The sequence below is a fragment of the Manacus vitellinus genome, unplaced genomic scaffold (assembly GCF_001715985.3).
Source record: "Manacus vitellinus isolate BGI_N305 unplaced genomic scaffold, ASM171598v3 scaffold_63_pilon, whole genome shotgun sequence".
Taxonomy (NCBI): Eukaryota; Metazoa; Chordata; class Aves; order Passeriformes; family Pipridae; genus Manacus; species Manacus vitellinus.
In genome coordinates this window covers 1,160,620-1,232,708 of record NW_021940711.1, presented here as the reverse complement: position 1 = coordinate 1,232,708, position 72,089 = coordinate 1,160,620, and positions in this window count along the sequence as shown.

Here is a 72,089-nt window from a genome sequence, read left to right as displayed (position 1 = left end):
GTGAACTTTTTCTTGGTCATCTTTCTTCTGCTGTTTTCACACAAGTTGTGACATGCTTCATTGTTACTAACATCTTATAATTCTTATCTAGTTGAGCAGGATGAACCTCTCTCTAGTCAAAAAGGCTGTTCAGAGAATTAAGGATGGGCTGACTGGGGGTCTTGGTGTCTGCTCTTTGTGAGGTGGAGAATGTGTTCAGCAGCCACTGACACTCACAGGAAGGCATTCTGCTTCTTCTGAAGTCCAAAGTTGGTCTTAATTACCTTAAGGAAAGCACAAGAGGCTGAAAGGGAACCAACAGTGCTGAATACTTGAAAGCAGCTGATCTTAAAAGGTAAGGGTTTTGTGGATGAGCATCTCTCGTTTTCTGTGTCAGTCAGTCTTGGGACGAAGTGCAATACTGGATGAATAAGTAGCTCTACAAGTACCAGCCATTTTGAAATCATATTTCACAGGGCTGGTTAGTCCCTTCTGCCAGAAGGCCTAGACTTGGTTTGCTGTAAATTGGTGTGGTCACTGACTTTGGCAAATGAAGGATCTGCCCACTTCCATGGAGCTGCAGCCCATTTCCTCTTGATCTCAGTAGTATTTAGGGTATGCCACAGGAGGAAGGACACGATGCTGGCTATCACTGAGCCTCCCCTCCCCCTGTTTCTGACTAATGTCTTTTCAGTGTGGGAGCAGAATCCTGATACGCGTGACACAAGCAGAGTACGTGGGAATTAGTTCCATTAAAGCCATGCCATATGGCTCGCAGGGTGCTCTGTGATACCACTGTGCTGCTTGACACTCTTTCCCTATGGATGGGATCAGAGCATATTCCCTGATTTGCACTCTTTTTTTTTTTTTTAGCGTATCAAACAGGGACAGACTTTTAATTAAAAATGACATCATCACGCTGCTGCTAGCTCGTTGCAGGCAGTCCACATATTAATGCTGCTTGTTTCAGTTTTCAATGATCCTATTATGAATTGTAACCTCATTACACAAACCTTGCTATACAGTGGAATTTCAAATGGGGTTTTGTGGTTTTTAGAACTTAAACAGCTAGAATAAGCACAAAGGCAGTTGCGGTCAGGCAGCTTCCTCTCTCACCGCAGCAGTTGTGGAGATGCCATTCCAGTGACCACTGTTTCTACAATGACTCAGTTTCATTTTTAACAATCTGACTCAGTTCTCTTCAAAGGGGGGCAGCATGTTATTTCTGCATGATTTTTGTGTGCATGACTCTCCACCGAGGGGTCAGTGCCAACTTAACCCTTTGGGACCCAGCCCTCCCGGAGCAGCCTGGCTTCTCCTGGTTGCTCCTTAAACACGGCAGGGTTTGGGCTGCTGGCCGTGCATCTGTTCTGCCAAACGTGCCCCAGTGTTTTCAACCACCAGAAAACATGTCTGGCACAGCTACTTCCACCAGCAACCCGAAGCTCTAGGTGCACCCTGCAGACTTTGCAAAAGCTCTTGCAAGGAAACTGAGGTTAAACCGTTGCCTTTCTGAAAGGAAAATGTGAAATAAAAAGCGCATAGGTCCTTCATAAAGCAGAAAAAAAAGGGAGGGGGGGAGAAGTATAAATAGGTGAGGCAGTGGCAAGAAGTAGTCCAGTTGTTTCTGTGCATGGTGAGTTCTGAATCTCCAAATCCCCACAAATGACTGTCAGTTGCCTTCCAGAATCAATGATTAAGTAAACAGGAGTTTATGGAAGTTCAAGCTTTGCGCAGCGTTCAGCTGCAAGCCCTTGAAGCTCATTCATGTAAATTTTAGAAACGAGGAATGCAGTAGTTTTGAACCTTAATGAAATATAAGAATGTCTCTCTTTTTTTTTTTTTTTTTCATTCAGTATGACTCACAGTTTCGTTTTGAAGTTTCTGAGCTTCTCTTAAGGTTATGGAGTGGTCAAGCGAAGCGGAACAGGGGTTTTGAAATCAGGAAGCCTGGGTGCTGTTTCATTCAGAAAAAAAAAAAAAAAGGGGAAAGAGCAAGAGAGGGAGGGAAGAAAAAAAAGCCCTATTCCTGTGTTTGATTGAAAAATAAAACTGCTGCTCTCAGTGAACCTTTGAAGTCCCCCAGCCCAGTAATTGTTTCACGACATTTGCAGCTTGAGGCAGCAAGAATGTTTGTGGTTGTTTTAAAGGCATCTGAGTGTGGATTCCATATGGTTTATTTTTATTTTGGGGTTTTTTTTTTTCCTAATTTTTTTTCCTTCCCCACTTGGAGCCTCAAGTTCTTGTGCATTGCCCGATACCAGGTCCCAGCCTACTCTATTTCTGCATGAACTGTCTGTGAAAGAACTGAGTGAGTGCATTGTAGCCCAAAGATTCAAGCGTGCTTAATTCAGGCAAAATATGTGAATGCCTGTTGAGGCAATAGTTGATTTTAGCCCTGTTTTATCGATACTATATTTGGACTGTGGCTCACTAAAGAGTGTACAGTTTGCTTTCCTGAACAAAAGACCTCTTCATATGGCCTGTACTTGGAGCATGATACTCCAACTGCTTACTATAGAGCATAGTGCTCGCTGTCATGCTTTCAATAGGTAGTTTGCAGTAGGCCTGATAGTAAGGCATTGCAGTCAAATAAAGGGCCTGATTCACCACTGTGTTCCTCCAGTCTTAGAGCAGGGAAACTGTTTTGTTCTTCAACAGAGCAAGCTGAATCAGACCCAAAAAAGTCCTGAAAATGTGTACTATAGAAAAAGAAGCAGCCTAAAGTCAATTTAAGACATATAAACTCGGAAGTGTCATGTCTGCTTGCAGCTCTCCCTCACCTTCCTCCGGGGCAGAAGATACACAATATAATAAGTGACACCATGTGCACTGATGATATGAAGCTGTAGGGTCCAGTCCCGAGCTTATTTATAAAGGACCGCTTTGAAAGACAAAGTAAAAAGCACAGGAGTAAGTTGTAATCAGCCAAATTCAGAGTTTGCAGCTTGGGTTGTGGCTGTAACTGTGTGGAACTCATTCATTTGCAGGCAGAGGAAGTTCTACTGAAGACCAGCATTAACCTTTCAGTCTATTGTGGAACCAGCTGTGGTGACAGAGGAATTGAATCTAGTCAGTTCTGAAGAGGGAGTCAAACTAGAGGGCACTACAGGCTTCACCCAGAGTGGTCCTTCACTTCCCTGGGGAGACTAAATGCCCTCCAGCTCTTAGAGTCTGACACCCTCACCTGTGCAGTCACAGTGCTGTCCCCAGGGCAATACCAGCCCACAGGGCCTGAGTGCAGGTAATACATGGGCTTTAATGGGAGAATCTTGCAAATAGAGGCTTTGCCTGTGTTAGTGTGGAGCAGATCCACAGAACAAAACAGCAGGTGTTGAGGACTGGGCTCTCCTCATGGCAGCGTTGGACTGCGGGCTGGCTACGGGTGGGATCTGGTTTGTGGGGTTGATGTCCACTGCTGGTTGGAGAGCATTAGTGCCCTTCCAGTTTGGTTTTGGCTGAAAGGAACTGAATCCCTGCTCTTAGCTGGATGTGCAGTGGGAGTTGAAATGTGGTATCTGGGGATATTTGAAGGAGGAAGTTCCTTCACAAGCAATGTGAACTTGAACACTAACGCACATGCACCTGAAAAAGCTGATGCAAGTAATTTTTGCTACTAGTAACCTTTAAACTGTGTATTTTCATAAATAGGATGTGTGTTTTCTAAGGGGTAAAAGGTGTCACAGAGCTTATGTCTACCAGGGAATAGCACAGCACTGATCAATATTCCTGTTCTCCCGTGGTGTTACGTTGTTGGAATGGCCCCTGGCAGAGTTTGGGCCAACTTGTGTTCTACACAATCCCTGAGCAAGCCAGAGAGGTAAGAAGAGTCATTGGCTATTCCTGGTAGGCAATTGCAAGTGGCCAGTCTGTTTTGTGAGGAAAAAGATTTAACAGTGTGGGAGTGGCCAAACTGTGCTAAATGATGTAAAGGCCAGGGAGGGAGTCCTGCTACTGCTTAATGTGCAACTGTAGATGTAGCCTGAGTGACCATAAATATAGTAAGGATTGCCTACTATAACGAATATCATATGAATAAGGTAGTCAGATATGTGTTAACCACAGAGACACAAACATGAAAGATCCTCAAACAAAAATGTTGTAAAAGCAAAATAGTGTTTTATATGATTAATGTTCTTTATTCCTGGCTATCTGTTAGAGGGAGCTCCGCTGTTGCTTTATGCTTTCACAGTACATATGCTGAGTATTGCCTTCATTCTAGTCATGTTGTCCTGCTTAGTGAGGCCTGGAATGTTTAACTGAGAAATAGTGGAGGACTCTCTCAGGGGGAATCAGATGATCCTCAGACTCCATGGCAATGGCTGGTCTCCGATGACAAGCCTCCACCGCAGCAAATGGTGCTTGGGTGATGATGCTCAAGGAGCTAATTTGTAAGTGCAACCATGGCACCTGCAGGCCTAAACTGAAAAGAAAGGAAATTTCTAAGGGACAGCTTAAAAAAAACCAAACCAAACCAAAAAAAACCAACAAAAACATCAGTCTTTATCAGTCCATAATATTAAAAGGAAGGCCATCGACATCAAAGAACTTGGCCCTTGAAAAATGGAAATCAAAAATACTTGTCTTCCATTTTTTTATGTGCCAAACCCACGACTCACTGAACATCTCCAAGCCTTCCTTCTGAACTAAGACCAAATCTAGGCTAAACTGTTGAATTTCTGTGAGCTCAGGGCACAAGCTACACTGATAAGGGGTTTACAAAGGAGGCAAGTCCAAACTACTGTCACTGAAGCATGTGGAACACAACAGAAAGTGAAAATCCCTCCTGAGAAGTGGGAATATATGGAGTGGTAGCTAGCCTGAGCTAAGCTTCACTGCTAAATAGTGACTGAGGTAACTTATTCAGACCTTGTCCTTTCAACTGTTGGCATTGTGATGCTGCAGCTGGACAGATACAGGGGGTAAAAAATAGGTTAACATAACAGTAAGTCTGATCCAAGGCATAGTTAATGGGACTAAACCATCATCACAAGGCAAGCGCTGAACTTGCAACTCAAATTGCAAAAATGCTTGTCCCAGTGGAATTAGAATATTTGCGTTATTATTACTTGCTGAATGTGGAATGCTCTAGGAAAGAGCAGGTCCTGTTTTAAGGGTTCTCATTCTACTACTGCCAATCATGCACTGGCCACAGGTTGTAACTTGCAGTAGCATTTGTGAGATGGATGTCCACAAGAGCTGAAAGGAAAAGTCAGGTGCAACCACAGACAGGCTTTGTCCACCCGGTGTGGTGCTGCTGAAGTGGTGCTAGTTCAGTGGGTGGATGAAGGCTTGAGGAGTAGGTGAATTTGCTGAAGACTTCTGTTAATTACCAAGCTTATAATCGTAAGTCTGACCTTATGTCCAAAGGAAAAATACACATTCCATAGAATCACAGAATGGTTTGGGTTGGAAGGGGCCTTAAAGATCATCCATAGGCAGAGATTCCTTCCATGAAACCGAGTTGTTCAAAGCTCTCTCCAACTTGGCCTTGAACTTCCAGGAATGGATGAGGCATCCACAACTTCTCCTGGGCAACCTGTTCCAGTTCCTCACCACCCTCACAGTAAAGAATTTCTTCTGAAGATCTAATCTAAACCGGCCCTCTCAGTTTAAAGCCATTCAGCTCTGTCTTATCAGTCCATGCCCTTGTAAAAGCCCCTCTCCAGCTGTCCTGTTCCCTTTAGGTATGGAAAGGGGCTCTAAGGTCTCCTCAGAACCTTCTTTTCTCCAGGCTGAACAGCCCCAACTCTCTCAGCTTGTCTTCATAGGAAAGGTGCTCCAGGCCTCTGATCATCTTTGTGGCCTCACTCCAACAGATCCACGTCTTCCATGTCTGGAGCTGAGGGCTCCAAAGCTGTATCCATCTGGAGTCTCACCAGAGCAGAGATCCAATGTTACTTTTAGCTTCTTCACAACATGGAATGGGTGAGTTCATAGAGAGCAGCGCTTTTAAAAAGAGCCCTTTAAGTCGCATCCATTTCAGTTGGTGTGGTTTAATTATTCTGCTGTGCTGTAGGATAATCTAACTACCCTGTAGAGGAGATCTGAAAAAGTTGTGGGGGCTCCACTGTGGTTGGGCAAGCTGGGAAATGTCTTATAAAAGGCACACTGTATCTGACAAGACTAGACTACATTTGCTTGGTATTTTAAATTCCACTAATTTTTGCATGCCTCTGAATTAATTATTCTTCTTTCAACATCAAAGAGAAAAGGAGGACATTTTTACTTTTAAGAGTTTAGTGCCATAACAATTATCCTATTGCTCCAATGACAAGATCACGTTTCTCGGGGTTTTGAAATTACAAAAGGAAACGCAGCTCTGAGTAGCTTTATAGCTTTGCTTCTTTATTTTCTCAAGGTGGGTCAAATCCTGCAAGGTCCTGAGCTTTTAACACCCACTGACTGCATCTGGAATTGATGGGGAGTTGAGGACTCCTTGCAGAATCTGCCTTTGGTGGTGCCGGTTGATGTTAAATGTTCCTCCACAGAAATGGATTTCAACTGGGGCCTCAGATTAGAGAACCCCTGACTCAAGAATTTTGGTTCTACATCCAAATGTCGTAGCTGACTTCTTTCCCTAAAGCTGACCAGGCAGGATGTAAGCATTCTCTTTAGTGTGGGAAAGTTCATTCCAGTTCCAGTTCACCTTTCAAAGTTCAAAGCCGGTTCTACTGAATGGCAATTTTTCACCCTGCAGAAACCATGATGGTTCATTTATGTGAAACATTTTGATGAGCACTTAGATTTAAGATGTACTCTCTTGAATTTCAGAGTTCTCCGTGCCTCAGTCTCCCTGCAGGCAGCACAGCTATGCTATCCTTTTTCTCCAAATCCATTCACAAAATTTCCCTTTCAGTTAGAATTGCAGCATCAGTTTCTCCTAATCTTATTATGAGAGGACTCCAAAACTGAAATTTCAGAGGAAAACCACCATGGATTGTTTTTTTTTTTTCTCATCTGCACATTGACAGAATGAGTGAGAACTTATGTAATTTCATCTTCTTTAAGTTTCCTGTGACAATTTTATACATTCTCTCGTTCTCTATGCCAAACTAAAGCAAAATTGGTTAAGAAAAAAAAAATTAATCCAACTTCTAATCTAAATATATGTCTGCAATTGGAAATTAGGAGTGTTGAACAGGTTACATATATAACGTAGATAAGTTACTTATTTCATTTTTGATTAATTATTTGAAAGAATATAGCAAGTGCAGTATTCAGGCATATCCATTTTATGCCTTGAAGCTTTCTTATATAAGAAACCTCATCACCATGAGCTCCTACTGCAGTTTTTATGTGTTTGGGGTGGTCACCTGAGTTTCCCCTTCCTGTTTCTCAGCCTTCTGCCACCTCTGGGAGGGCCATAACCTGACGGGACCTTGTCTGAGATGGGTTTTACCTCACTCACGCCGACTGCTTCATCTGTTTCTGCATTTGAAAGCTCACTGGGCTATCTGGGGACTCGTTTGTTTTGATGTGAAAGGTCTGAGAGGGTGGGAGGCAGCAGGTACTGGTTACCCTTTTCCTGACCTTGATCAATCTGTGTATGAGCAGCAGGGTCTGGGGCTTCCTGGCCCTGACAGCTGCACCCTGGACGGGAGCAAAAAGAATGATAGAGCTGGAGAAGTCCAGGGAAGGAAGTTTATGCAGCATGGAAGAGTCATATCCTGAGGAAATTGAGTGGAATATGTGTGTATAACCATATAGATAAATATAAACTTTTATATTTAAGGAATTAAGAGCGTCAAGTAGAAACAAGAATAGGTCTGAAGAGGGGAAAGATGTAAGCAGCAATGGCAGCAAGCCCAGGGCCACTTTTTCTGAAGACAAGGAGATGACTGTTAAAGGAACAGGGAATTGTGAAGATGCATATTTTTTTGATGAAGTAATTTTCCTTTTGATTTTATACCAGTTTTCGGCCATAAAGTAAAGCATAATGCTGATCTGTATTAACACTGGGTATAATCAGTTTTGTTACTTCTCTCCCATACCCTTTTTGATGTGTCTGTAATCTCTGATTAACCCCTGAACCTTGGGGCGATGTAGGAGGACACCAGGCCAAAGGTGGACCTCGGGCAACCACAGGAGGCACCAGGCAGAAAACTCCTGCACTTTTTGTGGCACGTAGAGTTAAGGCACCTGCACCCGTGGAAAAGAGCGGGGTGGAGGCTGTCAGATGGAAAACACGGGTCTGAACTGTGAAGAGAAGGAAACCACTGCCAGAAAATCTGGCTCGGCCGTAATCGTTGCGACTGGAACTTGCTGTTCCTTTTGTTGCCTGCAAATTTTTGAGTGTCTTGCTTAGGCCCAGGTGCTCTTGGAGAGCTCTTGCAGGAAGAATTCCCAAGCTTATGCTGGTCTGGAGTCAGCATTAGGAGGGTTTGTACGTTTACACTCTGACTTTGGGTAGTTCTAAGTGAAAAAGGACAAAGCTCAGATCACCGTAAGTTAGATCTAGTTATCTACAGGAGTTTTATTCCTAATTTGAAGGAAACTTCATATTGCTACTCTTGGTAGTTTAGAGAGACTTTTCATGATGCTTGATCTGAGGTGTTGTCGTGTCTGCTGTTGTTTCAGGATTGTATCTCTGTCACTAATTAGACTTTTATTGTTCTTTCTGAATAAATTGGTGCAACAGGTTGTGTTCAGAATTTTGCTGTGGTGAAGCCAAAGAAAATTCCCCAGTGTGAGTAGAAGGGGAGCAATCTTTTTGGTGACAAGTTTAAGCCCAAACTGATGCAAATCATGAGTAGATGTATTGAAGCCACAAGAGTTCATACAACTTGAAGTCATAAAGCAGGGTCATCATCTCTCAGTGGTAGTTGTGTACGTGCCAAAAGACAACATGATCTGAGTGTCTCTTGCCTTTTTTTTTTCCAGAAACACTTGAAACTGTAAAAGTTGTCAGAGAAAACTGCTGAAGGAAAATAATTTGAGGAAGGAAACCTGCAGTTATAAATTACAGAGCAATTTACTCCTCATGGTTCCTTTTCAATTATAAACACTTTTGACTATCTGGGGTATTAATTTCCAAGGATGCATTTTTCCCTGTCTGATAGATGGTTCTGAAATTTTAAAAGTGAAATGCTACAAGTGGGAAGGTGTGGGAAGACGGCAAAATGGTTTTTAAGTGTGGAAGAACTGAAAAGGTTTTCAATAATTTTATATCGTTTCACCGGCATTCTCTCTCTCTCAGGATGTCCAGGAATTAAAGAAAGGAAATATTTACATTATAATTATATTTCTGTTTATTTAATTAAGTTGTTAAGCAGATCTGGCATACAGAAGCAGCTCCCTTTAGTCTTAATTGTTTCTCCTAATGTTGCAATTACAGCATTATTGAAAGAATTCGGTGAAGAAAGGCCTGCCATCTCTGTCAGGATGCAGCAGGAGGGCTGGGGGGGATTTGTTCCATGGGAAAGAGAGGCAGTGAAACGGATTGCTCAGCTGCCCCCTCTGAAACAACACAGCAAAGAAGTTTTACAAAATGAGACAGAAGTCTGCAAAGGGGGAGGGGGAAAGATGGCTTCTATCCTAAAAAATCTCTCCCTAGTTACTAAACAGTTTACATAGGTCTGTATATGAGGAGATTTCTTCCAATCTTTCCACAAAGCCTTCTAGAATAGTAATTTTTATGTCAGGATATTTATATTAAGAAGCCCACAAAGCCACAGTCTACTTTCCATACATGTAACTTGCATGGATCCATACAGAAAGTTTCCATTAAAAAAAAAAAAGCACTAAGTAATGTATTTACTCTTTGGGCTTTCATTTCTACTTAGTTGTGTATTTGTTTATTCCTCTGTCAGCTTTTTTCTGAGGACCCTGCTCCCATTCAGGGAAGCACAGTAAAGACAACTGTAAGGATAAATGCAATTATGGGTGCTAAAGTATCTACACAAATGGCTTCATGAAGTCTTTCATCTCTTAAAAACAATTTTTCTTTGCTTAAATGGGGATATATATATATCACATATGGATTTTTCATTGCTTTTGTGAATTCTGATCTGCAGAATCAGATTTATGGGCTGTCCCATTCTTCTTAGTGGCTTAGAGTCCCTTAAATACAATGATGCATCCCTTCTTTTCTGTCTGTCTGTCTATGTATCCTATTAGATAAATCACTTGGTTATTTCATGCTGATACTGCAGCTCCCCATGGGTAACTCAAAGTTATTAAAGGCCACAGGTTTAATGTTCTTCCCAGCTTATCCAAAGGCATTGAAGTATTTCTGTTCATTTTTGTTAAAGTACTCAGCTGATGCTATTTACCAACTAGAAATGTGCTTTTAAAAGGTCCTGATTTAGGAGGAAGGTTAAAAAGATTAAAGATCTTGAGAAAGTCCATATGAAAAGGGCAAAACTCACAAGCCCTTTTAAAAATTCTCTCTTGGTGGTTGGCATGAGGAAGGAGAGAGACTGGCACTGAGATATCTCTGGAAAAGTAGATGCAGGATTAAGAAACAGGGGAATTGCAAACAGAATGGATGGGCACAGAACACTTTCCAGTAGGCAACTATATTACTCTACAGAAGAAATAAAAAATTTCTGATAACTTCCAAAGCTTCACTGAAGGTGTGCAGTCTTATACAATATTTGTCAGTGTTTCTTATGTCTTTTGAATCCAATGAGATTCAATAACCTCACAACTAACTATCTCCAGTGTCAGGAGGGAGTTCCTCAGAAATCAGCCTCTGGAGTTGTTTTCATTGCCCCTGTGTAGAGCCCATTTAAAGAGCCAGATAGCCTCTTTCATTGTTGTGTTTATGCTATTTGCCAAAGGGGAGGAGTGGGAAAAAAACAGAGTGGGGAAAAAACAGGACCTCTGTGCTGCACCTCACCAGTTGAGTCCTGCTTCCTTCCCCCAGTGAAGAGCAGTGAGCCCAGACTGGTCGTAAAACAGGAATCCTTTAAGAAACCACTGATGAAATCTGTTGACTACCATTAATGACATGGGGTTTTTTTTCATACTGCTTATACTTACTCACCTGACCCTTCAGTTATGACCTGTCTGGCATGGGAGACCCTGCCCAAGGCATGTACCATCACCAGCATAGCTCAGCACTGCAGAGGGGCACACAGGCTTCTGCCCCTCTGAAACAGTTAGGGCAAGCCTTTCACTTCCTGCTTTTCAAAAAAAGGCAATTATCAAATGGTAAAACTCATATAATACGTTAGGTACATCAGTTTGGATAGCTGAGTTCATCTTGCTGCAGTAAGCTGAAAGTAAGCACTGGTTTGCAGTCACGTTTGATTTACTGTTAAGTGATTACTGGACTTTAATTTTTGTGCAGTGCATGGAATCAAAATAACTGTGCCTGCTGCTGAGGTCTGTCAGATGTGAAGGCTCATAATCAGTCACTGACCTAGTTAGCATTACAGTACTTCAAATATACACGTGGATATAATGTTCATAGCTGCATTTGTGGCAATCCTAAGAACTCCAAGTCACCGAGTGAGCATGGCAAGAGCCTGTGTTGTCCAACCAGCAGGACAAACTGAGTCATAGCTGAGTGAGTGGAATGCTTAAATGTAAATGGTTATCTTTTTAAACCTTCCCAAACATCAAGAAAACTCACCTTAACGGGAGCTACAGAGTAGTGGCACCAATTGAGGCCATGTTGCTGAGAACACAGCTGTGCTGGGCAGGGCACGTCTCAAGGATGAAGGACCAACCACCCCCTCCCTAAGATCCTGCTCTATGGTGAACTTGCCACCGGCTGCTGCAAGAGAGGAGCCCCAAAGAGAAGATACAAGGACTGCCTGAAACAACATCTCAGCCTTGGACATATTGATCAACACAACTGGTCTACTCTGGCCTCCAATCGGGAGGCCTGGAGACACACCATCTATAATGCTGCTGATGCCTTTGAGAATGCAGCAGGATCAGCCTTGAGGAGAAAAGGCAACGCAGAAAGAATCGTGTCCTACCACCTAAGGAGTCCTTCTGCTGTGCCTTTTGCAACTGGACATGTCTATCTCATATTGGCCTCTTTAGCCACGAGCGTGCTTGTAGCAAACGTGGGTAGAGCCCTCCCCAAATCTTCATTTGTGAAACCCAGCCATGATTATGATACTTATTCACATACTGGACCAAAAGCAGGTGAATAAGTGATCCACAAAGAGACTGCTAAATTGTTTTCCTGATACTCAGGTAGGTGGCCCACAGCCATAGCCTGGATAAAGACTTGGTGGCACCGAGCAGAGCCACATCATGGTGTAATCGTGGGTTAGAGCCACCTCTGCTGACAGTAAATGCATGTCTCAGTTCTCTGAAATCCACTTTCCAGGTGAAGCACGCAGTGCTCTCAGTCTCCAGTTGTACCCTGATTATGTAAAGTCTCAAACTGGGGGTGATTCCTCGATAGGCCTGGCTTAGAAGAGCCCTTAGGAGGGCAGAGTGAGCCTCTGGCTTGGCTTTCCTTCACTGCCTCCTGCCATGGGGAGGCTATTTTCTCTCAACCCCACACACTGGGAGATGATCTGTGTTCCCCCTTTGGCACACCCAGGTTGAGGATGGTGGAGCCAACCACTCTGCCCATTCCCTCACCTCCCAATTTAGTGCCTAGCACCTGTTTGTTAAAACATCTTGGGAGCTGTAATCACATGCAGATTTAAAAAAATCATCATAAAACCACGTGTTAACTTTGTGAAGTGCCAAACACTGCTCGGACTTCAGGAGACCTTCACCTTCTCTTAGATCCAAAGAGGGGCCAACACAGCTTTTTGGCCCAAATGCTGCACCTCCCTCAGCCTCCATCTCCCGTGGCCCACAGGGGATGCAGTAACACGGAGAGGGAACTGGAAACTCAGAGACAAGTACAATTGCATTCTTCTGGGACCGAGCTTTGCTGGCTTTTCCTGTCGTGGGACTGTTCAATCGCTTTGGGGCGAGCAGAAGGGACTGGATCTGAGGGTTTCCCGTTCATGCAGCTCTGCTGCCACCCAAGCCGACAGCTGCCCGCTTGGCTGGGAGTGTGGCATCTCGTAGTAGGAGAAACTTCTTGTTCCAGCTGGCACTTTCTTATCTAACAGTCAGAGCTTTGTAAGTGTGGACAGCTGCAGTTTCAGAAATTGGCTCTATCTGTATCAATTGGATTTGTGAAGTCAGTGAAAGGGCATGAGGCAGATTCATGGGATTTCCTGTTAGTATTAGTAAATGGAATCTACTGCAGAATTTTAAAAGAATAGGAGACTCAGTGGATGATGCCTAAATGAGGCCTGTGGTTAGGGACAGCTACCAAAAAGAAAAATCACTGGTCAGTGAATGTGATGGGCGTGACTTCCAGAAATCTTAAATCATCTCAGAAAAAAAAAAAAAAAAAGGCAAGAAATAGCTACAGGGTCTGTTGTGCACCCTGGATGGTGAAGGGATCGTCAGGAAGCAGGTGGTACGTTGGGTTGGATGGTCAGCCTGTGATGCAGCAGCATTTCAGGTTTTGAAAAGAATGTGCAAGGAATGGCAGGAATGTGGAGCCTTGTGGGGGTTCGGCAACGGCTCTGTCGGGACCTGCAGGTTCCCCTCCCACCTGTGCCATTGGTTTGCCCCGTAGCCCTGAGCGAGTCACATACCTTTTCCCTGTCTCAGTTTCCCAGCCTCCAAATGGGTTTGATCACGCTGAAAGCGGGAGGGCTCCTGCAAAGGCTCGGTGCAGTTATGTAACAGCACAGAAATGAAAGTCTGCGCTGAACTTCCACTCCCTCTTCTGCTCCTGGGGGATGGGGGAGGGAAGAAAACGCTGAAACGTTCCTGGTTACTCCTTGGATGTTTCTGTGGGTACTGTGTAGGATTTCCCCAGGCTGTACCAGATGGGCCGTGAGGGAAATCATTGACAATGTTTTAACCTAGCTGGGGGTTTCCTAAGTTTCAAAATCAGCAGTTTGCAACAGTTTCTAATCATATTTGCTTGGCAGGGACTGAACTGCTGTAAACCCAGTACTGCAGCATCAGACATTATTCACACAGCACAGATATTGAACTTGTTATTTAAATGTCTGCCTGTGACTAAGAAAGTCGTTTGGTCTCCCTTGAGATACGTGAAAATTTGCACAAAAAGGAGGCATTGCCTGTACCAAGAAAGTCCTATGTTAATTCTACCAGGATGCTTAATGTGTCAGCTTTTCCTACCTTCCATTCCATTTAAGCCATGGCAGAGGTTTATTATCCCTGTCCAGGACAGCATCTGCACCTGCACACGTCAGCAACAGCGTGGGCAAAGGTGCACAGCTATGATTTGGCAGTGGCTGAAGTGCTGATGGAGGTTTAGTTCTCCTGACTCTGTCCAAGGAGTGGGAACATGGCACAGGTGGAAGGCCAACAGAAGTGGGGGAATCATGTCTTTGAACTGCGGAGTGAGGCTTCTTTTCATAGCTGATATCTGTCAGCAACCCTTGCCCCATAAATCAGAGGTGAGGACAATCATTTGAGGGAGGGAATGTACCAGATCTGGTCCCACAGCTCCTTCTGCGTTTTATCCCCTCATTCTGCCCTTTTTTGTAAGATTTGAGATTTAGCAAGGGCAAAAGTCTCTTGTATCTGCAAGCCTGCTGCCAACAGCAGTCAGAGAGGGATTTGAAATGTGACTGATGTAATTCTGCTTCTCTCTGTCTATTGTGTGATCAATTTTACAATTTTGGCACTGCTTCTGAAACCACATTATACAGCATGTGATTCTGCCTGACTTGTTACTTCCTAACAAAATGATACAACTCCTTCCATAGGAAGTCACGACCTGTGGTGGATCCTGGCAGAACCCTGGCAGGCAGCCAGCGTGGCCCCTGTATCACCTGAGCAACACTGCTGGTTTGTTTTTCTAAATGCTATGATGTGATTTTTTTTTTTTATGCATTGTTATTTATAAAAACCATCATCTGCCATCAGTGCCACAGAGCTGAAAGACAAGTTGACCTTTCGGTCTTTGCACAGCAACAGAAATGGTACTTTTTAATCACGTGATTAAGCAGTGCTGAGAGTTTTAAAGCACATTAATCAGCAAAGAGGAAGTTACTATCATCATATGCTTCGTTTTTTAAAAACTGGATAGTTTCAGAGGACCCTATGTTCCTCTTGCACCAGGCTGGTGTGTGCAAGTTTAGGATCTGCAAAAGGCCAGCTTAGAAAACTGCTGCGTGACATTCCGGGGGCTGTAAAATCTGTGGGATACAGAACCCTGGGCTTCTGCTGCCTGCAGGATTAATGTGACTTTTTATGAAGGATGCAAACCTTTTCTTACAAAAACTACAATGGAGGTGTCAGCACACACCTTTAAGCTGGACTGAAACCTTTCAATCAGCAACTGAAGCATAAAATCTTATCAACATCAGCTGGACCTTCTCCACGCGAGAGGCCCCCGACACATTTATATTTAGCAGCAGTGACATACATGTGATTGCCTTTTGCACTGCATTTCTTGTGATAATCTAATCACATATAGTATTTTCCTGACCATCTGTACACCACCATTTTTCTCTTCAAACTTTCTTTGGCACGATACCAAGTAGGAGGTTTCCCACTGTTTGGGCTTTCTAGGTCGTGTTTGGATGAAGTGAATATACTTTTTCTGGCAGCACAGTGGTATCAGGGCTGCAGTACAGTGGGAAGGCTCACTAAAAAGAGCAGCCACTTGCTGTCAGACAGAGAGATCTTTATTTTGGAATCATTAAGGCCAGAAGGCAGAAAGAGCAAAAGTCTATGTGTGTGGGGGGGGGGAAAGAGGTAACGCACCATCTTTGTGTCTCCACCTCTGTGCCTTGGAAAAAATGACAGCTGTTTGTGTGGATATTATTAGACAGAAATTTAAATATGCAGCATATGGAAAAGAAAATAAATGTTTTATAGCTACATCCATGATGGGGAGGTGGCTAGGAAAGGTTGCTTCACGTGCCACATGTGCTACATGCAGCCCAGCACTGCAAAACCCACATCCTGAACATGCTAAAGTTTGGGGCAGGTTCTTTACATGCTTATATTTCTCTCTTTGAAAGTGTGTTAATGTATATTTAAAAGCATCCTGACCATAGAGCTTCTAATCAGCAGGGACATCAGCACTCCTGGTTCCAGACAGACTCAAGAGTTAAAGGCATGATTAAATTTGAGATCAATTGAGTTGCTCATAAACTTGAATTTGAGAGCATGTGTGATTGTTGTCAGCTCCAGGGCAGGATGCTGAGCACCATTACAATCGAGTTCCTAAAAACTTTAAGATCCAACTGCTTTCCATGGGAAAGCACTTGCTCTCCAGAAGATGTTACAAGCCCAGCTCAAAGTGTTCCTTCCATCCCAGGAGACAGCTCTAAGGATTGTGTGAAATCCACCCTTGCATACAACTGTATGTTGAGCCTTGCTGCTGTGATTTCAGCTTAAATTATTCTGGTGCTCAAAGTTTCCCCTTTAATTCATAGGGGTTCTTCTTTATCTTGTTTGAAATTTAACAAAAAGGAAGAAAATTGGTCTGTATTCCTTTGGAGGTAAATGCATAGATGACCTCAGCAGTCAGGTTTACAGCTTTTGTCTTCTGAGAAAAACGTGGCCGGAATTTGGCTTGCAACAAAACTCAGGGCACAAAACTTCTCATATTTTGGGGAGATCTGGAGCAGGCATCTTGCACAGATCTAATATCAAATCTAGCTGCTGCTGACAAACACGGAGTTTGTGCTATTTATTCCCCCAGAGTGTATAACATTGACAGTGATGCTGTGAGCCTGTGCTGGCCTGGCGGGCAGCCAAGAGACAGTTAAGCATCTGATGTTCTTTTATCCAGTAAAGGGTGTTTTAGGGGGTTGTTGGTTTTTTTGTTTTGTTTTGGGGGTGGTTTTGTGTTGTTTTTTTTTTTTTTCTAAATATGATTAGGGAAGCTCCTCTTTGCTACTTGCTTCCTCTGAGTGCAGCCCTTGGCTGTCTCCTGAGCTAAAAGCTGCAGCTAACCAGACTTTTTTTTTTTTTTTCGTGCTGAATAGCATGTCTCAACGTTTTCCTCTCAACCATCATGTAGGTCTAGTTGCATTGTTGATTCCCATTACATGTCTGCTGGTATGTAAATTATTTCAATTCCCCCCACACCCCGCCCTTCTGTTCTTGTACTTTCAAGGAGTTTAATCCGTGAAGGGGACTACTTCAAAGCTCTCACAAGAAACTAATTTCTTGATGGATAGAAGGGCCAATAAAATGAAATTAGAGTTTTATCTCATTGTCTCTATAGGAATGAAGTATAATAATTATTTCAGGCAAATACATGTTGGAGACAATAATTAAGATCACTATCACATCTTTAAGGACAAGCAGATTCTAAAATAAGCATTAGTAATGGGATTAAACATTATTGCAGTGCTCTGGATCTCAGCACTGCCAAAGTGCCTAACACATCTGAGAGTATGAAGTTTTCCTCACTGGAGGAAAAAGGAACCAAAAAATAATTCTGCATTTTACAGAACCTTTTTGGCTTGTGTCCCATTAAAGAGCTGAGACTCCAATCTGGGGAGGGGGGAAGTCTTGGATGCCTGAAGGAAGTGGAAATGAGTTGGAATTTAGTATCTGTGTCATCCAGAAAGTCTGCTGCCTAATGGGTTGGGTGTCAGCATTTTTACCAGAAAAGTTCCCAGGGAATACTTATCTGGAGCAAAACTCTCAGCTTCTTAGCAGGGCAGAGTAGTTTGTCATTCCAGCTCATTCGGAATCAACAAAGCAGGTGTCCCTGTCTCTAAGTGCCTAAAGGACTTGCAGGACAGGAGACAAGGTTAAATGTAAACATCACGTAAATCTATCACCTGTAAGATATTTATTCCAACAGTCTGGACTAAATCTGTGACAAGCTGACTCTCAGTGCAGCATAAACTTTGAAGATGGACAATTTCTCTTCTCCAAAGATTTGTTTTCTTTTTTTCTTTCTTTCTGTTAATCTGCCTGTCTCAGTTTTCTGTATCTGTACTGTTCCCTCATCCAACTCCCTCCTACCTGTTCCCAGTACCATTACTGCTGGGGGATTTTGGCCTGTTTCTGCATACATTCAATTTTTGTGTGTGTGTGTGTGGAAAAATGTTCAGATTGGCCCTCATTAATTTTAGACTAATTAGCTGCTCAAAACTGAGAACCTTCCCGTGGAAAGACAAGAGGCTGTTGTGCTCTGTTAGTGCCTAACACTTAGTACACAAATTTGAACCATCTGGCTCGTGGTATTAGCTTTGATTTATGGTAATATATCTTCACCATACCCAACACCTAGGGGTTTAAAATCAAATAAGGGAGGACTGATTCAGCAGGCTTGTTTTTCAGCTCTTATTGTAATTTTCTTTCTTTCTAAGGGAGGTCAGTCACAGCTATGAGAGCACATCTCACCTGTCATCTTAAGATCTAAGATGGTTTTTACTTTAGTTTAGTGTTGTTTTATTTTTATTTTTGTTTTAATTAAAAAAATTTCCTTGATTATCAACAAACAAACTGTCAACAACTTTCCTGGCATGCTGTAAAACACAAAACTCCCGAGGCTGAACTAGTTTCTAAATAGTTTGGGACAAAAATAAGTGGAAGCAGCAAACACAACTCTGTTGCCCATATCAGCCAACTGATCCCTGCTGTGAGTTTCTTGCTCAGCCAGACCTTCCCACAGGACAGAAATAAAGAAATACTCTAAGCAGCCTGACCTGCTATTCAAATGTATTTAGTGATTTTTTTTCCAAATAGTGTAAAACAAATACAAGTGGTAGCAGCAAAGCAAAGCTGTAATTTCAACACTCACATCATTCAGCAGAGCCTGCTACCATGTCTAACATCTGGCTTGTTTAGAAGACAGGTAAGGCCTAGGGAAAGAACATGGACTGGGCTGACTTGTTAAAAACATTACATTCATTCAGTCCTGTGTAGATCTTTGGAATTAAATGTTTAAAATGAGGGAAATACATTTGGCTGATAGGAGAAGTCAGTGCATGGTAACACCTGGAGCATCCCTGCAAAGCCAAAAAGCTGGACCTCCCAGTCTTCAGTTTGTTGAATCTCCCACTCCATTCTTAGACTGTTCTCTCTCCAAGGTGGTGTTTGTTTTGGTTTCTCCTTTTAGTGCTCCTTCCGTAGCAGCCTGAGGACAACCAGGGGTTAGAGTTTCAACAGTCCAATTAACTGCCAAACAGGAATTCTTGGGGCTTTGGCCATGATGGCAATAATAATAGAAATATTTAGCACTTGTAGTATGTACCTCTGTCCTTCTTCAAAGCATGGCACAAAAGGTGGGCATGCCAAGTGCTGTGTTGTTTCATCAGGATCACTGTTATGTTTCTGGAAGGGATTCTTCCATTTCTGTACCTGGTGAATAGAGACAAAGTGAAATGAAAAGGAGTGAAGTTCTAGGAATATGGGATCAGTCATGGATGCTGTGGGGGACAAGGTATTGTTTGAGACATTAATAAGTGAGAAAATAGCATTTGGCTTTAAACTCCTTCTGCAGCCATAGGTGGTATCCTGACAGCAAGACCAATCCTTATCTTGCCTGCTCTGCTCACCTGTCCTACTAAAACCAGTTTCAGTGTCTAGAAATCATGGCTAATAGAAATCTTGGCTAATAACCACACGATGAGGCTCAGTGAGTGATGGCACAAGAGATTCACCACAGAGAGCACCCACCAAGCTGTGAATGGTGCAGGAGCTGACTTGGCTTGACAAGCTGAGCTGGCACGTGTGGAACAAAGATTGTCAGGGTCCCAAAGCAGGTTTCTTATGGTATATGTTGCTCTTGATAACAACCAAGTATTGTTTTCTTCCAATCTCTCTACCTAACTTGGATACAAAACTTGAGTGAAGTCATATGACAGCTACAGGTCAAAGTTTTTCTGGGACAGTTTTTGATGATGTCAAATTGTATCCCTGTAAGATGAGCACATAATACTAGAACTGTATAAAGAGGTTGCTTTTTACATCCTATAAAAAGACCGGGCAGCTTAAAATTCTTTTTGTATAATCTGAAAAGCTACTCTTCAAGAGAAGCCCAGAAATGTTGATGATTATTCATAAAAGTATGACACACACCGTTCCTTCTGCTCTTCAGTATTCCTCCACATTTGCAAGCCTCTGAAAAGGAGGAGAAATTCCTCCCAGCAAATGCAATCAAGCAGTAGGTGGAAGTTTCAGAAAGGGGGTTGACAAAATTCAATCGACTCATCGTCTTGAAAACAATAGGACGATTTCTGAAAACATATCTAAAAGTGCATAAAATAATTATAGGATAGATAATTATATTAGATCATTTAGATTGAGTTTATATACAAAATATCATATCAGTCAGTCCTTGAGGATAACTGAAGCCCATCTCAAAACAAACATCTTATCTTGAGCTGTGAGCTGAAGATGGCAACACACAGGGGCTTCTGTGTTACCTTTAGAAACTCGTTGCATTAGTTGATTGCAATTTTCAAAAACTTATTTTGCTTTATCTGGATGTAATTTTCCATCATTCTGAAGAGCCTCTTTAGTATTCTGTTTCTATTCTGTGTAAATATGATTATACTCCCCAGTCAAAGCATCTGTGATACTTTTTTTCTGTGGCACAGTGCAGTGCGGATTGAACTCCTTAACACCCCTCTCACCAAAGGGCTTTTTCTAAAGCTTACTGGAGTTTTAGGGACTTCCCACTGCTATCAGTGGATTTTGGACAAGGAAATGGCACAAACAGGGCTACATATGAATAAAGTCTGGAGAGTCAGGTCCCTGATAAAAGCAGCTGGCACCCTAATCTCTTGGTTTGGTATCAGATCTAAGGGAGCTGTTTCATCAATATATGCTGACAAGAACTGAAAAGATTTGGTGGTGCCTTTGAACATACTGAGGATTTTGAGAGGACAAAGTGGGGGAAAATAGGGACAGCTGGAATTTGTTTTGTTGGTTTTTTTTTTTTAATACAATTTAAGGTTTTTGTTTATTTTTTTTAATAGCGTGAATGTAACGCTCGTGAAAACCCTCGCTATAGACTGAAATCTTCTATGAATCAACAAAACATGTACCAGCAGCACAAACTTCACCTTGCCTAAACAATGTACGTCTCAATTCCGACTTGAAAAGACCACCTGTAGGGGAAAAATGTTAGTTCGGTATCCAGGGGCCATTCATTCCTTTGCCACTTCGCTGAGACTGCCAATTAGTGCCAACTTGTGGTGGCAGATTTTGTGATGTAGACACATGTTCTCTGGAAAGTGGGCTGAGATATTCGACTCATTTCACATAGGGCACAAAGAATTATTTGCTCTGTGCTATACAAATGAGAATTGTCCAAAGCTTTCCTCTGTGTTAGCCTCTGTACGCTTACTGAGTGTAAATACAGGGGAAATTGGTGTTATTGCAAGGACAAATTAGCACCAGAACTGAGCTGTATTTTTTTAAATGTGCTGCTAATTGTGCCCAATTTGTGCTGGAGTACTCACTCAAATGCAAAAGCACAAAACCAACCGAACACATTTCAGGGTGCCAAAGAGAGCTTGCACTTTTCTCTCAGCAAATTATCCTTCTAGTTTCACACTGCAGCAACCGCCAATTGGTCCCACTAAGACCTTTATCTGGAGTAATCAAATTAGCACTGCATGTTAGCAAATTAGGTTGCATTTACAAAGGTTTATATTTGCTGCAGGTTGGAGCGTTAAAAGAAAGCATTTTCTAAGTTTTACTTGAAAATTTCTTGTATGAGGGACACTGATTCTGTCTGTGACATTTAAAAAGAGTGAGCTGCTGAAAGGGAAGAAACGAGGCAAAATTGCTGTTTGTATTTCACTTTCAGAGAAATGTGGATTAGGAATTGCAGAAGTTTCTAAACTTCAAGGTAGAACTGAGAAAGCTGGAAGAGGTTTATTCTTGTTTTCCCGGGAGGTTCATTCTTCCCCTGGCTTCACGGTGGGCCAAATACGTGCCACTGGTTTTACCCAGGAAATCACTGGGGCTGCTTGGCTGTTGTGGAGGGCAGGATTTGATTCCATGCAACCATCAGGAATTTGCTTCTGCCAAAAGGTATGACAAAACTGACGGAGTGGGAAACGCAAAACGCTCCCAGGGTTGCCAAAAGCAGAGATGAAAAAAAAAAAACTGTAGGCCAAATTTCTCTCTGGCAAGTGTCCACAGAGTTTTATTGGGGCTGAATTTCAACTCCTGAGATTAATTAATTAATGTTTGTATTGCACGAAGTTTAACAGTGTAATTGTTAAGTCTTTTTGAGGCTTCTGCTTCCAATATTGTCTTTGGTTTGAAGTTTGCGAAACTTGCCCAAAGCTGGATTATTCTCTTCTCTTATGAGGCCTGCTGTGAGAAGGCAGAGAAGGGGAAAACATAAAAGTGCATCTGCCATTCTGCACTGTCACTCTCCTGCTTTTAGCTCATCATGGGGCATAACTTTAGGAAATCCTGTGGTACAAGAAGACAGAGGAGTTCCCCAACCTCTTACAAACGAGGCTGTGCCAGAGGCACTGGCTGTGCTGTGGGTACAAGAAATAGATGACTTCAGGACACAGTAGCCTAAGTCATCATATTTTATTGCTGTCAGGTGTAAGAATTTATTTAGGCAGAAAACTCCGTAGGATCTGTAAAGTGCACGTGGAGAGGCTGTAGAGCCTGAGTTTTGCTCCTGGTTTTGAGGTCTTGGCCCAGATCACTCCTTTCCTGATGCAGTGCCCTAAGAAGTGTGTGCCTATGTAATTTCCAGCCACTGCTATAAAAGAATAAACCACTCGTAATGGGGTTTCTGCAAATAACCTCGCAACAATCGCGCTGTTGATCTGCTCCTCGCAGATCGATATCTCTGCAGAACGTTCTTTCATTGTCTCAGCTGCCAACACACGATTCAAGAAACAAGCCAGAGGTGGTAAAGAGGGCACGACTGAAGACGCCTCACAGAACACCGAGGAAGCATCAGTCACAGCCTTACTTATCAGCAACACAATGGCACGAAATAGCTCTTGAGCACAGCGATCCAGGGGAGCATCGCACTCAGGAAGCGTTTGCAGCCTTAATTTCCGAAAAGTGAGAGGAAACCAGGGGGCAAAAATCCCCCAAACACTTCCTAAATGCCCTGGTTTTGATACTCTTTGGCTAAGCATCCTCCAGGGGCAACTTCCAGGGGTGGGATATGGGGCTACTTCCAGCTTTGGTCTGGCACAGAGTTGTATTTATGCTCTTAGAAGGTGCTGTCACTGTCCTCCTCTGGTTACATCCCCAGGAACCCAACATATCTATAAAAACACATTGTACAACTAAATAAGACCACAAGCTTTGAGGAACAGAGCAGACACTCAGTTTGCTGAGCCGGGTTTGGAATGAAAAACCATTTTTTCAAACAGTCTCTGAAGTTAAGCCCCTTCCCTGAAGTTTATTGCATGAGCCAAGGGAGAGAGCCCATTCTTTCTAACAATGCCCTTCCAGCTACTTTGATGCTAAAAATAACAAAAATGTTTGATAGCTATCCAGGCAAAGAAGGTGAAAACAGTAATTTCCAGCTTTTCTAAAGCTCTTTGGCTATATGCACTTGACAAAAACCCAGTCACTAGCAGATGAAGTCAGATTGTTTTTTCCTGCTTTGTATGCCCATAAACTCCCTTTCACTTTTCCCAAGTCAGAAATAGTGAGTCTACTGAAAAATTTATTGACGATATCTGCTCATTAATAAACTTGCAGAGCACCACTATGTTTTCAGTAGAGAGAATGCATATTGCTTGTAGTTACTGGAGTTTTTGGTTTGCCTAAATTTATTTTGTAAGGGTTTGCCTAAATTTACTTTGTCAGAGGGGTACCTGCCTGAGGACAATAACTAGAATTCTTTTCTTAATGTTGTGAGTCCAACATTGTCTGTCTAAGATAAGGCTGGGGAAAAAAAAATCTCATGAGAGCATTTAGTCATTGATTTATAAATGTATTTCTCTTGGGATCTGATTTTGCAGCCCCAGGGAGAGGATTGAAAAGGAAATGGCAGGGAGGGTTGCTGAAGCACTTAAACCAAACTGATATTTTTATTGTTGTTGTTGGAACTGTTTCTTTTGTTAGGCTTTGGGAAAAGGAATTATTTCAAATAGAAATGCATTTTCAATTCTGTTGAAGAACAGGAATTCTGAAAATGGAAGTACTGGATGCCCTGCATTTCATCACAGTAGTGCTGTAAAGGAGTTAAAAGTTCTGTGAGTGTCACCTCCTTACCCTCCTATGGGTGAGACTCCCCAGGAGGTGTCATTTCTAAGGACAGAGTGTGATCCTTGGATCCCTGCACCATCTGCCCTGGCCAGGCATGGAGAGGGCAGTGTGTGAAGGAGGAGGAAGTTGTGTCCCAGATCCCTGTTCAAAGGACTATCTCCTCAGTGTCTGGAATGTCAACTTTGTGAGGAAAAATGTGCCTCTTCAGCAGAAAAAACACCCCAACTTCCTATTTTCCAGGCAGCTCTATTTTAATAATTTCAACTTCTACCGGTTTCTTTCCTATACTTAGCTTTATTAACATCATCAGTGACACTGATGCTCTGAAAAATAAACCCTTCTGGTACAACAGGCAGTGCATGTGGTTCTCTTGCTGACAGGCAAGCCTCCAGTTCCTCCAGACTGAGGCTTTTCCTGCCAGATGCTGCCCTCAATTTTTGATGGGTCGGCGGTGATAAATAACTTGTGCTGACTGGGATGGAGCCCATCATGTTTGGTTTTCCTCGTTGTTGGGTAAGAACTTAAAAAACCTGAGTCCCTGGGAGCAAACTGCTGTGTTATTTACTCTGCTGCTAAGATCCCTTTCTCAAAACTCGGTGTCAGTAGCAGGAAGTGCAGCCAACACGTGGGTTTGCAAACACATTTCTCACCTCAAAAAAGATTACGTGGGCTCTCACCCTCTCCATAGAAAATATACTGCACCTTGGAATGAGCACTAATACGGAAAAATATTGCTGCATTCCAGAAATATCTAATCGTTGCTGATAAATGGTATTTGCCACTTGTATGCATTATTATGACAGATTCCTGCTTAAAGCTGAGGACAGTTGAAGTCTACACGGGTTAAATACAGAGCCTTGAGCGTTTTGCTTCACACTTTTGTTGCTGGATGTAAAAGACTTAAAGAGGATGCTCAAGCATTAAGCAGGATAAACAAAGTGTAAATAAAAAGGGGTATTTTGCTCATGCAGAGGAAGGTTGGGATGATTTAGTGAGGATTTTTGAGAGGTGTGGGTTTTAAAGTAAAGAAAAAAAAAGTAGTTTTCAAAAATACAGGTAAGAAGAGGTCTTTCAAGCACCTCAGCAAGGTACTTTTGGGAAAAGTCCAGCCTCTTTTCATTGGCTGTAAAGGAAATATGGGAAGATCAGCACTGACATGAGGTAACATCAGGTACATCGTGTGCTCCTCCCTGCTGGCAACAACAGTTCCTTTTTCAGAATGAAAGCTCCTTTTTCAGGCTGTTCACTTCAGTTACAGTCTAACTGGCCTTTGGAAAAAGAAATAAAAATTAGATGCCTGAGTTACCTAGATGTCTAAGTTATTTTTTGTTCTCTTTACCTTGGCCTGTTTTGTTCTGGGGACTCTTTGCAAGGTTGGAGGAGTAGCAGGATATTTGATCCCTGCCCTGATCCTCTGGTGACAACATTGGAGTGGCTTGCCTGGTGCCAGTTACTGGAGCACTCAGCAGGAACCACAGAGAAAAAAAGAGTTAATTTGGGTGTCTGCCTGTTGGTTGCTGCTGGTAAGGGAGGTTTCTCACCTCTCCTTCCAGCATGGACAGACTGCAGAAGTGCCAAGGGAGGGACTGCTGGTTAGTGATGGTGTCATTTCCCAAATTCAGGTGAAGAGTTTGAACCTCTCTGTGGTATTGTGGTTTCCTCTGTCCTAGATAGACATGAGTGGCTCATGCAACTCAGGATGCTCAGGTGGGAAGTGTGTGTTCAAAGCCTCACACACATGAGGGACCTGAATACGTTTGCCACCTGCTGAACGAATAACAGCTCATCTGAGGATCATTTTGATCTTCTCCAAAGTCTTTTATCGTGCACAGGTACCTGAGGGAAGAGTAAAAATGTGTTATTTTTATTTTCAAACAGTTTAAAATTTCTATATGATTAGAACGGGGAGATACTTTTTCATTCCAATAGCAGGAACAGGAAGAAAATATGACTTGGATCAAGTTGATTTTGAGCTGACTTTTTTTCTCATTCGATTTTCGCTGCCAAAAAAACCCCCAGATCTTATGGTTTTTCCTAGTCCTACATGGGAAAAGTTTGTAGGACTCCCTTCACTGCAACAGACATCAGAGGAGGCTCCTGATGTAGCATTATCTTTGTGAGGTTAGTTTTAACAAAAAAACCAAAGCCAAAAAAAAAACAACAAAACAAAACAAAAAAAAAAAACCCAAATCAAAACAAACAAACAAAAAAACCCAACAAAAGAATAAAAACTGTTCAAACTGTCCCTCATCATGGTGAAATTACATGGATGGAGAAATGCTTCAGAGATCCTGTGCTAACTCAGGTGTGCCTGGGAGGCCTGTTCCTCAGAAGCAGTCTCAGCTCGTGATAACAAACAAGCCTCACAAAGGAAAGCTTAAAAAAATCACACCAGTGTCTGATGATAAATGCAGAATCTTGTAGTTTTGGGGGGTAAATAGAGATAGTGAGACTTTGGAGAATGTTCAAGAAAAGGATATCATGATCTTCTTTATAGCACGTGTTGTAACCAAAAGCAAGAATTGGACTATTTCCATGATCAGCTCCAAGCACTGTCACAGGTCATGACAGGGCTGATCAGTTAATCTACATGTCTAACATGACAGCATCCACAATCTTTATAAAATAACAAATTTTGTCAACCTGTACATATTTTCCAACTGCTTTCTGAAATCCTGATGGCAAACCTGTTTTAAGTCTTCCCTCCCACCCCCCTGACCTGGCCTACTCTGCTTATTCAGGAAATGATCTCTAAAGCTTGAACACTATTTACATTATCAAGATTTACTTATCTTTTCTTTTTTTCCATTGAAACACTAAGCAGCTCTTACATCAATGTAGGTGTGTTTGAGAATTATGAGAGCCTTCAATTCTCATACCAAACTACACCCACACAAGCCAATTCCAGTTCCAATGACTAAAGGTCATGTGAATGGCAAAAAGTAACAGGTAAGAACCTAATTTTGCTATTAAGAGTAACTGAATTTGCAGTTATGGTTTATTAGTGGAAGAATTAGTGCCACGAGCAGTAAATCCTTACCCTGCCTTACTTTTGTTGGTGTTTGTTCCCACTATTCCCGTTACTATTTTTAAAGATGATTCTAATGGAAAAATAGAAGCCTGCTGTGTGAGAACAAAGATTTGCCTTCAAACACAGCAGTGAGAGAGAGACAGTGGTGGGCCAGCTCCTTGCCAAGGGATAGGTAGCACTCACTATCCAGCTAAAAGCAAGTGTTGGAGTGCTGGGAACTGGCAGGTTCCCTGAGGCTGATGGCCTCCTGTTTGTGCATTATGTCTTTCCCAGGAAGATGTATTCGTCTTCCTTAGGTATACACCTGAATTCTCACATTAATTTAGTGGTTCCAGTCCTTTAGCACTGCTCTTTTCAACCAGATATTCCCCAGGGTAGCGAGGTCTCTTTGTTAAAACCATACCTGTTTTTAACAGTGTTTAATTTGTGCAGCCCACCTGAGAGATTTGTTAATTTAGAGACTCTGAAGACCAAAGTAATGAAGCCTCTATGGCCTCCATGTGCTGTCAGGGTGGTCTCACGAAGGTGTTGCCACCCTTAGAGACTTTCACTGAATATACAGCCTCTGAAGTGATATGTGATTTCCCTGATTTCAGTCATGTGGGGGCCATTAGCTTTCAGTATTCCCCTCAGCATTTGTCAGGGTACAAAAAGCTGGGAAGTCTAGTTATCGTTGCTGGGACCAACATCAAAATATCTTCCAGTGATTCAGGAGCAAAACCAGTGTTTATGGGTACAATGTGTTACAGCACTTTGCTTGCAAATTACTTTTAGCAGAGTGAGTTTGAGGAATAGGAAGAAAATCCATGTGTGGACATCCTTCTGTAATAAACCCCTCTCTTCTCCTTGGAATCATCTCGTGACAAGACAGGACCTTTGATTCGGATAACGAAAGACTTATAAACACTTCAGAAATTATCTTCAGGACGCCAACAGCCTTGTTTTCTTTGGTCTCTTTGCTTTTAGCTGTACACTGAAAGGAAGAGTCAGTGGTCTTTGGAATGGTGTGACAGATGCTGTTTCTGTATTTCCAGAAAGTGGTACTGCAGCTCCCAGTCAGTGGTGCTCCATTTCCCTTTAATTTACAGCTACCAGATTACAATTTTCCTTTCCAGAATAAGGTAGGACTTGCTGTGAAGAGAGCCATATGTAATTGTCTGGACCAAATCAAGTTATTCTGTAGCTCATCCTTATTATTTGTGACTCCTACAAAACTCAAAGTTGTTTTTTTTTTTTTGGGGGGGTGTATTTTATTTTATTTTATTTTATTTTATTTTTTTTCCTGTCACAAACTTGCAATAGATTAAGCTGCATATTTAGGGTAATTGTGAGCAGGTCAGTGTCATCTAACCAGGCAGACTGAGCTTGTTTGACCAGGCATGTGGTTTTCTCAGTTACTGCCTGCGCTATCTGCCCATCCTTTTCAATTTTTGCTGTTGAGATGTATTTAAGTATAGTCACACAATGAGAATATTTAATACTGTTGCAAAAATTGGTGGGATTTTTGTTTAAATCCATTTCTGATTCCATTAAGTGCAAAGGGTTATCGTGACATCCATAAGAGGGAGGCAAACCATTCAGGCTGGCAACATCAGGAAGAAACACAAAGGGCATCAGGGTAAATAGGGATGGCAGAGAAAAACTGGGAAAGAGGGACAGGAAATGGGAAAGAATTATTCTACCATAATTTGTCTGGAGCACATTTTACAGTGCCCGTTGCAGACAATGGTGGTTTTAACAAAAGAGCAACCCAAAAAGTAAGCAGCTGTAAGTGCAAGGTTACATAAAGCCATATAACCTCACAGCAAGACCTGAAGTTAGCATTACATCTGAATTTGTACCATGGTTTATGTATTAGGATCCACGGGATCTCTTTCTGTGTTCAGTAAATTTTGGGATCTTCCAGCAGAAGGCGTCATTGGGATCCCGTCTGCAGCCACTGTAATGTGTATTTTCTGTGCAGAACTGTGTCTCCTTGTGCCTAAACAACATCTTATTTGGAACACTGGGATGCAAAGCTCAGTCCTAGCTTCCAGCCCAGTTCTCAGCCTCCTGCCATGTTTATCTACACTTCCTTGGTGGTCCTGTCTGTGCTGGAGGCACGGAAACCGATAGCTCCCCAGTGGCTGCCAAATCCACTGCCCTGATCTCCACTGCTGTGGTGCTACCAGTAATTACAGATCTGTCCTAAGGCCCCAGAGCTCCAGTGACACTAAGGTGAAGCTGTTGTTTTGAAAGAAAATAAAACTTTCTGGGTTTTTGGTTGGTGCAGACACACAAAGCTGCCTTCAGTTGGCTAATCAGTGGCACTAGTAAATAATAATACGATTATTATTAACACGAGGCCTGACAATACTTTCCCAGGGGAAAAAAGCAATTCTTTGCACTTCAAAATTAAACAGGTTAAGCTCCATAACTTTCCTTGCATAGGACACCAGGATGAAGGATCACCCTTCTGATGTGTCTTTCAGTACTTTACTCTTTGTAGATCTGAGTATTTCTGCAGCTCATGCTTTCAGAATACAGGTGAGTCAGGATGTGTGCAGCAAAAAGAGCAGCAGGGACACCATAGCTGACAATTTATTTTTTTTCCAATGCCCTGGCAAATAACTGAGTGCCAGACAATCTGATACCAATTGCAGTTGAGGGTTTAATTGATCACGGTGCAAGGAATTTTCCTTCAATGCCTGTTAAGTTTCAAGACAGTAACTCCTCTGGCAAAATTGCCTGATGCTTTCCACTTCTACTCCAGAAAGTCCAGAAATGAGAAGGTAGCCTTCCTTGGGACTTTTCAGATACTTCAAGCAAAGCACTGAAGTCTAAGACTTCTTACTTTTTTCTGGTGGTCTTTAAACCATGGGAAGAACCCTGGCAAAATAATTAAGATAGAAGTCGTGGTTTCCTTTTCAGATGAAAGTCATATTCCCTTTGAAATACTAGGTGGTGATTTTTAGTCATGTTTTGGAGGGCCCTGTGTCTGCCAGAAGCTGCTACCTTTGCACAGCTCCAGAGAAATCCCTGGAGTACACTAAGGGGACGGGAAGAGAAGGGAGTTCAGACAAGGACCAAAGGAAAGTGATAAATCTAAAACAAAACCACTGGTCCAGGCAGTCTTCCACGTAAGGCAGCAGGTTCAAATGCTGTTTGCTGGTGTCATTTTCCAGAGCTTCAGCTAAATGCAAGCCAAATCACAGATATGTCAGAATTTTACTGCGTGGGTCAGGCTGTTGTTTTCAATGAGCAGTGGCAAAGCCCCTGCTGTGGTTTAAGCATGGTTAAAAGGTTTTGCTGTTCAAAGTGATTAAAAAAATAGCACGTTTGACACTCTTTCAAGTTATGTGAATGCTTCTGTTTTAAATAACAAATGAGAAAATTGTTAACAATAGGTTAATTTTTTTTTTTGTTTGTTGCTCAGATGGGACGTTTTAGTCCCTAAAATTGAGTGTTAGTGTAAATCACTGTCTCCACAGCATTGATAGGTTTGCTTTCAGATGGATTTATGGAAAGGTTTGATTTTCTTTTCCTTTAATCTTATATTGGTGTATAACGGAGCCCACACCAGAGTCTTCTGGTGAACCAGGCAAGTATAGCTGTCTTCTAGCTCATGCCTCAGCAGCTGCCATGTACTGGCACACAGCAGAGTAGCTTTGTGTCTCAGGTTTTTGGATTCCATTCAACTGGTTCCACTTTGCATATTTATTCATAGTAAAGCGCCATTAGTTCAGGACTAATAATTGGAATGGTGTGAAGAAAACTGTATAAAGAAATGCAGTCCACTTGGCTCTCCTTAGGCCTGACCTGGGGGAGATCTGACTGATCCTTTGGGTCAGGAACTCTGTGAAGCCTCTGAATAACATAGTAATATATGTTGTTATTTTGCTCGTCCTCTCATTTAGCATAAGGAACTGAGGAATATTTCAGTGAGGTCAGTAGGGCATTTCTTGAATTATCTGGGTAGGAACCTTGTTTACCTTTTTAAAAAATAACTAGAAGAAATTAACATTTATAATTGCTAATAAGGAGCAAATTGAATGTCTTCATCAATGCCACGACATTTAAGCTGGCAGTTTTATGCCTGCTATATTTTTATTTGTAAATGAAAACTGAATATACAGCTATCACAGTTTTATTTCACAAAAATCTCCCTTCAAGCTGCTTTGAGTTGGCAGGAGCCTTTTGTCATCTTTATAGACAAATCACTGCAAGAGCTGATCCTTCAAAGTTCCTTATTGAGACAATCTTATCTGCCTATCTTCTTACCAAGCCCTTTGAGCTCTTTGGATGGAGAGCATGCTGTGACAGGAATCTTACAGAGAAAGGAAAAGATTCTGTTTTAGGGTCTCTTGTTTGTTAGTGTTTCCGACACCTTGAAAGTATTGAACTGCCAGAAGCTGATTAAATGTTTGGATTAAGAGAGCCATGACAGAAACATCCCAGGGAGGGCCAACACTGTAACACTAAGAGCCAATTATCCCTAGTTCAAGAGGGACCTTAAGATGTGAATTTATTTTTACCTATATTTGCATCTGGATCTCCAATTGTTAGGCCTTTGTTCATTCACTCTCTACCTGAATGGCAGAGAACAATAGCCAAAGAAGCCATCCCAGGAACCAGCTTTATTCCAGGGGGCTTCAGTAAGGGCTACAAAGTATTTTAAGGATCTGCCTCCTATTCTCTTCCTGCTGAAGCCCAGAAGCCTGGTGGTTTTATCATACACTGTGACAGCAGAGACCCAGCTGCAGAGCAGCATTAAACCCATTGCAGGTCAGAAGATGAAAGAAATGTCAGGAGAGCCACTGGCTGATTAGGCAGCCTGTCATCAATAATTGATTTTGATGAAGTGGGACAGCAAACACATGTAGGAGAAGACAAAATTAAGTCAAAACCGAACCTATACTTCAGGCTGGGGTACAGTTAGAAAGCAAGGAAATACTGTGCTGGACTTCTGGTCTTTTAATTTATATGTGCAGATAGGAAGAAGTTACTTCTATTTCCACTTGGAAAATGGATATTAGACCCTTAATGCACTTTCTGACTTGAAGTCAAATAAGTGAAGAGGGCCAAGCCAGTAACAGTATAAGCAAATAGACCTCTATTGCGTCAATTAAGCCGTGGCTATTTATTTTAGAGCTGATTTTTGGCTAGTGTATTATACTCAATATATTGCATTATGGAACAGTTTGACTGTGCCTCAGACCACTCCTCTGCAGTATGTGGTGAAATCATCAATGCAAATATAATATAAACCCAAGTGTGGTTCAGTTGTATCCCAGGAAGGTTCCACGCTGCAGTCCTCCATGGAATGCTAAATGGTTCTGCCTGCAGCACAGCCAAAGCCTTCTGTCACATCCTAAGCTTCTCTCTCAACGAAAGAAGTGTGTTTTATACTGTTGGAAAACACTTTTATATGGTATGGCTTCACATCAGGTCTGTCAGTGAAATAAGCCACTTCAGCAAAAGTAGTTTTGTGTGAGTATAACCGTGTTTAGGGCTTTTGTCCTCGTGGAAAAACTAAACCGAAAAATGACACCAGTAAATGATCAGTAAAACACCAGCAAAGGCTTCTACATTTAACCTGGTATCAACCAAATCTGCAGGGATGTTATAATCTCAGGAGAATGGACCTCTGGGTACCTTTCAGCAGTTTTTTGGGTTGAGAGATGAGCAAAGCAGAAGATTTCCCACCCAGCCTCATTTAAAGCATGTGGGATATCAGCATCCATATGGGCTTCTTCATGATTAATCATTGTGGAGATTTGTCTCTGTGGAAGATGTTTCATTTAGCCCAGGACTGAAAAACAAAGGATATGTTGCTGCCACACTAATGAAAAACACAGACAATCTGCTGTTCATATGTGCCAATTGTTGTTGCAGTCCTAATATAAATGCACTTAAAGATGAGAAAAATAATTACAGGCAACCATTCTGCAGAAGGCTTACAGGAATATGGTTTCTTTAGGGTGATGTTTTCACAAACTCAGTTCTGGTTACCAAGTTCTTCCTTGTGCTTTCTTTTGGTGAATCCATCAGACCATAACAACGGAGTCGAAAAACTGCCAAGCAAAAAGCAAAATTGTAGTCAAGGGGTGAGAAAGGTCAACAGGAATTTCAAACTTTAGCTGGTTTCGTGTGTCGTAGTGGTAAGACTGGGCACAAACCTGACCTGAATCCTGGAAACCCACAGTTATTTATGAGGATGAGCATGACAGGTACAAATGTACACATGCTGGCGTTGCAGTCGGTTTGTGGCAGGTTTTAAGGGACAGAAAAGTGGAAGCACTGCCACTGCAAAATATATACAGACACATGGCCACTTTTATAGGCTGAATAGTGCGTCACCTGTGGGTAGATGATACCTTTGAGCAGACCTGGTTTTGTTCACCCAAGTTTCAAAAGGTGTTTTGTAATAGTATTGGTCAATATTCAGGCTGTTGCTCAACTGAGGTTCAGATCATTACAGTAGGAACAGATACTTCCATAGCCACAATTACCATGGGAATTGTTGCTGTTCCCTTTCTCCTGCGGTTTCAAGAGGTTCTTCTCTCTTCTTGTCCCAAACAAGAAGTGGCCCTGGAGCGTTGGAGAGTTGCCACTATGTCATTCTGCAAGCCCATAATTCACCCAGGTGCAGTGCTGGCCCCTCTACTGCCAAAGAAAGAAACACAACCAAAAACTACAAAGGGCCCTGAAAAGGGCAGAAAGAAAGACCAAAGGTCTGAGCAAAGAGTGACTGAACTGATTGGGAGTCTTCAGCTCAGAAAATGAGTGAGCAAGGTGAGATCTGATAGACGTCTCCAAATCACTAGTGGAGTGGGCATGTGGATACTGGTTGCCAGCCCTTAGAGAACAAGTAAGGACTGTCAAAGCTGGCAGGAATCATGTTCAAAACAAAGAAAAATAACTTCTAGAAGTAGACTTCCTGCCAACAGATGCTTTGGATACAAAAAAAGGTCTGCACAGCTTTGAGACAAGGCAAATACCTGGAAGGGACAGCTCTATTGAAGGTTGCTAAATGGCCACCCCAAACTCAGGAAATATATTGAACTTAAAATAATTACAGACTGGGAAACTGCTCAAAGTGAATATTATATATGTTTGCCCCCATTCTTAACTTAGACATGAGGTTTGCTTATGGCCATTGTTGAAGACAGGATGCTGAACCAGATGGCCATTCTGCAGCTCCCATAGACCCAAATGCTATAGCTGAGGGCTTGCCAAGATATTTTAGCACTTGGTATCTGAGAAGTTGATTTGGGGTTTTTTTTCCTTGCCCGGTCCCTCTTCCAGGTCCCAAATGCAGTGCTGATATTTCCACTCGTCGCTCAGATCGCCTTGCTGGTGATGTCTGGAGAATTAATACAGTGGATTTTAGTGTGATTGGAACAGGACTTTTGAAACAAAAATTCAGAGGGCTTAGGTCCTTTTTCCACCCTCAGAGTGTTATTGTGAAAATGGCTGCATCTCCCTTTGTTTCCATCTGTTACTTCTAAGTTCCCAAATATGCTGTGGGCTTGCTGCATTGGCTATTATCCACACATTGCTTTTACAGTCATCCCTAAACATCTCAAACTGTCTTCCTCTGGAAGCATAAGCCTCACTTTCCAAGCTGAATTTCATTTAGTTATTTCATCACGAGTTTTGGTTGTTAGTTTTTCTGGGATATTTTAGCCTTCCACAAAGACCAGAGAACGCCACCTTTGGAAACCTTACTGGCAAACTTTTGATCCATGATATGTGTGATACAGGAACAGTGAAAGTCTCTCATCTTTGTCTTCGGTAGAAGACAAGGCAAGTACATAAAATACCTCATTATAATGCTTAGTAGTAAGTGTTGCTATTAAGTCATCAGCTAATTTCTGATTCTGTGAAAGAAGCATGTTTTGGGCAGAAATTTTCCAGGCCTAGGTTTGTTACAAAGTAAATTGTTTGCTGAATAAAAAGCTTTTAAGCAGATAGACAGCTGAAAGGCCTGAAATTCAACAGTTGCAGTTTGCATGGAAATTGTCTTTATTGTGGGGTTGTCTATAGGTTTTTTGTTTTGGCCTTCATTTTCAGTTGTCTCCTTTGCTTTGCCGCAGCCATCTTGTTTAGTCTTTGCCATTAGAAAACAATCGGAAAACCAGTGTTGCCAAGTGCAAATGCATCTCATTTTTAAAGTTCAGCTGGTTTTTGGTGGGTTTTTTTCCCCTTATATGATGAATTTTACAGAGAGACTGCTGCATGACACATTTCAGATATATGGCCAACTCTGCCAAATCTAACGAAAGGAGCGTTTTGGCCAGACAGTATTGTTGCTGCCATTATGAGTTCCACCATTGCCAGACCTTCTGGGCTAAAACAGCACGATTTTCTGCCTTCATATATAAGGGGCTGACTGGCACAAAAGAGAAACCTTGCATTTTGTCTAGGTGCACAGCAGAAAGAGGCAGGGGCACACGCAACAATGCAGAGACCCAGTAGGAGAGATGAAGCATCTCTAGGGTTTTCAATATTGCCTAAAAAACCTTCCAAACAGAGCTGCAAAATAGCTGCAGACTAGGTTGTGTTAAAGGATAGAAGAGATCTAGCAGATTGCCAGGAGAAGCTGACTCCCTGTGAGAAGCTAAAGGAAGGTGGAAGTGAGTACAGAGGTGGACAGACCTGATGGAGAAGGTCTCGGTGTGAGGTTGAAGGCCAAAAATTTGCCAGGTGAAAATTAACAACATCTTTAGGTATTCTAATGCCCTATCAAGACACGATGCTGGGGCTTAGTCGAACATGCTTAGTTGAAATAACACCTGTCTTAAGCCATCCCATAAAACAGGCTTCTGGAAGGGCTTCTGAAGTTGATTAACTTTGTTCTCCCACCTAGTTTGCTTTTCATGCGTGTTCTGGTTTCACTCAGGGCTGGAAATGAGAGTTGTCAGGAAGGCTAGTTCTGTGGTGCACGAGGAAATGTAAGAGCTTGCCAATGGAAACCTTTGCCTGGTGAGATTTTGTTAAAAGTACCTTCACACAAATTCGAGGGATGAGCCAAGTGAGTCAAATTCCTCTTTCATTTTGTGATACACCAGTGAAGTTTTATGTGACATGACAACCTGGGCATGATACAGAGCAAGATTGCAATCAAACTGCATTGTCACGAGCTGGCTGGAAGACAAGCATTGCTTCCAATATTTGCATCCCTGATCCAACAACAAACTGCAGCTTTTAGCTGGCAAGGTAGACCAAAACATGGCAGATCATGTTTTTAACTGTATGTGTGTGTTTTTGGGGAGCTTCATTCTCTTTTCCTACTTCCCCCCTACAACTGATTTCAGGGAGCCAATATTTCTGAGGCTGGCAAGACATGCTTTTCCTTTATTGCCAAACTGGTGAAATTACTTCCAAGAGCAAAGACGGGGGGGGGTTATGTTGGTTTTCAAAGCTTACCCTGATATTGTTTTTTACCCTCTCTACACATCCTTTGCACTCAACAAACAAAATGATTGGGCTCAAAAGAAAATGTGCTCAGAAGTCAGTGCTTTTTTTGCAGCATTTATAAGTGAAAGTGCAATCCAGCTGTTGGCAAATCATAACCTCATTGTTTTGGCAACGCTGTTTCATTTACTTTTTTTTTTTTTTCCCCTCTTCTACTGACTTGTTTGCTCAGGTATTGGAATTCGGAGTTTTTCCTTCTTTTTAGAAATTCACACCCTTTCTGGCAAGGCTTGAACTGTTTTTATTGCTTACAATTATACCTACAGGTAAAATAAATACTTTCCCACGGATGCACTGGAATCCGGTATGGTTATAAGCTGATGTAGCTGGAAGAGCTGAGTTGTACAACGAGTATTTCTGCTGTTCTGTCTTTTCCTTCTGTCAGTTCTTAAAGACACAGGGCTTGAATCTCTCCCTCCTCCTGACTAATCAAAGCAGCTCTTTATAAAGGTTGCAGGGACTCCTGATGAGAAAAGATCCAAATGGCTTGTAGAGAAAAATACAGCCTGATGTGACTTTGCAACACAAATATTGCCATGGCCATTGGTGCATAAGCAGAGCAGAGCTCTACACTGTGCACACAAAAATGGCATTGAAGGAACATCTTGATGTCCCAAAGAAAAGCAGGGAAAAGTTAGGAAATGCCCTAATTAAAGCTGCCTGTGTAATTCATTATGATTCATTTCTTAATTATCTGATCACATACTATTTTTTCCGCAGAGCTCTCTCTACCTCTGTGCACAGGATGTTCAGAGCCCTCTTAATGAGCAAGCTATTCAGTAGTTTGTTTTATCTTCATTGTTCCATGTGTGGCCCAAGGCCTTATTTACTGCGTGCTATTAAATCCTGTTTTGAGGGCTAAATCCATAAAAAGGCTTTGGCCCGGTGACCTTGTGTGCTGAAGTATCTAACTTTTCAGCCCCCTGCTGTCTGGTGTTGAGAGGTAGAGTTTATGACCCAGGTGTGCTGTGGCAGCTGTGTCACCACCAGAGCAGGGCCAGTTCTCCAGCCTGAGGTGTTGTGTGGATGTGCCATTCCCAGCCATCCCTGGGAAAGCTCAGGTAACTTCAGTAAGCACGTGCCACTCTGTGCTTCCAACCTGTGCTGTTACACAAAGTCCAAGTTAACATCTCCTTTCATTACACAGTTAAACAGGAGCCTAGGATTTGTGACTCATGCATCCTGTTTTCAGCAGTGCCACTTACTGCTGAAAAGCCTTGGAAAAGCATTTCACCAGTTGCGACCCAATTTTCCTCCCCGCAGAAAGGGAATAATGACATGGGCCAAACCATGTCACAGAGGTGTTCTCTGGCTCCAGTGTTTACAAGTCCTTTGGAGTCTTAGTTATGGGAAAGACAATGTATTGCTGCTTCATCCAAAAGTGAAGGTCAAAGTTCTGGAAATATCCCCTTGTCTCACTGCCTGAAGTAGATTTACAGTAGAACTCCTGGTGATTCATGTTTTTACACAAGAAAATGGGCTACTTCTGGTGTTCTTTAAACTGGGATCCCACAGGTCACCCCAGAAGCCCCACCAGCACGTTTTAGAGAAGAAGTGAGGGGTTTATGGAGAGATAGTGAAGCAAGCAGTTTTCTTCTCAATCCCAACTGTCAGGATTGTGTCTGTAGCTGAACACAATGAGCCACGGATGATTCCTTGGCCTGGAGATCAAAGACCAAGGCATGACTCAGCCCTATGGCTGAGCTCACCCTCCTCCCCTCCCAAAAAGCCAAGATACCTTGGCTGTGCTGCCTGGTGGAAACAATTGACCTTTGCTATCTCTCAGATCAGGCTTAAGCAAATCCGAGAGAATAGGTTGGCAGGAGCCAAAACCAGGCTGACAATGGTGTGGGCCTCATCAGCCAGGCTTGTGCCTGTGCTCTGCTCCTGTTTAGTTTATCAGTATAGGCAAGGTGCTCAGCTTTCCCTGAGAATTTGTCCCAGGGGAAGTGGGCAAATCCTTATGATTTGATATGTTTCCTTGTTCTGACTCAGGCTAGTTTAGAAGGTCTGGGTTACACACATCTTGTGATCGGAGCTAACTAGAAATCCTGTGGTAGAAGGGCAGCAAGCCCAGCACTGTGTGGTAGAGCTGTGGGAATGTTCCAAATCTAATGTTTCAATTCAGCAGAAATTTTGCAAAATAAGAATATAATTTTTTTTCTAGGTAAATAATTCTCTCTCCAGAATAGTGCTGGGTTTTATATTTCAGAGAGCAAGGAAGGGTCAAGAAGTAGCTGCTTGAACCTGAACCTCTGACAGTCTAGGATGACACCCAACCTTGGAATCGCTTGCTATATGGTTATTTTTCTGTTTTTCTGTTGTTGTTTGGAGGTAGACGTAACAGAGATAACGATTTTCTGTTTCTGGGGAAAAAAACATCAAGAGATTACCAGAGTTTTTCCTTAATGGGGTTTTGACGAGGTTTTCAAGGGCACAGAAACAATTTGCTGCTTATTTCTAGCCCGAGGCCTTGCCAGTGTGACCTCATGTTCATTTTCAGCCAAAAGCTGCATTGATTTTCTGCATTGATTTTCTTTCATTTATATTTAATCCAAATTCTAAAGTGTGTAAATGATACTTGAATTGTTCCTTCTGTGTTAACATATTGGAAATTTTCCTCACATTGACTGAGAATATTCTTCCAGGCATATGCATTCACATAACAAGTCAAATAGACCACAGCTAATATGTGTAACAAGAACAGAGACATGAGAAGCAGGCTTGCTTGTCCAAAATGAGCATACATTTCTGGAAACAGAACTTTCTTTCACCACTAAGGGCCTGATTGCTCTTTAATTTAATCCTTGGTGGGCCAACACATGGGAAATAAGCTTTGTAGCGGGGAACAATCCATATAACTCTTCAAATGCAGCTTGGAAATCTTGCATATTGTATAATTGATCTCTACAGCAGGATAGATTTTTTTTTTTTTTTTAATCCGGCAAAGAAACAAAAACTACCCAAAAATCTATGCTAGATTTTTTCCAGAAAACGGGACTCAGACCTGAGTTGAGTTGTATACAGCTGTCTGAATTCCTCAGTGCTTTGCCTTTGACACCTTCCTTCAGCCTGAGCAGGATCTGGGTTTCAGTGCTTTTAGTCCTGGCCATGTCCCTGCTGTACTCACAGCTGGGTGAGTCTGACCTGGGGACCCACCATCGGTGCTCACATACTTTCCTGATCCCTGTCCAAACAGCTCTGAAGCTCTTTGATTTCTATAAATGCGGTGATTCAGCCTGACTGGATCCTTGTGGAAGGCTATGACACAACTTGGGTTAACTTCAGAATCAGCCCTGCTGGCAGGACAGACTTTCTTGTGAGATTTATGGTGCTTCCTGCTTCTCGCTGGGCTGCGAATGGAACAAGAATAGCCTTTCTCAAAGTGCCTTGGCACTGCTCCTTCTAGAGGGAACCCAGAACAAACAGGATACAATGAAAAATACCAAACTTTCATGAACTTCTTTAAAAAAAGCCAAATGCCTCTGCTTGTTGTTGGTTTTGGTGGACTTTTCTGGGGTTGTTACGTGCTTCAGTCGTGCCAGTTCACTCACCATTAGCTTTTATGAAAGTATGCAGAGCAAATACATCAAGTTATGACTCCGTGGGTCAGATATAATTCAAGTTGACTTGAAAAGGTGATGTTTTGGCACATCAAACTCTTCATGTTAGCGACTATTTTGCTTTTCTTGCTGTTCCATTTGCACTGCCGCTCTCTGCATCTTTTTACCATTAGGTTAGAACCCCTAAAACAGGCAGTCCCTGTACATCTGCCTGAGGCAGATTAATGGCAGTGGACATTAAAGTGACCTGCTGAAAACCGCAAAAAGGGGAAACTGAGGAGCAGAAAATCAAGGACTCCCAAAACCTTCCGTCAGGTTTAAAAAACAGGACGCAAAATCCATGGAAAACAATGGGTCTTTTTATTATTAACTTCATTAACCCTCATGTAAAACTCTGAATACCTGCATGACTTTTCTCCTATGAAGCATAACTTTTGTATTTTTGAACACGGGCAACAAAGATTTTAAAACTTGAGCTGGCAGCTGGGATGATGTGTATCATAAATAGTTGCAAAACAATAAGACATTAAAACTACAATTATCTTAGCTAATCTGAATTTGTGTTAAAATTGTGTGTGCCATCTTTATATGCACATTAGCAAAAAAAAAAACAGTAGCTAAACAGGTTAATCAAAATCCCCTAAGTCCCACAGCACTCAGGTCCAAAACCTGCTGACACTAAAAATAACCTCTTCACCTGATGGAGGAGCCCGTGTAAACAAGCAGACATTGTCTAATAATAGGTGCAGATGTTCAAAAATAGTGTTTATATTTACAGCCACGAGCCCTGCATTTCTGCCCACAAGCCACGTGCTTGCTTTCCTGACACTTTGCTAAATATATAGATCAAAAAAAAAAAATCTTTCTAAAATTTCTGTGACTCAGGCAGAGCTCCAGCTCATTTTAATATGACCTAAGTGATACCCCTCCCTACCTTGGGAGGCCCTAAAGCTCTCTCTTAATCTGCCCCTTGTCTACCCTCCTCTAAAACAATTAGAAATATTTACTTGCGAAATAAACCGCATTAAAATAATTTAATGGGGCAAAAAGAATCCTAAATCCCAAAATGAGAGGAAATATTCAATAAAAAAAATGAATGCAAGACGAAGTACTTGCTTTTTTATTGTATTTTTCTCTTCAAAATAACCACTTGCAAACAAATATTTGTCGGAAGGACCACTCCAGGCCAAGAACTATTGACTGCATAATGACAACCTTTGGGTGGCTGAGGAGCCTGGTGTTTCACAGTGTGCCCAAGGCATGAAGTGTGGTGGCTTCTTGACATATATGGTGGCTCCTTCACACATTCCTGTGTGAATAAACTGTTTCCTGCAGCTCTCCTTTCAGTTTAAACACTGGTCCTCGAGTATTTCTTTAGTCATCCTGGTTACTCACGAGGTAATATCAAAAGATGTAAATTTGTTGCAAATTCTAGGCCTAATATTTTTTTATGTTGTATTTGTAAGAGGGCAACAAATGGACACACCACAGAGAAACTGATGTAAATGGCCTACTTTGTGGTTGTTATTACAAAAATAAGTACATTTGTTTCATTAGTTTTAAATTTAATGCAATATCATTTTGGTAGGAAGGTGGCAATTGAGAGACACTCTGGTTATGTGCTCATAAAATCCTGATTTTTGTCTTAAAGCAGTAGGAGTAGAACCAAAGACTGCTATTTGGAGTAACAACAACATCCAGCTCTGCTTTGTGACTCCTAATGGATTTCTTCTCCAAAATGCCTCAGAGGAAATTACTTTCCTTGCTTTAGTGAGATGAGAAGAGGCTCGGGAAGGCTGGGAAAATCTGTTTGTCTTTTCTCTTGCTGAGATATGAATCAGCCGGATCAGCCTCCAAGCCAGTGGAGTTTAGGGCAGGTTTAAATTGTTGTTCATGAGATATGAGGTTTCACAGGCAGTTCTACAGCTGCTCTGGAGGGTCTTCATCATCTCCTGGTGCAAAGCAGGGTGAGGAGCCTTTCCAGCAGCTGTGTGGCAGCCGGAGAAACCCCGAGCAAGGCTCTTGGGATAAAGCAGGGGTTTCCAGACTGATACACATCCCACTGGTGGTGCACAAACTGCTTCCAGATGGAAGATGAAGGCAGCTCTTCCATTCCTGTATGGGGCTGCTTGTGGAGCTGCTTATGGATCTACAGGGTAAATATTTCCACACCATTCCTTGAAGTCATTCCGTGCCTTTGCACGGACACCCCATGGCACAAACCAGCCCCTGCCTGTACCTTTAACTCCAACAGCTTGGAGGTGCCAACCCAAGCTGTGGGTGGGTGCCTGCACAAGGTGTGACCACCTGGGAGCTGGTGAGATCGTGCCTGGGAGGTGAGTGGATGCCACAGGTGGAGATGAGGTTCCTCATGTGTGGGCACGACACAGCCATGAAACCAGGAGCTGCAGTTAGTGCTGATACCTGTGCCTGCTGGTGCCAGGGGCATCCACTCAAACTGAGCTAGTAAATCCTCAGCAGACCAAGCTAATAAGCCCTTAGCACAGAGGACTAACCTGATTAGAAAATAATGTGATGGAGAACAAGTGTATTATATCCACAGGACACTGAGAGTAGTGTGTGACCTGAGTGTGCTCTCAAGTGCAGGTAAAATGCATGTCTGAAACAGCTACAGCACTGCCTTGGCCTCTCATAGGCCTTTTGGTGAATGTACCAGAATAAACTCATTGAGACAGAGAGCAGGACAGACCTGAGGCTCTAAACACTGATGTCTGGCTGTGCATTTGTGTGTCAGTAAGGGCAACTTTTCTGACTGCTGTGAGGAGGTGTTCAGCAGTGCCTGAGCTAGGATGGAGTGCAGCTGGACAGTCACAGTGTGACCATGTCAGTGCAGGGCAAAGACTGAGCTCAGTAACCTGGCTGAGAAGCCTTTGCCAGTGAGACCTTTGCTTTGTGGTCTGCAGGGTCAGGATGGACGTTTTTTTCAGTTGTACCTGGTTGTCACTGCACTGCTCACCTCAGCCAGGGCTCTTCCTGGGATTTCCTGCTGATCCCTGTGCTTCCTCTCTGTTAATCCATGTTGTTCTCCTCTCCTTCTTGTGAGGCAAGTTTTGTTTGTCAGCTCATTTTTAAATACTTCTCAGTGGCAGCACAATGTACTTCAACTGAGAAAAACTGAGTAGTCTTCTTCAATAGAAACCTACTCAAGATAGAGTTTTGGATATACCTTTGTAGATTTTTCAGTAACATTGCACAGACTGTTTATTTTTCCCCCATTGTTTTCACTGTCCATGATACCATATCCATTCTCTGATCTTGCACTAATTTAATGATAGGTGACTGTTGCAGTGGTGCTATTCTTTCAGCAGTGAAATAGGCTACACAGTTTTAACCTTTGGGAACCACAGGCATTCAGATATTTCAAAGATAGTGTTTTTCAGCAGTGATCTCACTAGGAAGTGATTTATTACTTTTGCATTTATCTCTGTAGTGATGTAGTGGCTTTGGTTGGCATGTGACACTCAAGGTATGCAGAATGGAATTAAGGTGAATTATATTTTGCTCTCAACAAGTGTTTCTTTACCAAAAATATCTCTGGACCTTATTGTGACCATCAGGATCTTTGTTTTACTTCTTGTTGGTACCTTGCATCTGAATGACATAGATCTCCCACACCACTGGCTTATGGCCAAGTCTGTGAAACCTTGCTGCCACTAGCTGTAAAAAAACAGACTCTTTTTTTCTTAGAAAACCTTCAACACAGCTTTTGAACTGAGCCCGTTTGCATATTTTCACACTCGTTGATTGTCAACTTTTACAAAATCTTATCACTTTTTTCTTTTTGGTCACTCTCTCTTTAGTCTCCCATCAAAGCTTCGGGCCCAAATCAAGAACCTCTTCTATGGTATTTCTCCTTAGCTCAGAGCACTTCTCACACCACCTTTTCTGCTGTAGCATCAGGGTGTGGTGAGTTCAGCAGGTGACTAAGATCTGTCACCTGTGGGTTGTTCTCTCTCATTCTCCCTCCAGGGAGTCTTTCCATTGACTTTAGTGGGCTTTAGATCAGGCTGAAGACTTTGGGTTGAGTGTGGTTTGGGGTTTTGGTGTGTTTTGGGGGGTTTTTCCTAAATTTTTCTAATTGCCTTCTAGCTTTGCCAGTAGCCAGCAAGTGGTAAAGACAGCTAGAAAAGAAAAAAAAAAGAAAGAAATTATTGCTAGGATTGAGACTATTAGATGGGGAGATTTTTTATAACTTCTTGCAGCTGCAGCAGGTATTGCTGGTATTCTAATACTGCCCATTCCCTGCTTCTCTGTCTGTCTTAGACAGAAGGGAAAGCAGACTTGTACTTCTGTCTGCTGGAATCTCTTCCCCACAGGAAGAACAGTAATCATATAGTTTTCATAATGGAAGAGAGTTTGTGGTTATTAATTTCTGTTAGTCCAACTGTACCTTTCCATTAGCACACTGGTTGGGCTTATCTTCCTTAAGTGACTTCTTTACATATCTAATTTCTTTCTTTTACATTCATTTTAGCTTCCTTTGTGGACATAACCTCTGCATGTGTTTGTTTTCAGCAACATTCACTGGAGCAGAAGAAATGGTTTATAGGAGATCCTTTGAAATGCTCACTGGGGTGAATGCAGAGACAATGCTGATGTTTGTCTCCCACTTGCATATATTGCAGCAAATTACACATATTGCAGCAGATAAACTTTTTTATTTTTTTCTGCCTTTCACAGGCCTTGGGATCACTGTAAAACTGACCTTTTCTGAGTGTTGACTTTGCACAATGAACAGGGTGTTGTGGGCTCTAGACTGCTTCCCACGGAGAACTGTTGCAAGGTTTGGAGCACCATCAACTTGAACTGGCTGTCACTTGAAAAACAACTGAAAAGAATGAAAGCAGTTCTTGCCACAGTTTCTGACTTGTTCACAGCTTATGTAAAGTAGCCCTAGCAACAGCTGTAAACTCCCAAGCTGTCAGGGAGTCCTTAAAATATGGAAAAACATACACATTTTTTCCATGCTGTTGTGAACGTTGTGAGGATCGTGGTCTTGTTGTTCATCCATTGAATTTTAGAGTTTACAATTTCACATAATAGCACGTTTCATCCCAGAAAGCTTCTACCCACAGATAATAAGTTCCATACACTGAGGCTACAGAAATTCCATGTTCTGTACCAACCTACACATTGATTAGGTGTCTGAAGCATAGCTTAATAAAACTAGCAATAGCTATTGGCCCTGTTGAATGAGTGATCAGTTTTCCCTGTCAGCAGTGGTTATTTGTGTAAATGTCTGAGGATGAGCTCTTTGTGTTTCATAGAAGAAGAAATTTGTCAAAAAGAGACCTTCGTTTCGTCGTTGTAAAGAACTCCAAGTCAGCAGGTACACAGGAGAGAAGGAAAATATGCAGCTGAAAATCTGGCTGGCTGTAGGAGTAAGGTTGAAATATTTCCCACTCAGATAGGGGCAGACATAGGAGAATTTGTGTGTATGGCTTCTCTCTCCACAGACACCTCAGTTCTCCGTCCCATCCCTCAGGCAATCACCTCTTAGTTGTGGGTTATGAATGATAAATGTGGGTTATGAAAGATAAAAAAGCCTGATCTTGCCCTCAGATGGGTGAATGTGAATCAGGAGCAGCTCTGCCAAAGCCAGGAGGACTGTTCTGGCTGAAGGCAGGCAGAGGCCCCTGGAGAGGTCACTCCAAAGCTGGATTAGTAGTGGCTCCGGGGTGAGGTCACCTGGCAGGGTTTGAGCAGCTCCATCTGACTCACCCCGTTTACCTGTGTTTACTGTGGTTGCCAGCGTGGAGGTTGGTGACCTGCATAGTTTGCTGATCTGTGTGGACCTGTAGCACTTTTCTGTTTTGAAATGCTCCTTGCATTAGTGACATCAACCTTGCAGGGAGGAACGTTAGCTCCAGTGCAACATCTGGGCAGCTTTTGGTGCCTGTGTTGACTGCACTGAGAGTTTCAGTGTTGCACGTGGTATGTCATTAACAGAGTTCCTCTCAGGGCACTTTGGCCTATGGAATTGGTCTTCCCACCCTGTAGCTTTCAAAGTTATTTTTTCTATTTATCTGGAATAACTGGCAAATCAAATATGCATCAACATAACTCATAAGCAAGGTCTAAATTCTGGAAGTAGTCTATCTCAAAGGCTTGAGTCTTTTAAAGTGCCTCTGTCTGTAGCAGACACACCCAATTTGCTACACTTTTGAGTCTCAGGGAGGTGTACCTGGAGTCCTCTGGAGAGGTTTTATTTTGCATTAGTCTCTTTTTGGAGGGGTAGCCTAGTCCAGCAGTCAGAACCCAGAATGCAAAGCCAAGAGTCCCAGGCTTCTCCCTGGTGCTGTTGAGTTGTTCTGCAACCTGAGAGCTTTGTCTGCCATCCCTTCCTCTCAGCATTGCTATTTTTGATTTGGTGAATTGTAATCTTCATGTTTAAGACTGACCATTCAGAGTTTGTCAGTGCTCAGCAGTTAATGTTGTTTGAGCGTTTGGCAGATGTGAAATCCCATATTCCCAGATGCATAGACTGTAAAGCCAGGAGGGACCCTTGCTCATCCAGGCTGACCTATTTATTGGAGGTGGGCCCAAATCTAGACATTGGATCAAACATCCCTGAACCCTGGGGAAGCTCAGTTTGGAATTCAGACCTGGGTATGAGCCTTGTGGTTCATTCCCATGTCTGTAAACACCAGACAGGAACACAAACAAACAATTTTGAATATAGGGAAAGTTTGGATCCAGAACTGAGCCTTGTTCCAAACTGTCCCAACTGCTGTGTATAGGTTTTCCAATTCCAGCTATAGAACTCCAGAAATGAAATTATTTTAGCAAAGCTCACACTTCTGCACAGAATATTGTCCTCAGCAAGGTTACAGTAGCGGGTTGACAGAGAATTTAATCCTCAGGATGCTGGTAAAAACTTGGAAAAGCTCCACTGCCTTTTGTGCTAGAGATTAGGATCTGGTTTACTGCATCTCTCTCCTGCTGCCTTTTTGTATCTCCTGATTTTAGTAAACGAAAAGGGAAGGAGAGAAAAGGAAGGAACTCATCACAGGCTTTGAATGATGCAAACAGTTTAATTAGGAAATAATGCTCGATACTGTTTCCCTTCCTTTGCTGTTTTTCAGGCAGGATGCATCCTTAGGAAACAATAATAGAACTGAGGATTACAAAGCCTTTGTAGGCATTGCAGCCAAGTGGCCACACAGGAAAGTGATATACGGGCAGGCGCTTGTGTAACGTGAGCGGAAGTTATTCAGCATTCCTTGAGGAAACATAGCACTGACGCCCGCTATCAAGACAAATATTCCTGTCAAGCTGAAAGGGAAGATAATGCTGGTTGCCATTTTATGCATTGTCTCCTCTTTGTGGAGTTTGCTGATTTTTGTTCGCTTCAAAATAATAGCACGGGCTAAAAATAACCGCACGTTTGGGCCCTAAAATGTCCCCGTGACACAAGGTCAGGCCATAATGGGCATTTCCTACTCTTTAACCTTTGCAGCAGGCAGAAGGAAAAGTGTTCAAAAGGGGCATTGCTGTAGGGGTCAACCTGAAACATTTGACCCCGAACTGGTTTAGTTCTTAAATTGTATATCCAGGGGAAGCCCGTGAGACACCAGTTTTCAACTCCTGTACGTCGAATTTCTCTCTGTGCTATTTATAACTGTCACGGTGCTCTGCTGTGGGACAGCAGTGTTTGAAAATGAGTGTGCAATTAGACCCTGGAGAGCCAGGCCCTAAAAAACAGAGCCCATGGCTGCAGAAAAACCCTCATCAATCCGAGGAGGTTTGGTCTGCAAGCTGCTGATATCCAGTGCTCAGGGCTGGGAGTCAGAATGCCCGTGGTCTGGTCCATGTCCCTGCTGGGTGAAGGTTGGAAGGGCTGACTGCACTTGTGAGCCTCATTTTATCTCAGTCCCTAATAAGCTCTACTGAAATGATGGAAAATCTCTCTTAAAGAGCATGCTTAAAACTCCTCATAATTTTACATTGGGTTTCTATGGAAGCGAAAAGCCTTGAGGAATTGCTCTGTTCTTTTCTTTTGGGGATAGGTACTAGATATATTTTTCATACCCTGGTCTCTCATCAGAAATGAATTGCAAAAGAATGCTCTGTTATATTCTCATCAGTACATTCAAGTTCAATATCTCTTGCATTTTCAAGTGTGATTCCTGTCTTCCCTCAACAAAATACTCCTGTTTTCCTACTTTGGATTGCGGGAAAAGCGAATTTAAGGATGATATTAAACAATACACTTAAAATACTGATATTTGTTTTTTCTTCCCTCTCTGTACAGAGGTCTTTTGAAATGAAAACTATTATCTGCCCATTGTTTTCTCTTTAGTCTTTGAGTGCTGAATTTTTTAGTTCCCTCAATAGTATGCATAAGTCTAACTCTCCAGTCTGCCCACAGCCACTGTCTTTGAGCCCTTCAGAGGCTCTACCTTCAACCTAGTCTTTTACTTTGGAGACCCTGCATGACTTAGAGGTGCTCTTCCCTCTTGGCTTATCATGAAAGTGATTCTTCCCACTCATTATCTTTTGCATTTTCATGCTGCTTCATCTGGAATGCAAATATCTACCAGGAGCCCCAAACTTCCTTTGAATTTCCCAGTATCACACAAAGGGTGGTCAGAGCTGCTTTTGAGTGGGTAACGGGGTTTTTTGATATTTTTCATAGAAAAACACTGTGAAATCTGCACAGCTTCATCTTTTACTTGAAAGGTAAGAAACCAAAGAACAAATTTTTCTCTGGCCCAAAATGAAATGAAATTAAAAAAAAAAAAAAAAAAAAAAAGACCCAAACAAACCAACAAACAAATCCTTGAGGCTTGGAGGCGTTTGTTTCTTGTCCAAACCGACATTTCTTCCCTTTTCTTTCATGAATATGTTTTCTATTTAGACTTTTACCTCTTTGGGACATCTTTTTCTGACACTTCACGTGGGCACCTCATGCAGGAAGGGAGTCACTGACCACTGCTGCCTTTCTGCTTCACAACAACGTGAAGAACTGGGCTCTTGCAGGTGCAGGCTCTTCTGTTTCTGCCTCTCTGTGGGGCACTATCATCTTGTTTTGCTTGAGACTCCAAAGACCCCAAAGTTAGCTCTGTACAGGGCTCTCAGAGATTAAATAAATTCAAAATGACATGCCCTGCATCCTGAGGGGTCATACCATTATGCATAGCATTTTGTGCAGAACATTCGGTCATGATGAGAGCTTTTATTGATGCCATCATTAGGATCTAAAGAGAGAGGGAAGATTGATTTGCTTTGATAGAGCATCAAACATTTCTGCTCGGGTATAAACACAGTTTGTTGCCCATGAAGAGAACTGTGGAAAAGTTAAAAATTAAATTATATTAAAAAAATGCTTGTTTAAAAATGAGAAAAAAATTTTTGCCTGGGACCACGTCTACTCAAGTTTGTAGTTTGAAACACAAATAATGAATGAAATCACTACTTTGGTTTCTCACTCATCTGCAAAAAAAAAAATCGTTCTGATACAATTCAAAAACCAAAATCTGAGTTTGCTTCAAACTGTTGCCCTCTAATGATAAATACAGGCTCCTTAGGGCAGCTATTCATAGTCCCATGAGTCTTTCAGGTACTTCTGAATTTCTCTTTGTCTCATGACAGGATGAGGTTTTTAATATTTACATTGTGATAATTGTTTTTTAATCCTATCTATTATCCTGTACTAGCAGTAGTTTGAATAATTTGGTTCTCATCCCAAGCTGTAAATCAGAGAGTCAGTTTTTTCTGCCTCAGAATCTTTTTCTGTCATTTCCAAGCAGTATGGAAACTGGATGAGGTGAAACAAGGAGGATGCATATCTGTAATGCTGAGATGATCATATCAGTCAAAAATTATGTACCCTTGCTCTCCAAACCCAGAGTTTGTCAACAGTGATATTTGTTGTAAAAGCTGCAGGAAAGGTGAGCCCACAGCTAGATTAAATATGAATTTGAAAACTGAATTTTTACATCTGAAGCTGGGTTTCATGCAAAGACATAGAGCCTCATCCAGGCCTGTTATTTTATTTCACAGATTTGCATTAGACTCAAAAAGTTGGACATAGTTCAGGAGATCTTGGGCCTGACCCTGTCTCTGCCCTGATTTACCTTTTTTTTGCCTTGTAGTACCAATCTGGGGTCTCAAAGCTCAGTTGCTCTGCACAGGTCTACAAATGCACCTCAGATTTCATGAGTCAAATTTCCCTTGCTGGGGCAGAGCAGCTCTTCACATTACCATGATTACTTTTTCTCCCATGTTTTATAGGAATTAGCTGGGCCACTTCTGGAATCAGTGTGTCACTCCATAGAGTGCAGGATAGATTTCCTTTCAGTCAAACTGTGCAGAAGTACCTGAGACACTCAGATACACAAGCCCCAGTTGCCTTCTGTCAGGACATGTTGCATTAGCATTGAAGGAGTATCCTTTAACATCAGCTCCTGGTTTTCCCATCTGTGAAATGAGGAAAGCTCCCACTCTTTTGTAGTTCTGGGGTTTGGGGATTTGTAAGCGATAAATTTAATGTAAATAATGTGAATGAATGATTTAACCTGGTGCGGAATATAATATTTAAAAAAAAATAAATAAATAAAAGCACTGCTTTATTTAGACATGTTGAGGCAGTTGTTTGGGTTGTGAAAGAAAGCACCGTCTTTCAAAGCTGGATTAATGGCCCTTGGGGCTACATGGAGGAGATGGTGGAGAGGTGACAGGGGGTATATGCCAAGACTGAGAAAAATATACATTGAAGTTGTGCTGAAAACGCCTGAATTGATGTTTTCATTCATTCTGCCAAGGTTCTTTTCTGATTTAACGAGCACACATAACTCGTGCTGACTTGAACTGTCCATGAGCAGAAGCCATCATGTTATTTACACCACATTACCAAGCCACCCATCTTCTGTACAGAGAGAGTAAATGCTCCCTGCTGTTGTTTTGGGATAGTGCTGATTGGCTAAGTGAGTACATTTAGCGGGTTTTTGTTCATGCTGTTTTTTGGAGTCTACCTTTTTTTTGGAGGTGTGTGGGGGGTCTTCTATTCGTAGGGAAATATTTCAAGCAAGTCCACCTGTTGACTTCACCTTGTTCTCTCTGTCAGTCAAATCCTGTGAGTTACTGCTTTGCTCTACAATGGCCTTGACACCTCTTGGGCCAGCAGTAGGTGAGGATAAGTAGTACCAGTCAAAAGACCCTCAGCGTGCAGGGTCAATGCCTCTGGGCATAAGTGGATCATAGATTTAATTTCTTTGTGAGCTGCCAGTTCAGCCTCACCGTGGCAATTTTTCCTCGAATTTTATATTAAATAGCACATATCTTATCTTCTTATCTCCCTGTGAAACAGTTACATGGAAGAGAGTTCAGGATCAATCTTGCACTTCATGAAAATGACCTGGCAATATTCATTTGCCGGATCATTCTCACGTCTTCCAAAACAAAACCAAACAAAAACTCCCACCAGTGAAAGGCTTGGGCTGAGTTTATCCCCGGGGAGATGAGGAGAAACAAACAACACGTGACAGCTGCTAATCACATTCTGCAATATGTTACTGGGAGGCTCTGAGACACTGCAGAGAAGGGCACAGTATTGAGAACAGAGCAGAGTGACTTTGATTTGAGGTTCATTTTGGGTTATGCTGTGTTAAAAAAAAAAACAAAACAACAAACAAAACCCAACAAACTCCAAACAAACCTTGTCCTGTCACAGAGATAAAAATGACTAAAGCATTCACGGTGAACTTTATGAGCAGGTATCTCAGTAGATTCTAGGAACATGCAAAACCTGAGTAGCAGGGTTATAAGCACATCAGTAGCATGATTATGTGCAAGAGTTGAAAGCAAACTAATAATCTGCAAATCAGTTGCAAATTTTATTACACATTAATTATTATTTATTTGCTATAATGAAGTAGATTTGTTATTAATTGTTCATATTGTTATTCATCAATCTATTTATTATTAATTCATTACTTCTAATTTGCAATTATAAAAAAATTTCACATGCAGTCAGTGTACCAGTGCCCAACGAAAACCTTCAGTAAGAGAATCTGAGAGCAAGAGAGGATTTGTGGGAAGACACCTCTGGTTGTCTGATCCCACCTCCTGCTCAGAGCAGGTCCAGTTACAGCGAGACGACCAAGAGCTTGTTGAATTTTTAACCACCCCAGGGGTAGAGAGTTCCCAGCCTCCCTGGGCTCCTGCTCTGGTGTCTGACCACCCTTCTGGTAAGAAGTTGTTTTCTTTTATCTTCTCTGAATGTGCCATGTTACACCTGTGCCCACTGCCTCTCACCTGAACCACGGGCACCTCTGAGGAGAGCCTGGCTCAGACTTCCCTGCATCCTCCTGTGAGGTTCAGGACAGATCACTGACCTTGACCTGTATTTCATTTGGAGCCAAATCACCTGTTGATTGGTTCTTCTGTTTGAAAGGCACTGACTTTTCCAGGTTTTGCCTGTGTAACACAACTTCTTGCCTTCTCTTCTTTATGCCTCTACCACAAAGCACTTTTGGGGAAGGAATTATGAAGCCTATAGGAGAGCCAGGCCTGAGAAGTGACTGATACACACCATCTTCCAAAGCTGTCTGCTTGATACTCTGAAGCATACAGATTAGGATTCTGCTTCTAAATCACTTCTTTTTTCATTGTTCTAATGTAAGTGCAATTGTCATGTGTTGATACACTCCAACTAAGTGATGGATGCTTCACAAAACAGTGTTATTCTAGCAAACTACTGATTAGGCCAGTGTTTTCCAAAACACCAGTATTGTTTTAGATGTTACACACCCTTAAGATGCCAGGAACTTCCTCTGGGAATTTTACATTGGTTGATTGTGAATATTACTCTTTTATAACCACCCTGTGGTTGTGGCTGCCAAAGCACCCTTGTCCTTCAGATTCATTCGTGATCAGAGTTTTGGAAGGTCAAGCCCAGCAACGCCTTTGAAAAATGTGCTGTACACTGAGGGAGGCAGGGCACAACCCTGCTCTTGGTATTCACAAGATTATATACCAACCAGGACTTTCATCTTTCATTTCTTCAGTTCTTGGATGCTCAAAGGTGGAAAAATATGCAGAGATGTGATGCTGTGGCAGGTGATCATTGTTATGAGGCAGGAAACCCTCTCCTTGCTCTTTGCTGGTGCTGCAATGGGAGATAGATGGCCGTGCAAAGAGACACGAGGAAACATAATTTCTCACTGATTTCATTTGATCTGCTTCCTTTCTCACATCTCTGTGTGTGGGTCGAGGGGGAGGGGAAGGAGGGCGAGGAGGGGAGGACGAGGGTGGGAGTTTCCTTCATGCTTCAGCAGTGGTGCTGAATGTGAAGGAAACAATAGTTGGTCTGATTCCAGGCATTCACTCGTGCAGGGGCTGTTTGGGGAGTGAGCACAGACCTGTGATTCTCACAGGTACCACTGCCAGCGGCTGGATTACCTGTGGGATACACAGGAACAGATAGGAAATGAGTATGCACTTAAAGCCCTGTCCTAAATATCATCCTATGAGGGTTTTTTTAGGAAATAGGTTTTTCTACCCCTGCTCATTTTCAAAATAAGGCTTAACACTCAGCTGCCAAGATGACACTTTCTCTTCTGAAATGATAGCCTTCATTTGATCTGACACACTGAAAGTGCACATGGCTTTTATGTGCTCGAGGGCAATGTGGAAAAAAACCAAACTGAGTATTGTCCCAGGAAGAGAGAGGTCCCACTGCAAAGGAAATGCATGTAATCAACTTGCTGGTAGTCGCACCACAAACCGACTGAGCACCACGTTGCTTTCTCTCTCCCCAGCTGTGATTAAAAGGCCTGAATTACAGATAACAGCTCTGGAAAAATGCAAGGGCAAGCATCTGCTGAGCTCTGTAGGCAAGAGCAGCCAGTGGTTCTGCACCAAAAATAATTCCTGCCTACCTCTGCCTGACAGCAGGCATGTTTTTTGATCAGCTGTTCTCTCCTATTTTCCCATGATTTTATTTCTCAGAAAGATGGACTTGATTCCAAAGCATGGGTTGTGATTTACGTGGGGCAAAATCCTGCAGAACCATGTTATTTGAAGTTATTGCAATTTACATTATGCCTTTTCTGCTGAGGGAAAACTCTTATGGTGACAGTGGTTTTACAAGTGTGTGTGATTTTCTCTGGCTTTGACTTCAACACAACAGTCTAGATATTGTCAAATCTGATCTGGACTACCCAGGCAGCCTCTCACCTGCAGAATGAGCTCAGGTAGCTAATAATGAGATGTGTCTTGAGATTCCAATAGTACCTTCCTTCTGATAAGAGCAATATAGAATTAGTCTTCTCATACATCTTGCTGCCTTTGGCTCCAGCTGGCATTGTGATGTACTGAAAAGGAGAGTAAAATTCTACCTGAACTGTTAGAGGTTTCGTTTGGCTAAAGTTCAATGGCAAGTCAGGCAAACATTATTCAAAGCTTAATTGTTTGTTCTAGACATGGGCCAGAAACAAGGGGTGGAAAAGGGCTGCACCCTGTCAGCAGGTGAGGGGACACATTGCTTTTTTAGGGGCCCTGCCCTTATAGAGGCTCCTTTGCACCTCTTGCATCCCTTCATGCTCTCCTCATGTCTTGGTTCAACTCTGCTGACCAGATTAGCCCTTCTGAGGAAGCAGCATTCAGGGTGTTTGCAGGAACAGTTTCTCTGCCACCTGAGCTGTCAACATTACCATTTGTGCTAGTCCAATCTTGGAAGCCCGGAGGTGTCAGAGTAGAAAAGAAAGTGATTTCAGTTCTTCCCTCCCAACTTTTTCTACATATAACATGACTCTGAACAAGGATAAGTGATCCTGCCCTTGATTTTTACAGGTTTTTTTCCTAAAGAGGACCTGTGTTTTGTTTTCCCCCCTCTTCTCCCTATTTTTATCATTAATATGCATTTGAGGAGGAAAAGGAGACGGGAGAAGGGATGTGGGCAGCAGTGTGTGTGATGCAAAAAGCCAGCTCTAAGATATCAGTCACTCTGGGAGGGGCTTGTGAAGAAAAGGAAAAAAAAATCACATGAAAAACATACTTTTTTTTTTTATCTTGGGGATCTTTGTATCATTTGAGATGTATGTTTGGGCTCCATTTGGGCAGGACAGGTTGTGAGAGGATGGGAGAGATGAGGAGAACACATTTTGTGGCAGCACAGGGACCTTGCCCAGCCATGGTGTTGCTGCCATGAGGCCATGGATTCTTCAGCTCCCACATCACTCCCAGCTTAGTCAGGCAGACCCTGCAAGCAGCAGACTCTTTAACGTGTTGCTGTTGTTTTGATTTTGAGGCTCTGGGGCCTGGCTCTCAGCTGGCTTGGGCTGCAGTGGGACAAGCAGCAAACACAGATAACTCAGAGGATGCAGGAAATAAAGGACATATACGTATTTTTAAGGGTATGGATGATGGGGGAGGAATTGCTGGCACGACTGTGAACTCTTGTGATATATTTAGAACCTTGGAGTAAATCTCCAGTCCACTGAAGTCAATAAAAATATTGCTGTTGAATTCACTGGAAACAATATTTCTGTCCTCTGTCAAGGGAAAGTATTAGTTGAAAATATACATCAACAGTGCTTTCACATCAGTGTCTCCAGGGAGCAAATGACACTGTACTTCCATAATACCCACGCACAGGCATACATCTTCCTAAAGATGCTGTCATGAACCCTGAAACCCTTCTTTTTTCTTCTTTTCTCAGCTTCCAGGTCAAGTCTTGGGTCAGGTCATAGGTGTTACCATTGGGGAGGAGGAAGGAAACATGTCCTACTCGCTCCAACCCAAGCAAGTTTTTGTGTAGGAGTGGAGTGGTTTGGGTTGGGTTTTCTTTTGTTTTGCTTTTTTTGGCTTTTTTTTTTTGCAATGAGTTATGTTCTCCGTTCTATTTTAAAAACAAAGAGCATGTAAGTCATTTACACAGCCACCTTCAGCTTTGCTTGTGCAAGATTCAGCAAACACCTCTGCAGCAAAGGCAAGGCAGTAGTCTTACAAGTGAGGAGAAAGCATTTGTGGGGTTTTTATTATAAATACCTGAGCTCTCTGGATCTGCCTGAAGTGGACACTAAGGGTTGGTGTGTTTCATAACCAATATCAAATTATTTTTAGTATCAGTCACTTAGATGTGGCACTGTACTCCAGCTTTGTCTCCTGTGGTGTCTTCTTGGGAATTGTTAACTGAACTGACTTTGTAATTTTTCCATGGCTGCTCTCTCTGCAGGATGTGCCCTGTGCCAGATGGTTGACTTGAATGAATTCTCTTTACATAGTTAAAAATCACTTTCTTTTATTATTCATGACTTGTTTCTTCCATCTCTCATGTTTCTCAGTTTTCTCTCTGCTTCATAGATGGACAGACACGCCAGACTGAGATGAGGCTGTTATTTCATCTTATATTAGGAAGCCATGTTGGGACAAAAAGCCTGTCAGAAGGACAGAGGGCATTTCCTTAGATTCCAGCACTTTTAACTTCCAGTGCCTGTGTTGTTAGAAGATGTAGAGAGCTGTTTTTTATAAAGCAACCATGCTGTCATTTTGAGGCTGTCTATAAGTTTTTTTGTCTGCAATAAGTGAACAAATGGATAGGAAATTGAAAATAAACTACACAGGAAGTTAAAGTTTCTGTAATTTTTTTTTTCCAGTTGAACAGTTCAGTTGTACAGAAGTGCTCTCAGTATATATGAGAGCCATGATGAGTCAGTGTCCTTCAAGATACAGCACCCACATGGCTCCCAAAGATCACTAGCTGCATGTAAAGCTGGCCTGATGAAAAGATTATTCCCTCACTGCACATGCAGTACAACTAGGTACTAAAAATCAGGCTCTGAAGCATTTGTTAAAAACAGATCTAACTCCATTGATGTCAAATGCTGACCTTCTTTGGGTAGGGATCGATTGCTTTAAGTTTATATTCAACATAAACCTCATAGGCAATAATAAATCTTGGGAGAACAGGCTCAGATTAGTTGATTTATTATTTCATTTACTGCAATGCTATTCCATTTCATTCCATTCTTGTATTTCTAGTTCTTCTGTAACAACCTTGTAAAAGTGACAGGGAGGCTCAGATCTTTGCCCAGCAAACAATATATATTATTTGTTACATGAAAGTGGTGCACAACTCCCTTAAATGTTCCCTAGCAGACTCCTATTGCATTCCACAATGTGCCTGCACTTGAACCACCTCCATTCATATCAGAGTCTTTTTATCCCAGCACACATTGAGCAAGCTGCTCTGAAGCTTAATTCTCCTGACCCTTCAGTGCAGTCGGATATTGTCACCTAATCCCCTTTTTTTCCTTCTGTCCCATGTGTGGTTTTGACTTCTTTCTCTTCTCAATTCCTTTTTCCTCTTCCCTTTTTCTTTCTTTCTTATTCTATAAGCCTCTCTCCAGGCTCCACATTCCAGAATTCATCCTTGCATTAGGGCTGCAATACAATGCTCTCCCAGTGTTAAAGGATTAGACATTAAGGAGACTGTGGCAACTCCAGCCTTGCTATATGCACAGGGGGAACATAAGGGGATGGAGGAGCACTTGCTAAAGAGGAAGGAGACTGAGAAACAAGGGGGGAAAATGGCATCTTAGCAAAACCAGAGCGGATGACAAAGGGATTTATGTGACTAATAGTAGTTTCTGCTCAGTTTTATGTTCTACGTTGTTCCTGGAAGACAGTGAGCCAGTTGGAAAGCAAAGCAGTGTTACACATTGTACAGGCACTGGTACATTAAATGCCATTTTTATTCTAGCATCCATCTCTGAGAAGTGGCCAGTTTGGAGCCATCACGTGGTGACAGTGCCATTCCAATGCACGTGGGGAGAGTGTTGTCTGAAGTGCCAGTGTTAATCAATATTGCACAGATTTTTTTCATAGGTAGCTGTACCTCTGCCTCCAAGATTTCCAAAGGTCAGACTACTCCCAGAGAAGTAGTCCGGGGTCTTAGCTTCCAAATACGTCCTGCAGATTGATTTTCATTTGTTTTCATCTTCCTGAAGAGAATGGTCTTTGTGTAGTGTCTCCTCTACTTTCATTATTGGATTGGAAACATGTATGTTACTTTTCAGTACACACAGGTTCATAACAGTGCAGAAAAACCTTTTTTGATGAAATTAAGGTTAATTTCCTTTTTTGCCACCGCTTCACTCCTGCATGCAAGTCAGTGAAAGTAAATTTAAGGATAAAAATCATACCTCATTTAAATTCATTAACAATCTCCAGAAGCTATTTAAGAACTAAATTCTCGGAACAAGAGGGGTTGTTTTGTTGTTTTGTTTTTTTTTTTTGAAGCACGTGGTGGAGCAGCAACTGCCTGTTAGAATCTGCAGCGTGACTCACAAAACCCTGTAGAGGGGTTCTTGTTTTCCATGGAGGTTGTTTTGGTATTTGCTGGGAAAAGGGAATTTTGAAGGGGTGAGCTTTGCCTTTCGCACGGGAGGCGGCGGAGCTCGTGGTCATCCCTAATCTATTACGGAAGTGAGTCCTGCAGCCGTGGGCCAGCTGCCGAAAAAAAGTTTTGTCACCCAGGCTCCTGAGTCTCACCCTCGTGGCTGACAGTTTCATTGTTCCCCAGGAACGTAAGTGTCATGGGAGGTCATGGTTGCATTATTATTATTCAGCTACATTTGAATAAATGTACTTGGCTCTGTAAAGAATGCTACAGGCCTACTTACCCCGCTGTACCCCACAGGCATGTGGTGAGGCTTAAAGATTGTAAAGTGCTTTGAGTTCCTTGGAAAGAAAAAAAAAAAAGGCACTATATGAATGCAACAGATTCCCATTTGTTCATATAGCATCTGGTCCCACATCACTGGTGTTATGATATGCGGGATCAGAGCCGGAGCGCTGTACGTGTGTTTGATTATTCCCAAACATAAACGGAGAGATGGCCCCAACCCCAAGGTCCCTACAGTGTAAAGAGCTGACCTGGCAGCCAACCAAACACACCTTCTGCAAGGCACTGAGTGGGGCTTTTTTGGCACCAAGCGGTTGAGGGGGAGGATTGAGACTTGGAGCAGACGGGGAAAAGAGCACAGGCTGAGCATTGGGAAGATGAGGAAAAATGGGAGGAAAGATTCACATCTTGAAATGAAGGTTGTTTTGAGTGCAGCAGTGATGTTCTACACTTGGGTACATCCACATTGCTTGCATGCTTTACGTTCTGATGGGAGTAGAAGGAGCAAAACCTGAAGTAGTAGCACTAAGAATCATTTTAATAACGAACAGCTACTAGATCAAGTGAATAGTTCTGTTGCTGGGTTCTCACTCTGCCTCAACTGACCTGTATCAAGGAAGTTTTGTGGTTTCTGGTGTTTTATTCTAGCTGTAGATTTTTTTTATTTATTTCTTTTCCTAAAAAAAGGAAGCAAAACTTTGGCACCGGAAAGACATTTGTGTCGTTTGCACGTGGAGATTCTTCTGTCAGCAGGGTAAAGTTTGCTGCATTAAGGCCTTGGTCTTGATATCCTCCATTGCATACACTTCATAGTGGCTTTCAGTCTTTCATCTCCAAAGTTCCCCAGGAAATGGAAAATGGAAAGTGGATAAAGTGTGGAATTAGTACTAAAATAGCAATGGAAGCCAAGGCTTCTGTTTTACACATAAAGCGTCTGTTCTTCGTGGCTAATAAAAGAAAGTATCTGTCAGTAGTGCTCACAAGAGCACAGACACCATGTAACAGCCCAAAAGAAAATGCTTAGAATGACACTGTAATTTCCCCCACCTGTTCCCCAAACTGTCAAAAGGAAGCACGTCTCTCATTTCGCTCTGAATAAGACGTAGCGTGTTTGTGGTTTGGGAGATGATGGCTCGGTTCTCTGTCAGTTGAAACAGCTGGCTGTGAGCTGGAGCTGTGACTGAGACATCTCTGTACCTGCCTTGGTTTCAAGCCTCTCAGGCAGAGAAATCTTTGCTTGCTGCAGCTGAATATTTAGCAGTCAAATAGGCCAGGACGTAAGTTTGAATCTGTTTTAATGTAACTTTGAAAGGGAAAACGTGAAAGAAAGGATGCAGCTAATGAAATTTCAGAGATAAGGAATGGAAGAATGAACAGGTTGGAGTTTTTTAAGAAACACTTACATGGTTATTCAGATGTTTCTCACACATGCTGTTCCATGTTATTCCTGAAGAATGTAACAAACTTAGTCTCTGTAAATTTATTTTTTTTTGGTGCAAAAATCCGTTGTCCAGTCTCATCTCCCATTTCTTCTCACTCCTGGGAATCCTTTATCCATCATGTAAAAATTCTTTCACAACCTCCTATCTGCCTTCCCTACCTAACTCTTTCATCTCTTCACTCTCCTTTATTTACCTTCTGTCCTGGATCTGCTCCTGTGAAAATAACCCCCAGTTCTGCAGGCTGGCAACGTTGGGTTGAACTGCTGGTGCAGTTTGTCTCAGGAAAAAATAACCTGCTGATGGTGGTGGGAAGCACATCCAGGCCAAAAGAGAGGCTGACAGGGTTGGAGAAACTGGAATCTCCTTAGGCTTCCCCTTTTGCAGGCTAAAATGAAGCCCTGTTTGGGAACAGTCCTGCCACAAAAAGAGCTACCTGGTCGAATTGCTTCTTGTACATTCTGGAAAACCAAAATTGTGTGGTCTTGTAAAAGCAAAAGTGGAAAGTGAATGATTGGGCAATAAAGGCTAGATTCTGATTTAGTCTAAATCTTCTACATAGAGCTTTCCTGCCTTTTATTTATTTACATGTATTTATTTATATTTTATTTATTTACATGTATTTCCGTATTTTTTTATTTAAATTTTCCCAGTTTTCCCAAGCTGTTAAAATTTTAGGGAAAAAAGAATTCAGGTTAGAAAAAAAGAAGAAATTGATTGTCTGGAGTCTTTGCTTTGCTCATGTCCTAACCATTCTTGAAAGATCTATTTCTACTTAAAAAAAAAAAAATCAGCAAGTGTTTAGCCCCCATTCTAGTTATGACATGTTCTTTTTGTGCTATCTTCCCAAAACAAGAAAAAAAAAAAGAGAGGAAAAGGAGAACAACTAGATTGAGAACAACTCTCAGATGACAACAAACTGACTCAAAAAAGTTGAGAACCTGCTGGATCAACCCTCTAACAGATGGAAGGTTTTACTGTTTTAAGAGACACTGGTAAATCATTTGGCATTATCAAAGATACCAACCACAAAAAGGATCTGTGAAAATATACGTTTCCAATTTTTCATCATCTGGGTTTCTGTAGCTGTTAGTGGTCCATGAGTCACTGCTAATATTCAAATGTTATATATTCATTTGGATAGGTGCATCACAGAAACCTTCAAGAACGAAATAATTGCCACCCATATGAAAAAAATTGTGGTTTCACATGCTGACATATGTAATCAAAATACCTCTTTTACTTGAAGCAGATCTTTTGAGCTGTAATCATGGATACAGAGCACAGCAGATGCACCAGTTCTGTCTCACCACTCTATTAGCCTGGTTTTATTCAAGCACAGCTCAGTTTAAAAAGCTGGAGTTACACCAGCATGAAATGGAACGTTCTGCCTACCAACACAGCCCTGCACTGCCTCGTCTCCTGCCTTGCACCACACAGGGCAGATGCACAGAACTATGTGTCTGATTTTGATTGTGGGCTTTCAGTAGATGTTTGTGGTATGTTAAAAAGCTGCTCAGCACTGGGGGAGCAACGGAGGAGCCGTCCCACCACCTTTGTCAGATACTTTGGCTGGTGGAGTGCAGTTTGTTGTCCAAAAGTTGTATTTGCTAATGGTGGTGGACTGGGATTTCTTAGTGCAGTCCAATATGTGTCAGCATCTGGAATTCAGGATTGAGACAGGTTTGAGGACAGCTGTGGAAATAACACTACCAAGACATTAGAAAACACGATATTATCGTATCTTGCTTTGTGATTTTTGGAAGTGGAAGTTAATAGGCAAGAGACATCATTTTATATGTTAATTCCGGTTCGAGTTCAGATGAGTAACATTTTACATGCTTTTGGCAAGCACAGAAGGACTGGGTTCCCACAGAATTTTGTATCTCCCAGTTTCTTCTTCTTACACCTGTAAGCCATCTGTACCTTCCACCCACAGCTCTCCCAAGTAAATGGGCAGGATGGCATTTCAGTGGCTTTCTTCCTGCAAATGTTCAAAGTCACCAAGTAAATTCTTGAACCTCCAAAAAAAAAAAAAAAAGGAAAAAAAAAGCAGCTGAAAAACAAATGAGATGTCTAGAAAGTCAGAAGTTGATTCAACGTTTCCTATTTATGCACACAAAAATGACAGCTTAATACACTTTTTCCCAAAAGAGGCAAGGGTTTAGTGTGCAGTATCCCCCTAACCACTCAGCACTCTCCAAGCATAAACTCAGTAAAGCTTATATAAACTAACTGCAGAACCTCACAGCTGCTGCAAAATTTTGTGGGACAAACTCATTTGGTTTAAGTGGAACAAAACCCGTGAAGGTCAAAATGGGGGCTAAGTTTGACCCTTCTTTTTTTTCCAGCCTTTCTATTTGCCTGACGTACTTCCAGTCCACAGAATGGAAATGCAGTCCCCACCCCTACCAAGTTAAGCAGTACATAAACAGAGAAACATACCATTTTATCACTGGAGTGAAAACGTATGGGTGAATAACTGTTTTGAGTTACTTCTAAGCCGTGAGATTCCTGGCTGGTTCTTTTAGTCTGAGCTGGAGTTGTCAACAGGTTGTCTTATTGTTCCTTTTACTATTTAACTTGAGAGACTTCATCTAAAATGCAGTGCATAAGCTAGACAAATAAATATCAATCATCTCCCAGATGGTGATAATATGCCCCATGGGAATGGAGCATAGACTTGCTTTGACACTTCTGCCTGTGTGTGTGTACGTACACACACTGCATTTTCTGAGCTCCCCAAAATCCAGCATCCTTTGCTCATCCCAAACTCTGCACTCGGTTACACTTCTGCTGGTGTTTCTTCCTGTGCATTTCCTGAACATAGTCCATCATTTGGACCTTTTATATCCGGGTGTCTTCCTCCTTGGGGCCGGTTCCTTCAGGTTTTGGTTGCTTGCTGGCTTATTTTGTTCTACTTTTACGAAGCTTTTACGCGTCTGGTTTTGAGTGTGTAACCCAGAACCCTGAACGAGGCCCTTCTGCTCCCCATAAAATGAACGAGGAGAGGGAGCTGCCTCAGGCTGGGCCTCTTGGTAGTGAGATCCCTGAGCAGAGAGACTCCTTTGCTGGTCAGTAGGAAATGACTTCAACCCTGCAGCTCCTTCTCCTGGGCTTAGGTGCTTGACTGTGAGCTGCAGAGAGGTATTTCCCTGAAACCTTTCCGGGAATAAGGTACTTATGTCATTTTCTTGGAAACTATCGTGGAGATCATTCCTTTCTTTTAAAGTATAGCCAAGAAAGCACTGCCAAACCCTTTTATGCCGTGTTCACAACCCCAGAGTATGAATAGCCCCTTCCCTGTGCTCTTGGCTGAGTTTCAGGCCCATATGGCCGAAGTGCCCTGAGGATCCCCTAAACCACTAAACCATATTCAGAGCAGGGAGCAGTTTTTATCCCTTCTGTTGAAGCCATTCTGCTTTGCAGAAAAGCCTCACGAATTTGCTGGACCAGATAAGCCAAGAGAAGGTGTACTAATGATGAGTGTGAGTCCTAGGTTGTCAGCTGTCGAGAGGACATGAGTTCTAGTTCCTGCATTCCTACACTGGTGACTGTTCCCACAGTTTATAATGAACAGTTGTTGGACGAGAATTCACTGAACATCAGGGGATAACAGGCCTCTTTTCACTTAGACCATGTCCTAATCCTGGACAGGAGACTCTGTCTCCGTTTTTTGGCCTCATGAAATGATCTCAATGGAAAAGTGAGGAACTTATCCCTCTCTTTCTGACACACAAAACTTGGTGGATGGCCCCTGGGGTAAGAAAGGTTGTGAAAGAGCTCATCTTTTACCTGCTTTTGTGAATTTCTGCCCTTGTGCTCGTTAAGTTTGAGCCCTGAGATCTGTTCCTATAAAAAGAGGTGACCTCGGATGGGGATCAGAGAACGTTTTCCTTCTGCCTTTCTGTTCACAGTTCACAGGGTTGCAAAAGCAAACCTGCACTTTGGCCATGCAGCCACCCATCTTTTCCACCCCCAGCAGACCTGGGAGCAGAGAGATCACTTAGAGGCTTTGAATAATGGACATTTTTAGGAATGGTGCCTGTGTTCATCTCATGACGGTTTAGTTGTCACTGGCATGGCTAGTTGGGGAACTTTTTGTTATCATTGTAACACATAATTCTTCCAGTTATCCTCCTATAACTTCCTGATAAAGCCCCAAGTATTTCCATAAAAGGATTATTTATAATTGTAGTTCACAAATATGAAGATCAAATACAAAAGGTGTGAGACAAGTGGGCATGAAGAAGCCACACAATTTTTTCTTTCATTTTTGTTTTCTGAGAATTTAAGGCTGGGAGCAATATATGCCTCAGTTGTCAGGGAAGGGTATCAGATGATTATTTTTTGTGTGTGATACTTGAATACATAGGCAGGAACATACCTGGAAAATTCCCTGATTTGCATGGGTGCATCTGTAACCTGAAGATAGTTTTTGCCAGAGGGGGGAAGGCAGCAGTTCTTTTTCTCTGTTTTCAGTAAATTTCAGGCTTTCAGATTTTGCAAAAAGAAACATATTTTTCACAGTTTTTATGAGAGACTTGGAAATGTATTTGCCATCATCCAGCTCATTCAACCATCCTGCATTTATATAGGGAGATAAAAGGGGAAGATTAATCAGTGAATGTAAAGATAGTCAGTCAACAAACCTTGAGTTTTATATCTGTGTTACTAGGTCTGCTACCAACTACCAGATTTCTTTTTCTATTGTATTTTCTCATTTGGAGGAAACAAAAAAGTATGTTAGCTAATGATTATTTTAAGAGAAAACTGAAGCTAGTTGATTATTAATACTAAAACAAGCAGCACTGCCTTTTAATTTCCATTGATGGATTCATCCTTCAATCAGTATAAATGACATAGCTCAAAAATGGACCTGTCCTAATTTCTATTAGCTAAGAATCTGGTTTATCACACATAAACCAGTATGACTTGCATTACAATTATAATTTTAAGTGAATAGAGACAACTTTTTTTTCAGTTTGCCATGTAACTTGAGTGCAAAATATGAACTGAGCTCTGCTACGGGGCACACAATATTTGCAAAGAAAATAAAAGAGACTGCAAGTAATAAAAGTTGAAGTAGAAAATAAATTTGCATCCTCTGGAATAAGGAAAATGGTGTCTAGATAACATAGAAAATAATAGAAAGCACTAAAAATTTGTTGAGGTTGTTATTGTTGTTGTTACTATTATTATCGTCATCATCATCATCACAATATTTTAGTATTATATTTAGTGTTACAGTTTAGTATTATTATAATTTTATAATTATTTTGGAGAGCATTGATGGTTTTTTGTTACTTTGGCTTGGCTTTTTTTTTTTTTTATTTGCTCCAGTAGGTGAAAGGTAGGATATATCCCCTAGGATAGACCGTATTTGCTATTTTAGAGCAACTAAGGCATTCTGAATGCAGTGGAAACTGGCAGAGTGAGCACGGGAGGAAACTCCTGAAATCACAATAAGCCAGCAGATGAAGCTGATCATCGAGTTTCATGTAGAATGACTGATGTTTTTACTGGCACAGTGCTTGTGCCCATCATGCTGGACAAGACAGCAGACCAGACCTATGCAGGTGGTGTACCGGTGGCTCTGGTTCGTAGGAGGGCTGGCTCATAGAGGAACGTGATGTTCCCCAACCACTTCCCCTCCTTCCCTTCCCAGGGTTCTCAGCAGGTGAGAACCAGCCTGTTGTACACTGTGGGTGCTCAGGGGAGGTGTAATTAGGGGGAGTTCAGGGTCTGTCTGTGGGCAGCTGAGTTGTTCCCTCAGCACATTAATGATGCTGTCCCCCATCATCTGCCGCGGGGTATGGCCATCCTGCTGTTCCTCCTTAAGTTTATCCTGCTTGCCCCTCCAAGATTACATTAATTCTTCCTTCTTCAGCATTTCAGTGCTGCCTGTGAAGTCACCTGCACCTTGAAGTTCTAACTCTTCCTCAGCAGCACTGCTTTCCATGTTGTAGGTCACTGGTTTTCACCTCTGTCTGTCATCAAATCCCAGAGATGTAACATTTTACTGGGTCAAATGGGCCACACTTAGCCCTGCTCTGAATTTTTCAGTGTAGATGACCTTCATTTCATTCTGCTAGCCTTTACTGGAGATACAAAGTGGCTGAGTTTGTTCTACTTTCATTTTAACAAACGTTAAAAATTGTTTCGAATCATTGGACAAAAAAAAAAAAAATACTGAAAAAGTTTGGTCATGGGGGAGTCCCCTAAAATACCATCAAGGCAACTGTGATTCCCCATTGATGGATTTTAAAAAAAAGAAGTACTCAGCCCATTCCTAATGCTTTTAACATGTACTTTATTGTCACCATGTGGCACTGTTTTTAACCACAGTGTTGCACTGTACATCACATCTGCAGAATTGCTGGTAATGTCCACTGAGAACGGAATCACATTTGTCTGACACGACCTATTTCCTGTTAAATACATCGACTGACACGAATTCTCTTTCCTTTCTTTATTTCCTTCTTGGTTGACTCCTGCAGCAACTGAAGCATTCTTTTCCCCAGGACCCAGGTCAGCCTCACTGACCTGGTGCTGCCTGTGTCATCCTGCCTGCCCTTTTTAAATACAGTGCTCTTGGATTTCATGGGAACCTTCCTGGTCTTCCAAGAGACATTAAAAACGTGCCAGAGATTTTCTTCAGGCAGGTCTTTAGGACTGTTTGGGATCAAATCTATGGGCTGCCATGTTTAAAGTACTTATCAGTAACTGATGATCTTTACCATCCTCTAGAGTTATCATCAGACCAGGGAACTACTTTGTCATCCTCAAGTGAAAAAGTACTTTACGCTTTTTTTATTCCAACATTTTTTAAGTATTTACCTCCTCTCCATCACTAACTGTGTAACTTCTTCAAAAAACTTTAATCATGGGAAGCTTTCTCAGCTATTCTTAAATACTTTGGGAATTATTTTCACGTTAGTTATGTATCTCTCAGGTATGGAAATGTCTCTGATACTTTCAGTTTCCCTTTTCCCCTGTTCTTCATTGCTTCTTATATGTGTGTTGATTGCTATCTACTCTCTGTCTTCTCTATGTCATTCCCTCTGAAGCAACATTATAGATGTGCAAAAAGAAACTGTGTGTATATATATATATATATATATATTTGAGTAAGGTCTCCTTGGTCAGTTTTAATGTTGCCCTGAAACACTGCAAGTCTTTACATCTTGCCAAAGGCATGAAAAAATTGGAAATCTTTTGATCCACAGCAGTTACTGTGGGTCATTGGAGAGTGGAGAATAAGTCCACCATGCTGAGTGTGAGTGGAAGGCATGGAGGAGATGAGGAGGGAAGGTAACGCTGTAGTTTGCCTGTAAGAGAACCACAATTGCTCCAGCTCAGTGATTTTGGAGTAAGTTGCTTAGATTTTGCTTGGAGAGCGAGACAGCTACTGTTTCATGTATCTGCTTCATTAAGTTTAGACTATATTTGTCTCTGTTTGCTTTTCTACTTGTGCTTGGAGTGTGTCTATCTGTGCTCTGTTTCACAGAGCCTGGAGTTTATTTGCCTAAGTTTGCTTTCCACTGCCTTTGGCCTGTGTTTGCACTGAGCTCTGTTTCATTCAGTCTGGACTTATGGGCCCAGGTTTGTTCCACAGCATTTGGGCTGTGTTTGTTTTGATTTCCAGAGCCTGGGAATGTGGCTGTGCCTGGCTTGCCACTGCCCCAGAGTGTCTCTGTCTGCACCGTGGTTACCCAGAGTGTTCTGCACTCACCTGGCTGTTGGCATCTGCCTTGCCCTGTGCCTGGATTCTGGGTGCACCTTCTTTGCAGGAAGGGGGAATCTGACATAAACAGAGCTGCTTGGCATGAAGTGTTACATCAGCACAAAATTTGTCCCAGATCTGGCACAGGCAAATCAAACTGATGTGAGGCCAGAGAGGGAGGGCCACCAAATTCCTGGCCAAAAACAGACATCCTCAGCTTGCCCTATCTTTAACTAAAAGTGCAAAAGTTAGCCATGTCCTGTAGTGCTTACTTTTTAAGAATGACATTAACTGGAAATGTAAATTCTTTCTGACATCTCCTTTTTAAATCTCTTATTTCCACTTTATCTTTTTGTGTTTTTTTTTTTTAACTGAAACCTGTTTTCCTGCATCTTAACTGGTGTATTCTTCAGTTATCACCTTTCCACATCTTCTGGAGATAAACATTTGGTACAAATGCAAACTTGCTTTGAGGGTCCTGTCTAGAAGAAGTTGCTTTGGGTCACTAGAGACAATTTCTTACCTACCCAAAGAGCTGCTCTTTGCTTTTCACCCCACATGAGCTGATCCTTTGCAGCACACAGCAGCCTTTGTTGGTTTATTAGTTATAACCTAAGATTTTCCTGATGTATGTGTTCATGTAAAGCAATTATTTCTAGTGTGTTGCCTGCTTTTGACAAAAACTAAACACAGCACCATTTTAAAATGAAAAGGTTGGGTATTAAATTGGCTGCAAATACCTGTGGGGCAAAGCACCACCCTTCAGCCTCCCACCTTCTTCATTTTGGTTCTTCCGTGACAGAGCAACAAATATCTCAAATACAGCTAATTCCACTTTGAAATCCGTGCCCTGTTGACAAGGAATGTTCTCCACCTCCTGTGATGTGGAGAATGTCAATCTCTGCCCTTACATTTGGTCCCTTGCAGTGGTCACAACTGCTGAATTTATGCTAAACACTAAGCTGTCCCATCATAAATGGAATATGTACACAAATTTGAAGGGATTGCATAAAGTTACATGTGCAGACCTCTTTTTTTTTTTTTTCTTGCTGCAGCTATTTATCCAGTAACAAGAGAACTGGAATAACCCCAAAGAATAACTTAACTAGGGTTGGGTTGAATAAGCTGAATTATGGTGTAGTCAGAGGATTGATTGAGGCTCCAGAGTTAACCAGCCTTGTAATATTTCTGTGATCACTAAGACTAAAGACAAACAGGCCTCCAGATGCAGAGAATGTGCCACCTCTGTGCATGTTTGGAAATGATTGGTCCTACCTAATGATGGACTAGTCAAAGCCTGTCTCAACACCACCCTTTTTTGGTCTATAATTGCAGAAAGGTCTGTGTGATCAGTTTTATTTGAAGTAGGTAACCACACTGGGAAGGCAAATTGTTGTGACTTTAATATTTGGGTTTTGTTGATTTTAACCGTTGATGTTCTTAATCTTCGGGGATAAAAGAAAAAATGGTCCTAAAGGAAAGGGGTTGTACAAATGTATAAATAATACATGGGTTGTCTAAAATTTGGAAGGTTTTAATAGATTAAAATGCTAAAAATACAGGTAGCATTTGATAGATCTGCAGCATTCACTAAGCTGGTCTCTAGCAAGGTTTGGTGATCAGCTTTAGATGGTTTGAGTCAGGAAAGAGATGGAAAACAAGGACTGTATTGCAATCAGAGGATAAAAATGACCTGATTTTAGATTTTTAACTTGTTTTGCAAGTTTTTCATGTTACAAGAAGCTGATCATTTCAGGGTAGGTATTCAGGGTAAATTCAGCTGATTTATTGTAAGACACAATAAGAGTCCAAAAAAAGGAGATGAATGAGAGTTTCTGCTGTAGAGAAAGGGGATATGAATTTCTCCTAACTTCAGCTATCAGCTCAGCTAATAAAAATCTGCTATTGCTGTGACATCACAGCCACTTTCTACAGGTAGGAAAGCAGTAGTTTTATCAACCCTTAAAATCAGACAGGGGGAACAGAAAAAAATGATGTTCAGGATGTTATTTCAGAATACTTTCTTGAAGCTTGTGAACAGTCCACTTGACTTTGTTGCTTCGCTTACATCCTTAAATTTAGGCATGTGCTCATTCATCCTCAGACTTTACTAAAAAAAATCAGCCCTGGACAAGAGAATTGTTAAGAATGTGCAGTTTGGGAGAAAACAGCGCTAGTGCTTAGCAATAATTAGTAGTACTGCACCTTAAGGCTGATTTTAATTGCTGTCAAAGTGTGCTGCCACTGTATCCAGAATGCTTCCATATGGCCATTTATCAAATCTTTTCTCAAAATATTGTGTATGCTTTTATCACATAACATTGTGGTAGCATTTCTTCCACTAATTTGGATTCTCAATCCTCATAGCACTGATATTATTCAGCAACAGTAAGACTTTAAGCTATTATTGTCTAGGTGGGCCCAATCCTACCTTCACTGCTGAGTAACATCCACTGACATCAGTTCAGCACATTTAATTTAGCACTGGAATAGATTCAGTGGGCAGCCAGCTCTTAGCTGTGCCTCAGTTGCTCACACTAACCATCCCAGAGATTAACCCCTTACCTGGTTATTGCCAAAATGCCATCAAACTATTAAAATTAAGGAGCAGAGAGTGGGGAAAATTAATATGTTTGGGAGAATATGCAATACTTATGCCGTGTTTTTAGTAGTTTCTTGTGCAAAGTGCTTTACAAACACGTAATAAGACATACTCCCTCACTGAGGGTTTAAGAGAGGCATGAAAATTATTATACCCATTCTGCACAGAGGAACCAGGGGGATTAGCAGAGAGATTAAGTGAACTGCCCAAGAGCATGAGGAAGGTCTGAAAACATGGGCAGGATCACCAGTCCAATGCCTCAGCCATGATATTTGTTCCATGATATTTGTTCCTTAGTAGCTGTGCTGTATAATCAGATTTGGGAGTCTTTCCCTGGCCACAAATCCCCAGTAAGGATTTCGCTGTGGCTGTTTGCTGTTTGACTGAAAAATCACCTTATCTCTGGTTTTCAAATGGAGAACAAGTGCTGTCTAATGGTCTTTGTATTAGGAGGATATTCTCATTTTCCACGTGCTGTCTGGCTCTGGGTGATGTTATGAGGCACTTAGATAACACTCTTTGAAATAAAAAAAATTTAAAAAAAATAAGAAAAAACACCAGAGGGGGCTAAACCTGATGATAAGTAAGACCCAGTGTGATGTATCGTTTTTTTTCTCAGTGTTTTCAGTGGCAAGGAAACAGCAAGTTCCCTTGGCCAGGAGTCTGAGAGCTACAACTTGTTCTGGGGGAAGTTGAGGGTGGGAGATGAGAACAATCCATGTGTGACTTCTACTCTCTCCCAGCGGTCTTGGTATCTGCAGTTACGTGACTATTAATTAGGAATTGCTGCTTCAGGATGCAAAATCCCCGGGCCTAAGCAGAAAACAGTGGCTGAACATCAAACAGATGGGCTGGGTAAAGGGTGTTCACTCAGCACATACTTTAAATGTCAGTAATATACAATATCCCTGTAGTTGGGTACCCATGGTAGTTTAATCTTACTTTTCCTTGGCAAGATCAAGGAGGTATCTGGACTGAATAGATAGAATGGAACAGCCTGTGCACTTTTTGGATCTCACAGAAGGAGAAAATCTTTCAACTGCTTATTTCTATTCCTTTTGTTTAATAATTTATTTTTATTACCACCTTTCTTTACACTCTTAGGCTTGAATAGCTATTGGTTGGGTTAGGTGAACTAATGGTCTAATAGGTCAGAGGATCAGAGACCTTCTGGAGGGCTAAGACCACCCATCCTTCTCCTTTCAGACCTCACAAATTTAAAAGAAGATATATTTCTTCAGGTTTTGGAAGGCTGTTTTCACAGCTCCTAAAGCCAGGAAGGTCCTCCCTCAGCTGACACAGATTATATTGAAAATCCATTGAAGAATCATTAATAACCTGAAACCTTCAAGTATTTTTTTCTTGTTAGATCTGGTGTGTGATGAATATATTGCTGTGTGTTAGTATAAACAGATAAGAGAAGCTGTGAAAATGTCCCTTGCAACACATGCACTGGTAGGGATATTCAGAGGGTTATGGAAGCTAAGCTCAAAT